The sequence below is a fragment of the Pezoporus wallicus genome, unplaced genomic scaffold (assembly GCF_028554395.1).
Source record: "Pezoporus wallicus isolate ANWC-B61680 ecotype Strahan unplaced genomic scaffold, APGP_CSIRO_Pwel_v1 contig_2997, whole genome shotgun sequence".
NCBI lineage: Eukaryota > Metazoa > Chordata > Aves > Psittaciformes > Psittacidae > Pezoporus > Pezoporus wallicus.
The window spans coordinates 267,817-339,905 of NW_026637066.1; the positions used below are offsets into that span (position 1 = coordinate 267,817).

Genomic DNA, 72,089 nt, shown 5'->3' on the forward strand with positions numbered 1-72,089 from the left:
CTTTTTCTTTCCACTGATTTCAATACTTCCAGAGGTTTGAAATCTTACTGCCATGAAAAGTTTTGATTAGTTGGATTGATTAGTTGGATGCAGCACAGCTACATCTACCACAACATCTAACCTAATTTAGCCTTCAGTCCTCCGAATCTCTTTATATTTCTATTTTCAGATCAACAGTTGAGAATACTAAAAAGACAAATTACAGTAGTTTACCTGTAGTGCCTTTTGTTTTGACGTGCTATAGATTGGAAGCAATTCTGCCTGTCATAACACACTGCAGAATAGACAGAAGCTGGAGTTCACCAATGAATCATTCACTTCTGAAGATACTTAACTAAAGATGGTCAAATTATCTTGCACAATTTCAGTTCCAGCCTAGTGCTGTACTATTCTGGTAAGTTAATGGAAGGGTAATGAAGTTTAGTAGATTTTTTTGCCTACAAAATATATTCATACTGGTACTAGTCCTCTGCAAGCTCTTGCACTCCACTTCTAGGGTTTGAAGACAACAGTGATGACAATCAATACTCTTCCACTGTCAGTATGCTCATTCTTAAGAAGCCATCCAACAGGTGAAAAAATCCAAGTTCTAGGAATGCGATAGGAGAAAAAGAAGGTCTGCGTTCAAACACAGCTTCAAGGTGGGCTGCACAGTGCAGAACCATAATGAACATATGCATTTTAAAGAAGGGAAAAAAAAAAACTTTCTTCCTCAGAGAGGGGATTTACAGAATTCTCCTTTGAATATTCCCATTATCTTAGTAGCAGAAAAAAAAAGAAAAGAAACTGTGCTCTGGAACCGATTCTAGTTAAGAGAAGTACAGATTAACATACAGCAATTTCATATATTTGGTGTTCAATGATAATGATAAAAGGCATCAGTTTCCCTGGACTACATAATTTCAAAACCCAAGCTGTGCATCTGTTGCATTAGATATCCAAGCACTTTTAAATTTTAATGTTAACAATCTTACAAAGCTTGAAGGCCCTTACATTAAGTTCCTGTACTTGCAAAACAAGAAAAAAACCAAACCAATGAATGGCTTTTCTTATTACTGCCTCCTTTGTAAGATCAGAATATTAAGCTTAGCTGGAATACAAAGACGCAGCAGATTCTGGATTGTTACAGCTCCAGTTTGGTCACTTTGGCATTCTTGGAGGACTTTAGGGTTCACTGCACAATGCAGCATTCAAAACCCAATAGGAAGATGAAGTGGAATAACAGTTCTTGTCTGTGATACAAAAATAGTGTCATCAGCCAACTGGCTGATTACACTGAAAATGGGTCAAAACCAATGATTTCAACAAATGTTAGCCAGCATATAGGGCAGCTATATATATGTATGAAACAAGAGTATAATAAAATCTGAGCAACACAAGGTAGTTTTATGCTTTCTTTCAGCTAGAATTAGTGCACAGCACTTACACTATTCTTTAGATCTATGCAGAGAGAGCTACTTTTGTAGCTGCTTCTTTTGTGACCGTTGGGATAAAACTCTTGGCTGCATACAGAAAAGGTGTATCCTCCCTCAGCTTGTAATAGATTTCACTGATCATGTGTCAGTATCTCTGTATGTTAAGTCAAAGCGAAAAGTGAATAAATTAAAAGCCATATGTGACCAAGAATTCCAATCATTAATTGAGTTTAGGCTACTAACAGAGTTTAGGCTATATATTTGACTGAGAAGCTATCACCACACCTCATCAGGCAACAGGAAACCTCAATGCAGATAAACATGTAACTAGCATTAAAAAAAAACAGAACTATAATTATATAATTAATATATGCTGATGCTGTGTGAGGCACTCAACACTTCTCACTTAAACTGTGAATATTTAACTGTCTGAGTTTCACTTCTGAAGAACATCACAGAGAAAACCTTGCAACCTAAATATTTTGGACTAAATCTCACCCATATCCAACACAAACCCCAGTGTTCTCTACTCCAGTCATGAATGCTTCCGGAATATTAATCTGGGCAGAGAGGAGGTTATAAAATATACACTTTAACGTAACAGTCCAAGTTATATTCAAATGTTAAGTTTTATATATCATACTTTGACAAACAATTCTTGTATAGAAAGAAAAAAAAAACAGGTTCTATTGAAAGAATTCGTATATGCAAGGCTGATAAGTTTAAACAAGACAGTGAATATAAAATTATCATCAAAGATCAACTATGATCTTTAAAGTTGCAGCTGATTTTAAACATTCCTTTTGCTAGATTCCTCATACAGCAATTTTTTAGAAGTATGAACACTCCAAATCTCCTCTATTTATAGGGAAGTTTGTAACAGGTTCAATTGGAGACATCAAAAACATTTTAAATAGACATCACAAGATGCATCTGTAGTTTAAAGGTCAAATTTATTAGGAGATTAAGAGATGTGTTATACATGGACTATAAATATAGCACAGCTGACTTCATTCACAGTCAGAGCCAATGCCAACCTATTTTGTAGACACCCTTGTTCTTTTGTTCCAAGAAAAGTTTGCACCATAAGACTTGGATTTAGGTTTTGGAATCTTCTTCTCTTCAACGTCATAGCTCCAGCCTGGAGGTTACAAGGGAAATGGTGGGGGGAGACAAGAAACAGAGAGAATTCTGAATACTTTTAGCATACGATATATATGTATGTAAATTTTACATACAATGTAAATCTTTAAACTTCAATCTTTCTCTCCACGTTGGCATTCACTAGTTTATTCCTTTCTAGCTGGCAGCAGAGAATATTGAAATGCCATAGGTGTGACATATGCCCGTTCTCTCAGTTGGTAAGAGTTCACCATACTACATATCTCCATGTTCTTTACTCCTGCAAAAAACTTGACAGTCATCAGTGAAAATCTCAAGAGGTAACACTGACTGTCCTGCCAGTTCATGGTCCCACAAGTACATAGCAGCATGGAAGCACTAAGGCTCAGTGTATGCTTGGACAGGAAATGAAAATAAAGGTAAGGAAACGTAGAAAAAACAGAGAATCACAGAATGGTTTGGACTGGAAAGAACCTTAAGATCACCTAGTTTCAACCTCCTGCCATTGGCAGGGATGCCTCATACTAGACAATACTGTCTAAGGCTCTGTCCAACCTGGCCTTGTACACTGCCAGGGATGGAGCATTTACCACTTCTTTGGGCAACCTGTGCCAGCACTGCACGACCTTCACCATAAGGCTGGGAGAGAATAGAGACCTTGGAAAGCTAGAGAAAATACAAGGGTGGGAGGACCAAAGAAAGGAAAAGCAAAGAAAAAACTTCAGCATTAGAAAGGAGTTTAATACTTAACATTTTTAAAAGAACATGAAAGATTAGGAGTAAAAGGAAAGAGAATGAAGTGATAGAAGACAAGTAAATTATGTGATAGTTAAGCAAGAGAAATGCTAAAAAATGTCAGAAAGGAGGAGGTGGAGACATTAGTGTTTATGTAAATCAAAATGCAAATTGGTTGCAGCCTCCAGGTGCCTGGAAAGGTGCCAGGGCAGCACTCAGTATTCCAAAGTTTGGTCTCTTTAGCTGCAACATTTCACTCAAAGTTGAGATACTTGAGTTGAAGTTAGAAGTGGTTAAGTACACAGTTTTAACTGGTACTGATAAGATGGTACTTTTCCTCCTTAGTTTTAAAACAAAAGCTTAAAAAGTCCTAAAAGGTTTAACATATATCTAAATTTTTACATTTAAAATGTTCACAGAAAATACTCAAGATACAGCTACACTTCAAAACATGTTTCACAAGATACACAATTTTGTGTACTCGCATGTCACACAAAAATCACCTTCATGTTTATTAGGCTGAACCAACATTAATTTACAAGTTAACTATTGTCCATAAAAAGTACTAGAACAGAGGTTTTACAAACATATTCTTTCCATCTGTGAGAGCACTGGCTTTTGCCTCCTGTCCTGATTAAAAATGTAAGCTTGAGTAAACAGCCAGAACTAGATCCAGGGACAGACTTTGTTATTGCAACATTCAGTATTATAACACCTAACATCGAGGCATTTGGCTGCTGGAATGTAATCTACAGCATCAGGTTATTGCTTCATCTTTTTATATACTAGATCAAGAGGAGCTGAGTGCCTCCAAAAGAGATTTGCAACTGCCAGCACAATGGCTTGGGCTGCAATACCTGTCCAAAATACACAGTGTTAGTTACATCTAACTTTGGATTGCAAGAGGTCACCATATGTGATAGGTTTCAAACTCTGGAACAATCTACTTCTGTGAGGCACCTTAGCTTGTTCATGACAGACAGCAGAGGTCACTTTGATAAAAATACGGCAATGGTGAGGGAGGTTATTGTCGCCAGAACCCTGCCATACAAACCAAGTAGACAGAAAGCAGATTTCATCGTCTCTGGAAGAATACCCTCACCACCAGACTGAATGGCAAGTATTAAACCTCTCTATCCTTGCATGTTTTTAAAAACTGCCTTAGTGATACCAGACAGTACAAAAAAGAATTTAGTTTGACAAGCTAAACTCTTTATTTCACCCAGTTACAGGTGTTTCCTCCTTGCCTCAACTTCAGGCCATTCTCAGCTGTCGCATTTTGGACAGAGATCTCTTGCTTTACTGTATTCAGTGCTGTTAATCCAACATCTGAAAACACATGGGACAGGCAGAAAGACAGCTTACCTCAGGTGCCTAAAACACTTAGGTGAGAAAGAATCTTGGTTTTCCCAATTATAGCAGAAGCCCTGCAATATCTAGGATTTGCAGAAATTAAATTTTAGGTTCTCAAGGAACTTTGTAATGGAAAACCTGGTTCACATGGGAAGGGCAGAGAGGTAAATACGTGTGTTCCTAGACTTAGACGTTTCAGTAATACCTCAGTTTAGAAGGTCCATTGTAAATATGTAGCTATGTTTCTCATTCCTTCTTAAAAGCAGAGGTAAATAGTGAGAAATTGTATTTTCAGCTACATCTGATACTGAAGCTTTTACTACAGAAAATACTAGGCACATATCATACACATAAAACCAAGCCACCTTAAATAAAATAGAATAACAAGCCTTAAATTCAGTTGGCAGAATTTCTTTCTAGTTTTCCTGCTCAATGGAGATTCATTACTCAGTGAAGGCCTAGACTTTCTACACTGAACAAATCAAGTTATTTTACTTGAATCTTCATTTCAAAAGACAAAATATAACATGTCCACAGATATGACATAACTAGCTCATTAATATAGTGCTATATATAGGCCAGGATTCAGTCTTTTTCCCCTTTTAGGCTGAATTTCCGAAGAAACGTAAAGCAACACCAGATTCTTCCACATTTTATATCTGTTCCTAAAACATCATAAAATACTAATAAAATGGCAAATAATTGGTGCAATTTTGGTATCAAATATCATATATGCATTAATATCAATGCATATATGAAGATCCTATTAATTTCTAAAATTGAATATGATTTCTTTTTCAACAAAATTAAGACTATAAAATTAAAAAAAGATCCACTCAAAGAGGAATAGAGGAATTCAGTACTAGCCTCTACCAATAAAAAGTGCAAATACATTGCACATTAAATGGCTTAGCTTCTTATTTGTATTAAGTTAATGGACTTCCCTTGTTTTTGGGATGTACAACATAAGCCATCTAAGAACTTTACACAATTTGATCTGACCAGGAATCTACTGTCTAGCAGTTGAAAGCTGCAAACCACAGGGAAGACTTCTGAAGAAGCTTACATTCCATCTGCATCATTTCTGGCTTTAACTCAGTGAAATTAATCTTCCTCACATCCACAAGCACTAAACATCAGTCCTAGGCCTTTAGGGAAAATGTAATTGATTAAAAAAAAAACCCAAAACAAACCCCCCAAAATGAAGAGAAAAATTCATACCATCACATAAAAGGACTGATGAATATTCAGAAGGCTGAATACTGCTTGTGGTACTATAATTCTGTGAGAAAATACAAGTCTAAATAACCTCATATGTTTACAGATAGAGTTCTTCTGATACATCATTAGCATTAAAGATACCAAGTAATTATACTGGCTTTTCTACCACCTTTTTCTCAACTATGAACAACCATCAAGTGCTAAGTGTTTAGACTTCAGTAATGTACATGGGGAAAGTTACATATAATTTCCTCAATCTACAACTTCTGCAAGGGGGCATTGGAGGGGGAGCTGCTGATCTTCTCTTTCAGTTCAAACTGGACATTAGGAAAAGGTTCTTCACTGAGAGGACAGTCAGTCCCTGGAACAGGCTCCCCAAGGAAGCGGTCACAGCACCAACACTATCAGAGTTCAAGAAGTGTCTGGATGATGCTCCTAGTCATACGACTTAGTTTTAGGTAATCCAGCAAAGAGCAGTGAGAGTTGGACTTGATGGTCCTTACGGGTTCCTTCCAACCTGAGGTTCTATGATACAAGCAACATGGCCAAAACTGAAGTCCAACATGCTTACTTGGTAGTCACCTAATTTTAGTTTTTTCTGATTACTGCTCATTATTATTCACAAGGGTTCTGACAGTCTTTCCTTAACCAGAATTCAGATGTTCATATTAAGCCTTCAGACAGAAATCCCACTGCCATGTAGCCGGGACCCCTAGCATAGGATACTCTTAAAGTATTAATACTAATTTTTCCCCAAGACCTGAGCAGGGTCAGTTCTCATTCAAATAACAGATACCGGCAAAAGCATCACAACAGTAATGCCAAGAAACTGGATCATTTTCCAGAAAGTAGAAAGTCTAGGCTCAATGCCTTTAGCACCATAGGAAATATCCCCCTCACCCTTTAGTCTTCCTCCTCCTCAAGTGGAGGACTAATGGTCTGCCAATATTGTGAAATAGAGGGAAGGTGCTTTATTCTTGACTTTCACTGTTGTTAGATCAAGACTGTCTATGGAAAGGTGAAACCATCATACCCAATACATACCATTTTTTTCAGCAAAAGCAATGGCATCTGCTTTAGTAGAGAAAGTAAGAACCATGTTGGATAAAGGATCAGCTCTGTAAGAAATCAAGATGACAAATTTTAAGCACATCTGAAATACAAAGTAATTATATCTGTATCTCAAAAGCTAGTGAAACACTCTATTACACCACTTTTTGTAATACACCACCTCACCAGCCATTCAGAATTTTTACTTATTTCCAGGATTAACACATTCTGAAGAGTATTGTTTCAGTCTTTCAATCTTACTCTTTTCCCAGTTCCTTGCAGAAATTAGTATTTTTAGGTTTTTATTAGACAAACATGTCTAACCACCTGCTAAGGTTATAGTAAGTGCTCTGCAATAATTTTTCATTTTAAAGCTGTCTCCTTTTGGATGACCAGGAGGTTTAAGTTAATGTTGAAGATTTAAAGGAGACCTGGAGTCTGTAGAGCAGCTAGGGGAAGAATAGTCTTAAACAGAAAAGACCAGAATATCAAAGTGATCAGAGTAGGAATTAATCAGAGACTGAAAAGTACATAAAAAGCTTCAAGAGTTCAGCTTTGTCTGAGGTCACACGACCTCCACAGATCATTGCAGTACAGCGAGCACATCGAAGGCCACCACTGAAAACGAAGCTCAGAAATGAAAACTGCTAGCTAACTAAATACACAGCGGTCAGTTTTAGATGATTTGTTATTCCTCAACTGCATTACTGAAAGGAATCAAACAGCTTTGTGTGAAAAAAAAAAAGGAGAAAATCTCAGTTAAAAAACCAAACTGCCGTTTTGTTGCTATAAAAGCTCACTTTAAGAACAGTGACAAAAGACGAAAAAAAGGGGTTTCTAAAAATGAATCTACAAAATTTCAGACAAATAAAGATATTGGCTGTAGCAGCACAATGACTAGATAATGCTTCCTTGAGACAACACTGCATAGGAGTCTGGGGGACAACCGGGACAAGAAGACCAAATTGCAACAAACTACTGAAGGAGCTGCCTCTCAACTGTTCTCTCTTTGAAGCTAGAAGGGTAAATGAAAAGAAAAAGCAACCAAAGATACACTGAACTCTCTACAATAAAGGACAAAGCCTGTGACTGGTGAAGGGGGAGTGGAAGGGGGAATCTAGCTTCCAGCAAAGACAACAACGTTATTTTATCTGATGTACACATTGAAAAATGGAGTTCACCATATATCCAATATATTCCCCAATAAAAAAGAAAAATCAAAAAAGGATAAAGGCAGAAATTACACCTTCATAAGCTACTAAGAGGTCTCTCTTACAGACGTTTACAGATCTTTCTTATAAATGCAGTGAGGAGAACCAGAAACGAGGAATTACTCCATGATGCAAGCACTGGAGAACCAAGTGAACCAAATATATTGCAATACTGTGACAACTTCTGCTTATCATTCTTCTCTTCCACGACTGGGGGTGGAAAAATCTTCTCAACACTATTAAGACAATCATAGAATCACAGAATAGTTAGGGTTGGAAAGGACCTTAAGATCACCTAGTTCCAACCCACCTGCCATGGGCAAGGACACCTCACATTAAACCATGTCACCCAAGGCTCTGTCCTACCTGGCCTTGAACTCCACCAGGGATGGAGCATTCACAACCTCCCTGGGCAACCCATTCCAGTGCCTCACCACCCTTACAGTAAAGAACTTCTTCCTTACATCCAATCTAAACTTCCCCTGTTTAAGTTTTAACCTGTTAAAAAGAACAAAGAAGTTTAAGTCTGAAATGTACTGACAGATGAATGCCTGTGCAGTACTGCAAGTTTGGCAAAAACTTTCCAGAATAGAGGCAGTCTGGAAATGAGGAATGTGCATAAATTATTTGCTCTGTTTTCATGTGGGATCATCTCTCATCCAATCTAAATGCAGCTTTTTTTTTTTATTTCTTCCCATAAATGAGCTATCCATGTGTTTAAACCGGTGATAACCTGTGAGCAAACTGGAGCTCAGGATGGCCAGCATGATGTCCCAACAGTGTCAGCAACAGCAGTGCTGCAGGATTTCTTATGCATGCCCTAAACTTTCTCAGTCACTACAAACTCAGATTCCCCATTTTGTTCTCTTATGAGATCTTCTACAATGAAAACCATGCATTTCCCCTGTTTCTTTGTTCACACCTTTATAGTAAGAGATGTGCTCAAGAACTATCCATACGCATTCCTGTAATGAAACTTCCACATTACAAAAAAAAAAAAAATCCAACAAGCCAAACCAAAACCAAACAAACCACAGGTCCATTTTAGTTAGATCTTCAACTGAATAATTTTCACCTGGAAAAAAATACATACAAGAAACAGCAAACTCAACAAGAAAAAAAAGCCAACAAGACTCTAAAATGACAGAAATACAGCAAAGACCTACAGGTGAATAAGTATATTGAGTTCAGAGGAAAAGAACTCTAATCCCTAGACTCTAAAGGACTCTAATCCACTAATCCCATTACATTATTCAAAAGTAAATGGGAAAACTTCTAAGTTAGAACTGTTGTTTGCAGAAATTAATTCTGAAAAAGAAGAAACTCTTCTTAGGTGTTGCTGGATGTTGAATGAAAATTTGAAATTACCAGAATGTGCACTAACAGCTTTTGTGAGAATTCCTTAAAAAAACTGAACAAACTAGTTTACAAAACCCTTAACCTAGCAGTGTCAGATTTTCAACACAGCACTTGCTTTTGGCCTACCTGGAGCTTGCTTACACAGGGAATATCCTTTTTCCACCCCAAAATAAAAACACATGCAGAGACAGAGTCATTCAAAACAGCTATTCATTTTTAAATTCCCACAGTAAACTCACTGCAGGACAATTTAACATACAGGTAAGCCCTTAATACCATGGTTTATTTTCCTGGATGGTTTATTTAGCATGAATGGTTTTAACTGTTAGAAAGGTTAAAAGCCATTGTTTTGACTGAGATCATGCAAAATCCCACCCAGAAAGTAATTTGTCTGGGGAGGTTAAAGTCAGTTAAGCAAAGCAGGATTAGAAGAAATGTTAAATCCAACCTGGGCTAAAGCAGGTGTTACTGGCACCTGCTTCACTGTGATAATTTGTGCATATGTCAGTGACTAGACACTTGGGGGGCACACAAGACAGGAGGCAAAGGTGTATTGCTGGTCAACAGTCTATCACTTAATTAATCTAGGCCCTGTGAAACAACCTGGTCATTATTTGCTAAATAGAATAGTTGCTTGCAGTAGCTGACTCATCCAAGGCATACAGCTATTAAGTCACTGACATCCTCAAAAGAAGAATTTAAATATACTTAAGACAAAATGGTGAAAAACTGCAGGATGCGCTTAAGATGAGGTCATTGTTATACACAGGTTTAGATTTTAAAAGAGCCATTTTAACAGATTATTTTAGTAAAATTGGTATTTTAATTCATATTCAGTACTTTTTCTCATCTAATGATAGTTGAGCTTGGCTTCCCTAGTGCTTTGCAATACCAATACAATCGAGATGTTACAGGTGATGAGCCTCCTCAACTTTTATGGGAAACCAAGATAACAGGAAGACATGATTACATGATTTCAGAGTTATTCTGAATTAGTATTTCTGGATACATTTATTTTATAAATAGATATTAAAAAAGAAAAAAGGTCTAGAAGCTAAGTATTGTTATATTATGCTTAACTGAATTTAGAAGATGCCAACTTTAAGCTCAGTAGCATTTACTGCCTATGGTAACTAATAACCTCCTTTCCCTGATGCTGCCATACAGTAGCATCACCACAAATGTAATCCTTGAAATCTGTGGTTATTAACGTTTTTTTTCAAACTCTTCCAGATGATGTTGTGAGCTAAAATCTACTTTCAAATGAAACAGATCATTAATCATATGACTAAAATCCCCAATGACTTACTGTAAGTACTGTTAAAACACAGTAGGTTTATGGTAGAAATGATATTTCAAACTTAAAATTTGAAAATGACTAGTTAAGAGCCAAATGCAGAAGAAAAGTATTTCCAAATTCAGTAACTACTCACGTAGATGCCCAGCCCATTAAAGGGTTCTCCCAGCGCTCCCTGTTATCAAATTCCATCTTCCATTTCTTTGTATTGTTAACACCTGACTGCATTGCATTACGTGCCGGAACAAAAATGTGAACTTTCCTGGTTTTGATGTGCTCATCTGGAACACCAGTTAAAGCAGTGATATCCTGTGAAAAACACAGTGGAACTTGTTAAAAAAGGGTTCACATAAAAGGTTTGTAAAATAATATTGCTTATGTATTTTTACATAATTCCTTGCTTTATTAAGCTACCAAAAAAAAAAAAAAAAAAAAAGAAAAAAAAAAGAAAAAAAGGCTGAAAAATATGTTACGAGTTCAGTTACATAAAAGTGAAGCTAATACACACTGGGGCTTCTGTCATCCTGCTTCCCCTGGCTGAAGCAGGTTTTGCTTAGATTATTTACCTGAACCTGCTCATCTCCAGGCTACACAACTTCCTAGTGCCTGAGGACAGACAGGACATTCCCTCCCACCCTCTGACTCCAGCTGCAAAGTCAAAACTGCTCCAACCTGCACCAGCTAAAGAAAATGTGGCAATATATAAACTCTTCTTTCTCCCTTAAAGAAAATATTAAGAGCATGAAATATCAACAAATCCCCAATTTTTTACTTTAGCATTAGCAATCTAAACTTCATATAAACAGGTCTATTCACCAAACTCTTAGCCAGCCAACTATGTGCTGCAGTGTAAGGGCTTTCACTTGGCCTTAAGTCCGTAGATAATGAAGAGGCTCCAACATCCCCACTGACATAAATAATTATGCTTAGCACGAAGAAGAGTCAACAGGTTATCTTTCACACAATATCCCAATAAGAGTGCAGAGCAGGTGCTAGAAATTAGTTTATTTCTCTGTTAGTTATTACATAAAATTAACCCCCTCGTTGTGTTTCAAGCTATGCATATCAGCTTTTGAGAGTCAATTCTTCTGATGTTCAAGAGAGGAACATCTGGTACTGGTAACATTCTTCAGTATTTCTGTGAAGGACAAAAGGATTCAGGAGATCTGAAACTTCAAAGAAAAGAAAGAACAAACCCAAACCAAACCAAAAACCACAGGCATTGTAACATTGTATATAGTCAGTAATAGGATGCTCTACCAAGGTTTGGCTTGTGAGTCCTCAACAAATAAACTTAACAAAGATAAAAACTGAAGGATCACAAAACCAGCCAAAAAATATTAACTCACTTTAACAAAGAATAAGATAGGAAAAAACCTCACAAGAATTACTGTGAAAAATTACCCTGAGCAGCATCTGATATAATCAAAGTGAACTTTCTCGCTAAAAACTAAACAGTAATTACATAAAATTAACCTGTCAGTTCACCCTAGGAAAGAGTGAAATCAAACATCAAATCCATCTCTAAGGATGCTAAACTACTCCTGTTCCTTTCACACTTAAAAGGCCAGTGGGAGCTCCTTGGTCTCCCTCCTTGCCTCCCCTCCCCTTCACTCCCCTCTCCAGGAAGAGGATAGTAAACTGGTAAAAGTCCAAAAAAAACGCAGCAAAACTTTGGGCATATTGAACTCATCTCACCAGTACTGCCATGGCTTGAATTAGAAGGCAAACAAGTTTAAATAAAACACTGTGGCTTTACATGTCTGTAGCTACTAACTTTATGGGATTTTGTTTTGTGGCAAACTTAAAAGCTCTTGGTGCTGTCACCAGATCATTTTTCGAAATGAGGCAAGTCTCATTTTTTATTTTACTTCAAAAAATAAGTTTTAGGAGGTCAGTTCCTCAAAACTACACAAGGGAGAAAGTTTAAGGCGTATGACTTGTATTTGCAATTAGAACAGCAGGGGAAACAAACAAGCATGCAAGCTAATTTTCCAACTTCTGACACTTGTACCCAGACTACCAAAAGAAACTGTCAAAATATCTCAACAGTTCCATTATAAATGCTTTCATCAGGACCAAGTAATGTTTATTTTTAATATGAGTCTAGCAGTGATATGAAAAAGAACCACTACCAGTCACTGGAATGTTGCAACATGTATGTAAAACACCACCTGCCAGACTGGCATTTCTGAACTGAAGCTCAAATCACAGTGTTAGAAAGCAATAGCTTTAAGTTTTCTTACTTGAATTTTCAAAGTGCTTTGTTTAATGAAAAGATTTTTACCTGCAGTAGTTTGGTGGGGCTTCAATGTTTCAGCTTGCCTGTTAACAGGAATAGGCTACTATATTACCCTTTATTTCTGTATTTAACAAACATGCTTATTTAGAAAATGCAAGCACATTCACAAAAGATTATTTGTCCCCTCTGAAATAATCTGCTACATGCAAAAATTCTAGGCTTTTTATCACCCAATACCTCCAAATATGCAAGCTTCAAAATAGCTCAGAACTATTATTTTTTTAGTATTATTACTCTCAGTAACCCGCATGTCCATTACAAATTTTATGCCTCAGATTTAGAGGGGTTTTAATTGCTCCAGAATTACCCGGAATTATTAAAAAAAGATATTATGTTAAATATCATTATAGACATACAGAGTTTCCTCTTTTGAAGTCTCTGAATCAGAGAATCATAAAAATACTACACACCAGTACATACAGAACACAATCTAAAACCCAGCAAATACTGTACTTGTGAATAACTGTAGTAAAGAGAATGCTTAGACTTGTTCATCTGGATGAAAATAAAAACAAAACCGCAGACAAACCGAAAGTCCCTTCAATTCATGTTTTTTTCAGGCATGCAGTTGGCTCCAAATCAAAGTTATTTCACTAATAATATAGGATTCATCCCATAAAAATCTTTTCAATGTGAAAATTAAAACCTGCCTGCTTTGAAAACTAAAGTATCTACATGGTATTGCTAGCCCTTCATACTTTGATTCATTATAGCTGAAGTTTCCGTGCCTTCTGGGAATCCAGCAATCATTTATTGATATCTTCCCCATTTTGAGGCTGGCAATTGAACAGACAGTTTTTAGGACAATGAGTTTCTGGTTTCTGAAGCCCAAGCTGTCCTGACAAAATCACTAGTTTTGCCTGCTGTAGACATGTAAGATACTGTAGCATAGCTGAGCTGTTGCCAAAGATATGGAATAAAAAGGCTTGGCATCTATCACATACTTGACACCTAAAGAGCACAGAAGCTCTAAAATTCCTATTCCCTGTAGGCGCACTCTTAGTCTAGACAAACTGATTTCTCACACTTTTAAAATGCATTACAACACTCTATTGTGATCATTTCATCCACACAGCTCCAGCTAGTGACAGAAGAACCTGTCCTTTAAGCGACATTTCAATGGGCTAAAGCTCCCGCTCTAAGATGCCATTAAAACAACATAATACTTGAAAAGAACTATGCTGCACTGGGTTGAACTCTTTACTGGGTCTTCAGTTCTTTGTTCTGAGTTCAAGTTCTCATTGAAACTACCTGTGAACCAACTTTCCAAAACAAAGATGTTTTTGACAGCTAGTTTCACATTACTATCTCTTTTAAGTGTTCCATACTGAATTTTGCAATATTAGCATATTAAAGTATTAGTGAGGTGTTCAGCATTCACAAGTCTAAATAATAAGGTGACATTATAAAAGGCTTGAGATTTGAACTGTATAGGTTTGCTTTACTAAAAATTAACAACCTGCTTCACATTTTTAACACAGCCTATCATCTAAAAGGTGCATTTTAACATTCCATTTTTCTTAATATACAGAGGGGAAGATTTAATAGCAGCCTATTGTTCTTATTTTTATTTTTAATTAAAATACCCATTTTGAAGCACTTTGGCTCTTCTTAGAATAAGCTGAGAGGGTCAAACCACTTTTTTTTTTTAAATAGCAGAAATCACATTAAATTGCTTACAAAAGAAGAAGAGGTTTTGTCTTTATTATAATTTACACTATTTAAGAACACTTGTCATACTGGAAAGCCTTGTAAAACTGTTCTGGAAAGAGTAATATGATGTATGTGCTATTCAGCAGGGAAAAATCTGGTTCACAGAGGCCATGTCAATGAAAGCATGACTTTTAAAGGAACCAAGAATTTCCTTCTTTTAAGTACTCCACTAACAGCCCAAATTCCGAATGGGACAAGAAATGGAACTCTGTAATTCAGGGGAAAGGACAAAGTAATGAAAGCATCTCTGAAAACTAGTGTTTTTGAATAGATTGGTCAGGTGTGCATAAAGGAGTCATGTTTCTCCTATGACATTTCTTTCCATGCATAGACTAAAACTTTATATAACCACTATCAACTATCTACTGTTAAGCACACCCCCCCCCTTTTTTTTTTTAATAAAGGAAACAGGGAACAAGCAATGGGAAGTTGATGTCAAAACACAGAAAAACCTCCCAGCAAGCTTCCAGCAACCACCCAGGATTTAGAGTCTTGCTAGCCGCTCTCTTTTCAATACCAGAATTTCACACATTTCAATGACCATTATGACTTCAAAGAATCAAATTTTCATCATTGTCCGTCATCTGCCGGTTGATTTGTATAAAGGAGTTCTTCTGCATGCACTCCAGACAAAGGACTCCTTACTTTCGTGGCTATATATCAAGTTTAAAAGTTCTGTTTGTGACAGTTGTGTCTGTGGTAAATTAGGGTAACACTGAAGGAGTGCAGCTGCTCTGCAGGAACCTCCTTTTTGGCATCATTTCACTTAAATAAAAACTGAATAATTAGCCTCTGCCTTTATTAAACCGCAAAAATGCCACTGGCCTTAGTAATTACTTCCGGTTGCCCCACCTACTTAACCTCAATAGTTTACACTTGTTAGAAAGGAGGGAAAGCAGACGTTTTCTGTACTTTATAGGAGTTTACAACAGCTTGCTCTCTTCCCCACCCCCAGCATGTTTTACCAGACTAAGTGCATAAAGTTTTGGTATAAATTCATGTTGCAATACACTTTCTTTAGGAGCAGTTATATCAAAGCACAGAACATCTTGCATAATACCCACAAAATAGCTGCTGTGAAAGTTGTTTTTTTACTTAATGTGCTCAGCTGCTTAAGCCGTAACTCAGGATGAGAATATTTACATTTCTACACTTCAATACAGTATTTCTGAAACAAATGTAAGAGAACAGAACCTACGATGCAAATTGTGAGTGGAAAAATAGAGCAGAATGAACTAAACATGGTCAGGCAACATTTATCTAACAGCTACAGACATAACAAGGGGAAAAAAAGCATATTTGCCCTTAGGAAACTCTGTATCACACAGAATACCGTTTTCTTTTAGGCTTATAATAACTTTGCATTATCACAGTAATCTGTGAACAACATGGTGTTACCCATAATATGCTCCTCGTATCTAACCATCCTGCAGAACAATTAATGAAGTTGATAAAAGGAGTGAAAGAACCATACTTTAAAGAGGAAGCAAACACTGTAAACAGGAAACAGGTTTCAGTAATAATAATGGTTGCATGAATGCATCTATTAAGAAAAAAATAAATCTTCCTTTATTGGCAATTTTGTAGAAAACACTGGTCATGAGTAAAAATATATAAAGTGGGTCTAGCTGAAGCAGAAATGGAATCAACACAAGTGCATCATAATACTTTTTATACTGACTGGCATTACGCAAAGGAAGACTCACAGCATCCAAAACAGCCCAACATTTGCAAATGTTGCTAGCTTCAGCAAACTTTATTTACCAGTTTGTATTTCACTGCTGAGGAGATATTACTTGTAACAGCCATGATGGCTAAGTATTCACTGTTCTCACAAAACCTTAAGAACTTCCATGTCATCATGTCTTTTGCTTACACACACACAAGTGGCTGGGTTTTTTTAATTACCTGTGAGGCACTTAAAAATACAATTTCCTACAGCATACAACTTTAAAGCCTTCTGCAAGAACTTCACAATCCTCAGGTAAAAAAAAGTGCAAAAAAAAACAATTAGCTAAGACTACAGTAAAGTTTTTAAACCATATACTTTTAAATAAAATGGAAGACAGTCTTAGTTTACCTGTATTTAGAAAAAGAATGATAACAGAACAATTGAAATAACCTGATTCCTCTCAGAATAGTTTACAGTTATGGCAATACTCTACTACTTCACTACCATAAGGAACCATTTCTTAATTGAAAAAAAAAAAAAAAAAAAAAAAACAAAACCAAACCAACCAACCAATCAAAAAAAAAAGGCAGAAAGTTTTAAAGATGAAAGTAATAGCAGATAGGGCTCACCTAGAATAGAAAGTTTTGTACTGAATCCTCTGATTAGTTCAATTTTGTATATACTGTTAAATAAATAGCACACTGTAGTCCACTTGTAGTTCAGTGATTGTATATTCTTTTAAACAAAATGGATTCAGTTTACAGTTCTATTTATGCTAAAATTCCTAGCATAAGTCACAATAAGCAGATTGACTTGTAAAGCTAAACATAATACTTCAAAAATATCTTGGTGATTTATTCACTAAAGATAACTCTTGAACTTGCAGTCTATAAAATGTAGCTTTGATCATGGACATGCAACCAGTAGCTCAGGATGGTGTCTTCCATATCTTAAGTGAGAGCCAAAATCAAGGCTACTCTTTCACATTGGAAATAATTTCTGTATTTTTTGTGTGTTTCTGATGCCACTTTAAGTCCTTACTTTTAACATTCATTAAACTTACCTGTATTTACAAAATAAATCATAAGCATATGAGTTAAATGAATTTTGTGAAGTTACTGTTTTTTTCAGGAATTCTGCCAGGAATAAGAAAATTAACAGTTCTGACCATCCTTATGCTCATTTGCAAAGCTTACAAAGCTTCATTTAAATTAACCATTAGGAAATTTTCCAAATGAGGGCCACACAGACTCCCCAAATACAAGCACCACTTCTCATCGCTTTCAGCCTTTGGAGGAGAAGGAGTCCAACCTGGGTAAAATGAGTGGCTGGGCTAAGTTTTGTAGAAAGGTCTCTTACCAGTTCAGGCTGCAAAAGACCCAACAGAAGCAGGATGTTCAGAGCCTAGCAGTGAAGCAGGAACACCCTGGCCAATTCACACTTTAATGGGTGGACAGCCATGTCTGAGTTGTTGAGTTCAAATCTGGATGTTAGCAAAGTCTAAAGACTAGATAACTCTAGTGAGATTTCCTAGGATTAATTCATAAGAGAGATTATCACTCGGGTATTGTCTTCCTTTCACCTCCCAACTACCTATTAACTCCCTATTTCATAGTAGCTGTGGAACACCATTTAAGGGTTAAAATTTAACAAATTATTTAGTCTTTATTAAAAAAAAAAAAAAGACAATCATCAAAGGTGGGGTCAAAAAAAGGCAAAAGTAGTGCTTTAAATACTAATTTCACAATACTGACACACTAGCGTATGGTCTGCTACTAAGAACAATACTGAGAAATCCTGAGTTCATGTAAATCAATGCCTGCCTTCACTGTGATGCATGTATCTATTCTTTACTTGTCTTTTGTAAAGAAAGTGATTTCTTATAAAGAAAGATCTTTGCCACATAGTAACATGTGGTGTGAGACATAGAGGAGAAAACTAGAAGTAAATCCCCAATCAAGAAATGCAAATTTAGAGCAAAATCCCTGTTGGTACATGCTTTTTAGAAGAAAAGTTGCATTTAAGAAATTACAAAGAAGCCAGACCTGTTAAAAGCTGTTCCTTACCCTAATGCAAGATGTAATGCTTCTATGTAATATGCATGGACTTTAAAAGTGGAAAGCAAGTGCTAAATAGTGTACATAATTTCCATACACAGCAGGTAGTGATGCAAGAAAAGAACTGACACAGTTACCCTTGCTAAAGAGATGAACAATAGAGAACTGTTATGCAGTGTTAGCATACTGAAGGTCTAGGCATCAGGGATGTTGCGGCTATTAACAGCTTAAATGTTAACTGTATTTTCTTAATTAGTGCATACAACTTTTAAGCCTTAAAAGTGTTTTAGAAGGTTCTTTTCTGAAAGTAACAGAGTCATTATTCCCTGGTGGGGATGCAAAGAGTTGAAGAGGCTTCAACTGTTTCAACATCATCAATAAAATACACAGCTTAATACTGAACAAAACCAATTTCTTTTACATTTTTTTTCACTGTTAAAATGAAGCTTTCTACAATCTCGCTCCAAAAACCTGGATCATAACTAGAATGTATTAATGTTACTTCACAAACTGTTTTTAGCTTGTTCTATCTAGAAGTCTGTCCCTGTAATAAGTGCTTTAGCCTTTATATGCTTGGTCTTTAAGGTTACTTATAGGACAGAAATCATGGTCTTACACTAATGCAACAGAAGCCATCACCAAAAAATACAAACCTGAAGAGCAATAATAAATCACTAGTGCAAACTACAATTTTAATCTTAAAAAAAAGCTTCTGCCTGGTTAAGATGCTACTCAGTAAAAACCTTAAAAGACATGATCCATGATGATAATGCTGGCCTATACAGAAAAATACTGCTATTTATGTTAAGGAATATATGTGCACACCTACAAAATGAATCTGTAAGAGAAAACTATCCAATTATTCAGATGTTTGTAATCAGAAATACACACCACAGTCTCAATTTTTTAAAACATTTGCCACAGAATTATAACATCCTTAAAAAAAACCACTGTATTTGGTATGTCTTAACCACCATTTTGTAGAAATTCCTTGCAGCTTATAGCGCAGCTTCCTCTCATTTGTTAACTCAGTTTTCACACTAACAGGCAATAGGATAATATTTATTTTCCCATCAAATAAAGATTTTCTTCTGCACTAAACATAAGCCAATGGGCTTAATGGAATGAACAGAACACAATACATCAAAAAGACACATAAGAGTTTGAGCAATTTTCCTAGAGTGGATGCTTCACAACCCAAGAACTAAACTGTGTATTAGAACTCTGGATCTGCATATCAGATGCTCTCTCCATGGTTCACGTCCCAGATTAACATAGGTTGATGTTTGCAATTTGAGAAAGCAGCCATGAAAGTAGTTCAAAGATGCCTCATAAGCAAGACACCAAGGACTAGAAAAGCATCTGGTTTCATTTCATCATCGATCTTCTAAGTGGAAAGACATAGAACTGAAGAAGCACCAAGCTCTCTTGCAGCATAACCAAGATGTCCAAGTAATTCCACAGCATTACTGGGCTTTCCAGACAAGGAAAACTTTTCTTTTCTGACTTGATAAAATGATTCAGCTAGAACTTCTTGACTAGACACAGCTTTCCAGTCTGGAGGTAGAACTTGGTTAGTTATGCTAGGATTTGTGTCTTAAATCGGTAACTTAGATATACTACAAAAATGCAGAAAGACACATTTGGCTGAAAAAAAAAAGCAAGCACTCTACAACAATTTTTTTATTCACCATTCCAGACAGGACACGAAGAATTCATATCATCTATAAATATATTTCATAACAGGATACTAACTTAGGTGTCCCAGGAAAGGTTCAGATAATGTATTGTTTTATGAGAACATGAGAATACTTACTTTCCAGTCTTTAAAAAGCACAACTACTGAATAAACAGCTCCAAAAACAAAGTTACCTCTTACTTCTGTTTATTGCTACACTGTATTTTTTTACTCTTTCTAGCTGATTAGAAACATTGCTTGCATATTTAGACTTACAAAACCAAACAAGTATTTGCATGTTGAATAACCCTTTGGAAGCCAGACAAACTAAACATGGCACAATGATACTGCTTTAACTTGTTCTGAGCAGCCATCGTAGCAAGCTCTTCGAAACAGTATTCTCTGATAGAAAATTAAATACTATGTGATGGGGGGGGAGGGGGGGGGGAATTGCCTGCATACGCTTCAAAGAAACATATTCTTTGACCCAGTGCTCCAGACTAAAGCCTTGAAATTTTTGCACAAGAATGCTGCATGAAGGAAGCCCTGACAAAAGAGACACTCGAGATGTTAGAAGGTTGTGTAACCCCAATCTCAGACACTCATTCCAATACCCAGGAAGATAGAACTACCACGCACCAAAAGAAAAGGCTCTCAGACAAAGAAATTCAAATCTTTTACCCATGCCTAAAACCAAAATAAACCTACATGGGGATGAGACCACAATTACTCTCATTGATGAAACTGTGTATCATCAAGTTCTGAGCTATTTGTAAGATGTGTAGTTTTCTAAACAAAACCAAAATTAACTCAAGCCGAAGTTCAGTAATAAAGCAATATTTATTGCTCTTAAAAGACAGCTAACGGTGATGGCAACATCTTTTACTTGCACCATGGGAGCTGTAGAAAACTTCTTTATCATGAGAAGAAACTTGTTGCCTGCAGACACTCTTAAAGAAAGCTCTTTAGCAGTATCCAGCCTACCGGGTTTTCTGAACAACTGCAAGCTTCATCAAACTACAACTGCTCACAAAAACAAGTCGTAGCAAGCAGCATAGGCTAAACTGAGGTAGAATATTCCAATTGAAGAGGAATTTAATTGCTGAACAGTGGAATATAGTGAATTTGCAGTACTGAAAATATGTACACAGCTAGATAATCTGGAAAATAAACACACCTGAGCTTGTACTGTATTGAAGACAATACGCAACTACCAGAAGAAACTATAAAGAAGAAACTGCCAAATTATTTAAATAAAAACAAATTAGAAATTGATACATAAATTGATAGAAATTGATACATGCTTTAGCAGACCACTGCTGTACATAAAATGAAAAGGATTATCATCATCCCCAAAATCATTAAAATGTTTCAATATTGAATTTCACATCAGCTGCCCGACAAAATTATCCAAGACAGCATTTCCATCCCCAGAGGAGTATTTCTTAGTCTTCACTGGGGAGTGCGGGGGGAAACCAAACCAAAAATCCCCCCAAAATTCCCAACCTTTTAAACAGATTGTTTAGCAGCAAAAATGCGTATTCACAAATCAAATATCAGTGACCACAAAAAGTAAAGGCCTTTTTATGCAACTGTACTCCTAGACATTTTTAATGAAGTAGATATTCATGTATTGTTACTTGTGAACAGACTTCTCTTTTGAATATTTCTCCTTGATTGACAGAATGCCTTTAATTTTGAAACAATTCGAGAATGTCGTTTTAAACTTTAAACACCCTCTACATTCAACTGTCAAACATCACAAATGCAAATGCCCAAATGCAAACCAAATAAGAAGTACTGCATATCAGGTTAAATGAGAGGATAAGACACACAGTATTAATTATAAACCAACAACAAACAAATTTTATTTCAGCTTGAACTCCACATACAACATAGCTCAAACAAGTTGGGTCATCTGCTTACTTGACTGACACAACTGTGATGGAGGAAAGCACCTCTCCAAGACACAGACTTCATATACAAGGCCATTTTGGCCAAAGCTGAAAACTGTTTCTTAAAACATATCTGCAAACTAAAGGGTTGAAAAAACACTTAACCTTATTTTACATTAATATGTTTTTTAATTGTTACTTAGTTTTCATTATTCTGAAGGAAAATACAAACTGCTGATCTAAGGGGGGGGGGGGGGGAGAAAGAAGAAATACAACCTTATATGTATGCCCCCTATATTTGAGGCTGTAGGGCAGAATGGGTACAACGGTCTGAAGTCCCACACAGATTTCCATTCTGGCACGTTGTACCCTTTGAATATGACGACTCCCTGTCACAGAGCCATACACATAAAGCACACAAAGATTTGCAAGTTACATTCCTCATCTGAAGAAGAATGCTGTCCTGAACTGAATTCTTTATCATAACCACTTGAATAAATACTGCAGCTAGAGTGGCTTAAAGAATTCTAAATTCTTTCATTCCATTTAGTTACTTAAGGAACAGCTTGAACTCACCCTCAAGGAATAACCCACAATGGGTTAACAGCATTTTGACAAACCAAAACACAGAACATCCACTATATCCTTATTATCTAACACAGTGGTAATGCTTCGAGAATTCTTGGCTGTATAGTAGTTTCAAGAAAAGGAAATCTAGTAAGCCTGCCTTTAATAAATGCATACTTTGCCAAGTGTTTCTCTTCACCAAGCTACAAAAACAGCTCCTATACAGTGTCTTCAAATGCAATGTCACACAGTCTCACACATTATTTTGTGTTTTGGTTTTTGGGGTAAAAGTGTATTATATACTCTGAGTTTTTGGGAAAGGCTGCTAGCAATGATGACACTTTAAAAACCATGTTAAAACTTTATTTGTGATGTCCTTTGTTTCAGAGCACTGTAGACTATCAGACAGAGATCTGAGGAAGTTTCATCATTCCAGGCTATTTTTCACTTGTTTGTGTATTTCATTTTGAGCTGCAGTATTATCACTGTTTATTATAGTAAAGTCTATGCTTCTCTAATCAAACAAAAATTATACAATTTCACTAATTTCTAAGCCTAGCCAAAGTTGGGATTTGGATAGTGAACAAATTATGACTCAATCCTGAAAACACCGTGTGATGTTTGCTAATAATGCAGTCTTCTAGAAAAAATGGACTGGAATATTTCTGCAACCTTTTTGCTGGAGGTTCACATTCTGAAAATCCTAATACACACTGATACTCCTAAATTATCTAGTAGTAAACACAACAGACATTAACTGCTACTTCTGGACAACCAAGAGGAAGCTGCTCAGATTCCAATCCCAATTTCACAATAGTTACAAGAATCACAGAATCACTCAGATTGGAAAAGACCTTTAAGATCATTGAGTCTAACCATTAACCTAGCACTTCCAAGTCCACCACTAAATCATATTCCTAAGCATTATGTCTACACATCTTTCAAATACCTCCAGAGATGGTGACTTCCCTGGGCAGCCTGACAACCTTTCCTATGAAAAACTTCTTCCTACTATCCAGCCCCTTTGCTCTTGTCCTTCCACTTGTTACTTGGGTGAAGAGACGAACACCCACCTTGCTACAACCTCCTTACAGGTAGAGAGCAGAGGTCCCCCCTCAGCCTCCTTTTCGCCAGACTGAACACCCCCAGGTCCCTCAGCTGTTCCCCATCACACTTGTGCTCCAGATCCTTCACCAGCTCCATTGCCCTTCTCTGGACCTGCTCCAGCACCTCAATGTCTCTCTTGCAGTGAGGGGCCCAGAACTGAACACAGGATTCGAGATGCAGCCTCACCAGTGCCCAGTACAGGGGGATGATCACTGCCCTGGCCCTGCTGGCCACACTATTGCTGATAGAGGCCAGGATGCTGTTGGCCTCTTGGTTGCTTGGGCACAAGCTGGATCACGCCCAGCTCCATCAATCAGCACCCCGAGGTCCTTTTCCATCCACTCTGCCCCAAGCCTGTAGCACTGCATGGGGTTGTGGCTCAAGTGCAGGACACAGCACTGAGCCTTGTTGAGCCTCATGCAATTGACTTTGTGCCATCAATGCAGCGTGTCCAGATCCCTCTGCATAAACTTCGTACCCTCCAGCAGATGAGTGCTACTACCCAGCTCTGTGTCACCTGCAAACTTACAGAGGGTTCACTCTCTCCTCATCCAGGTCATTGATAAAGACACTAAACAGAACTGGACCAATACTGAGCCCTGGGGAAGACCACTTGTGACTGGCTGCCAACTGGATTTAACTCCATTCATAGAATCACAGAATAGGTAGGTTTGGAAAGCACCAGAACTCTTTGGGCCTGGCCATCCAGCCACATTTTTACCCAGCAAACAGCGACACCCATGCAAGGCTATAGGCAATCAGTTTCTCCAGGAGAATGGAAATAGTAACAAAGGCTTTACTACACTTGAGATAAACAACATCCACAGCCCTTCTCACATCCACTCAGTTCACTTATTCTGCTTTGGCCTAGTCTGCTGCAGTATACAGTATTTATTCCTCCTCTTGAACATCATCTGAAAAGTATGAGCTGCTCATCCTCAAAAAGGGGCTCAAATCTCATGCACTCAGTTTGGTGTATGCAAGTTACCATTATTAAGTTATACAGAGCTTGTCTACAATCAGAAGGAAACTGGCCCTCTGCTGAGTTTCAGTATAGGGACTTCTGAACCATTACTGGAAAAAAAAAAAGGGGATTAAATAACAGTAGAGACAAAACAGTTTCAGGACAGGCGCTGAAATGTCAATAGCATCTTTGTAGCTAGTCTGTCATGCCGGTAGTATGAGTCCATTAGGACATGTTCTCATAATGCTGCAAAAACTACTTTAGTGTTATTTCAATTGCACTCGATAGCACTGCTCTTAAATGCATTAATTCTGTGTAGCAACTTATTTTATCTTGGCCTGATACGGAATAAAAACATCTGTGAGATGGCTGCAACTAATAGCTGATCCTTAACCACAGTTCCACAATATTTCTAGCAACTCCCCAGTGACCAAACCCTACAACTGCTCTTGCAATAATTTTTGCTTTGAGCTACAGCATATATATTATCAGGGGAATATTCTGCTTTAGAAAGGCTATTTTCTGGCAGTTATTTTAATTTTGAAATGTGCTACCATTTCACTACTACAAAAGCCCTTTTATTGGCAAATTCTTGGGGGTACCTTCCAACTGCAGACAGCAGCTTTCACAAAAGTGCCTAGCCTGTAGGAACTGCAGGCTAGACACCCACAATGTAGTTTCACCACCACTGACTGGGAAGCCTGCTTAAAGCAGACATGCTGAACCAGACAACTTTTAGCTACAACAAAAAGTACTGATGCAGCCTACTTAAAAAAAAACTGAAACAATTTGCAGCCACTTAAAACAGTTCAAACCCCATTTTAGGCAAAACCACTAAAGCTTTATATAATAACGATGGAAGATACATTATTCAACACACACAAACAGTTAAATAATTTGGAACATTACCTGAGGGAGATTTGCTGCCGACAACCTTTGTCCTCTATAGCCCAAATTTCCTAATCCAAGCAGAGTCTTGAGAGACTACTTTTCACACAGCTATTTGTCCAGACTCTTGGAATATGACCTAATTGGTGGCCAGAGATTCAAAATGTGATGCAAGAACTACATTTCTGTTCAGCTTTGTTCATTTTGTATGTTATTTTCTTCTTAACTGTTTCTTAAAAGTTTTTCTATTCAATATTCACTGAAAGCAGCTAGTAACTTAGGCAAAGACAATTTATTGAATGTGTTTTACAGAAGCTGAGCATTTAACTTCTTTTACACTTAAGACTCCCACTTTTTTCTAAAATGAAAAATGAATGTGGTCTAAACTACTGTATTTTCTACTGCTTCATTAGAACTCATTTTTCTGCTGTATTTAACACATGCTGGCCTGCAGCAAGAAGGTGACCGACTACTGCTTAATAATTCATTGTCAGGATGCTCTTCCCTCTTCTATTTCGTTTGTGTTTTCCAAGACAAGGAACAATTTAGTACTTACAGAACCAAACTACGACTCCAGATAATTCAAAGGAATCCCTGTTGATCAAGTTCTAGCATATGCATGTACACATAGGACTATATGGTCAACAAAAGCACTGGAAATGGACAGATTAATCTGACTACAGTATACAGTTAAAAGTTTTCAAGAACCACAGCGGTAATCTGCTAGCCTTGTAGAGTACATCAACTTACAGAAAAGTTCAAATTCAAAGTAAACTAAAAGGGTAGCAAGGCAAACGAAAATAACTATATCCCATTTTCTGCCTGTTCTTGCTTCTTTTTTCTAACAGGCACATAAAAATCATCAGGCTTTCCATTAAAAAAAAAAAATAACAAAACCAACAAATTCATCAAAATATGATTCAAAAAATTTCTAACAATAATACACATACATCTGGCAGTAACATGAGAGGAGGGGTCTTTTTTAATTAAAAGCATCAACTTCTGGAATACAGTTTAATTAAAATTTGCATGGAAATAATAGTTTTATTACGCTTAGCAACATTATCTAAAACCCAGAAAATTCATGTAATGTGTTAAATTAGTTTTAATGGGTTGAAATTAATCCTACTTAAAATTAAGAAATACACTGCAATAATGTACAACAATTTAATACAGTACCCTACTTTTTCATGAAGTTTAACAGGTGTCTAGAGAACTTTTTCTGACCCTAAAAGAGTTGACAGCCACACCAAATCACAGACTCATAGAATCGTTAGGGTTGGAAAGGACCTTAATATCATCTAGTTCCAACCCCCCTGCCATGGGCAGGGACACCTTACTCTAAATCATATCACCCAAGGCCTCATCCAACCTGGCCTTGAACACTGCCAGGGATGGAGCATTCACAACCTCCCTGGGCAAACTACTCCAGTGTCTCACCACCCTAACTGGAAAGAATTTCCTTCTTATATCCAATCTAAACTTCCCCTGTTTAAGTTTTAACCCGTTACCCCTTGTCCTTGTCACTACAGTCTCTAATGAAGAGTCCCTCTCCATCCCTTTTTGAAGGTTTCCTGTTGTAATGCAATAGAAATCTTTGCCCATTAGAATGTTATGTCAAACAGAACATCAATTACTGGATATTTTATGGCATTATGAAAATTTCTCCTAAAACTTAATTAAATCTACAAATGAAAATTTTAAAATAATGTTCTAATTGTTTATGATTTTTTTTCAGGCTCTACAACAGTATTGAAAAAAAATTGTGCATCTAGAATGTGCACCTACAACACAATATTACAGGAAAATACTTTTCAGTCTGACATTTAACCTAACGCTTGAAAGCACTGAGGATAAAATAATCATTTAGATATATTATCTAATGTATCAAAATGAAACAAAATTATCCAGTTGCTGCTACTATGGGATGTCAAAAAAAAAAACAAAACCCCAACAACTATGACATGAGCATCTTCAACTTGATGAGAGCATATAATGACATTAGAAATAACCACTTCACTTACAATTACCTTACATTAACGTTAAGAGAATAAACAGATGTATTCCAAATTAGTATCACTTTCACTCAACTGGAAGTATAAACACTCATAGCCACACAGGGTAATGAATAACCTTAACTTAGGATAATGCACATTTAAATACAAAATGGAAGATAGAAGAGTACTTATTCTGTAGTTATGTTTGCACTGTAGTCTCTTTCAGAACTACGTATCCATCACTTGACGTCACAACTGGGAAATATGATACTGTAAATTCACGCATTACAAAACCTCTATTTAGATTTTTTTTTTTAATGTTAAAGAACAGTGCTACAATAATCAAATACAATTCATAATTTATTTAGGAAAATGTAAATCTATTGACTTGGTGAATCTTACTCATAGTAAGATTCTTACTTACACATAGTGATTCATGAACACCAGTATATGAAGTAAAATTTCCTGAATCCCAAGTTACAAAACTAGATTAGCAAGATGATCACGTTTGCCAGAACAGAGTATTAATTTTTTCCCTAATTTTTGAACTTAAAAGTATACTATTACTTTTTAAATTCAGAAAAAAAACTTTACAAAAGAACTGATATTTTTTACCTATGAGTAGATTATTGCTACATTTATATTCCAAAGCATGAGAAAAAAAAAATGCCTTAAAGAGTTGTTGAAGTAGGTGTGCATTTTACCAGTTAAATGAAAGCCGTCTCAACTTGTAATTATCATTACAAATGTCCAATCTATAAATAAAAATTCCAAGTATTTCTTAAGTAGTTACTATAGCTTCAGGGATACAAGAAAGTACACACAATATGAAGTGTTTGGAACATATGATGGGAATGTTTTTTCCTGAAGATTCAAAAGCAATATGAAAACCAATGAAAAGCATGCTTCTGCTGTGATGCATTCCCCCCAGAAGTCCTACAAAAATTATACTATTGAATAATATAAACATAAGTGTCAGGTTGCATCTAGAGTAACAGACCACACATTATGGAAGAACTTACAAGAAAAGATTGCCAAATTTCTGATCTGCTACCGATTAGCAGAAGAATGTCATGCATTTGTTCCTAGCTGTAATCTAACCTTCATGCATATTCAGAAGCTAGAGTATATGTGCATAGTAACAGTAATCTTGCATGATGCTTCTTTACACAGTTTCTTTAGTAATATGAGTCCTAATGAAGATAATTTCAGGAAGCTGGCAAATTCTGTGATTTCACCACAACGAAAATATACCCAGATTTCAAAAAGAACAAGCCTGTTATAAAATACAGTTTATACTGGAGCTTGGCCATAATACAATAATAATAATAATAAACAAGGTACTCATCATTTTATATGGCTTTACACTCTGAATGCCACATTTTCTTCACATATTTATGCTTTACTAATTTTCCCCTTTCAAAAATGTATGAAAGATTGTTGCTTGGTAGTTCACATTTATACAGCTTTCCTAGAAGAACGCAGAACACCATAGTGAATGCCTGTTCTGCAGAAATAACCCTGAAGGCTGTATCATAGCAATATGCAGTAGAAAACCCTTACCAATTTTTCATCAACTGTGATGAGTTGCGTGTCTCGAGTTTGGTCCTGTGCCAGCCGCCATGTGGAAGTGCTCAGTGACCTGCAGTGCGAGACTTGAAGTTAAAAAATGATTCATGCAATGAGAAAATAGAGGCAGACAAATCTTACATAAACAAGTTACTTTAACAATATCCGTCTTGTAAAAAAAATTGAAGAGGGAGAGATGAGGGCACAAAAATCCTTTTTCTCCCCAATTAGTTCTGTCTGCTGAGTTTTTGGCAGGCTCCCACTCAGCAGTTCACAACAGGCTGCACTTTATGTCAGCCTACAGGCTCTCTGTCAAGAGAGACTGCCAGTGGCAAGGACTGTACTGCTCTATATGAATGTACAGTAGCTGGTTTGTCACGAATAGACAGAAAAATATAAGGCTGCTGCAAGCATTCTGGAACTCTGATCCTTAAAATGATGGCATGAGAGGAAAAAAACCCTAAATCCATTTGCAATGGTAAAGCATCAGTACTACGCTTAAACAATGGAATATTAACAAATTTAAAACAAACAAACCAACCCAACAAAAAAACAACAAAACAAACCCTAAGCGGATAATTACAGCAGAATTTTCTTATTTTGAGTGGGCAAAGCTCACAATTGTTTTGCTTCGTTTCTAAGTTGGTATGGATCAGCTTATTCACACTGAAGAAATATGATTAATCTTCTTGCATAAGTACAAAACATGTACAGATGGAAATATAGAACCCAATTCCACATCACTGAATTAAGAAGTAAAATTTGCATTATGTTACTGATGTCAGGACTGGGCCCTTTTAGTACAAATTATCCTTTGGCAAAATAATGGAAGAGCAGGTGAAACAAGCCAAAAAGCCCAATTCTCTGAGCTAATAATGTGCTTCACGTTTAATTAAGGTAATTTTAAATAAACAAGGCACAAAAGAGAATATAGGCGACTGAACAGTAAAAGGGACTAAGCCACTTTTGTTTCAACTGTTCTTCAGATGATTACTTAAGTTGGGAAGCCAGACATGCTTGCAAATACAAATGAATTTTAAGAATTTTGCCTATGGGATACTCAGAACCATATTTCTAGTAACTTAACACTACTGGTAATGATTACCTAAGTTTTGAGGAAAACATCAATAGGTGTCTCGAGAAACACCACATCTTTTAAAGCGAAATTCCAAGACTTTCAGAAAATCTGCAATACTATGCAAACTAACTTTTCCCCACTTAAACTACAACTGTTAAATAATCAAGAGTGTGAAAGGTGTTTCAGGACCAGATAACCACACAGTCATTCAAAACCTGTAAATTATAACAGCATACTTTCCATTGCATTCTACAGCATGGAAACATGGAAGACCTGACTGGGGAAATGGTCTCCCCAACAAATGTATTTACTACGTCTTCTAATCTCCAATCCCTCCTTAATTTTTGACAGCTCTGGTGAAAATGCATTTCAAGATATGAACTTGACCATTTCATTAATCTAGCCACACTGGATTTAACATACTAACTGAACAAGCATTAAATTTTCAGACAATACTGGCATGGTAAAGTTTTTAGGAGGCAAAACCTACACTAGAAAGGAATTTGAATTTAGCCACAAGAATCTTATAAAACTACACAACTGGAACAAAGTTCAGTTCAGTGCTATTTCAAATGTAGATTCCCACAAATCTATACTTCTACCACAGATTACACTCTACTAAATTACTTTCCATCTGCCAGTAACAACTTCAAAAAATCTCCACTTCATGAAAAACAAAAAGCACAACGTTTATACCATCATCCAACTTTTTGACATGGACAGAGACATCTATTCCTATTTAAAATGACAAAATCTGTCTGGAAGGCTACTCTGAAAAAGAAGATGAAGGTTTTAAGTTCAAGGGAGCACAAGAATTTTATAAACATCCAAATGATAACTCCTCACTCAGCTCAAAATCTCTGTCCCAGACAGCTTCTGGCTCGACACAGTTGTTTGGGTTTTTTTTAATTTGTACATGTAAAACAATACATCATAAAAACAGAATAGACACTTATTGCAGGATGCTACAAGAAATGGCTCCTAAATGGTCCTCATTCAAAAATGGACCAAGAGAGAACTAGCCTAAAAGCCTTCAGAATAGAAGCATTACACTTGAGTTCCTGTGGTAAGTAGCTGAAGCTACAAAATTTCCAAACTTAAACAAGGCAAAAACATAGTGACAGGAAAATTAGTTCCCCCCCCCTGTAATTTTCATATCAAAAGTTGTATTCTGCAGGTGATCTCAAACTTCATGTGATACAGCATTCACTATGCTACTTAATATATGGCCAAAGAGGGACACTGGATTATGCAATCAAACTGGTCCTTTCTGGGTAGAAAATAATTTAAACTATGAATTAAGAATTACTCTGAATCTTGTTCTGTCTGATGAATATGTAAAGATTTGAGTATGCCAGGATTTAAATAATAATGCTGATCAGAATCCTACTTTTTCTTGTAATATACATGCATCCTGGAACAAAATTTAGCATAATTCAGTTTTAATTTGGTTGTTTGGGTGGGGGGTTTTGCATTCATCAGCTTTGAAAAGTGTAAAAGCCATTCCCTTCCAAAATGATTTCTCTTCATAGGGTGACCTACATTTGCAGGGGGAAAAAAAAAAAAAAGAAAAAGATTCTATACCATTATAGTTAATAGGGAAGAGCAGAGTAAAATTCTAGCAGATTAAGGGTGGGCAGAATCTCTCCCTGAGATGCCTCTATAATGCACACAAAGGGAGCGGATTTTTTTTTTTTTTAACAAGATGTCTCTGTCAACTGGGATAAATTGCAAGGTATCACACCTCACAGTTTTCATGATGTTTTAGCTCTTCTACTACAAAAGCAGGCAGGCGGTTTAATAAACCCAACTTTTGCTCCTATTAATCATTTTTCAAAGCCATTTCTCTTGACTACATCATTTTGGAAAAAAAACAACTGTTACTGGAATTTGCAAGATGTACATTTCTTAAATGTCCAGCCTTCTGTCCATCCCTGGTTGCAATGAATTAGCAAGAATATATTATCCTTAAGAATTTCCTATTTGAAAAGTGGCTGAAAACTGGACTAGACTACAAATGTGAACCTTAAGCCCATGGAGGCCTTTCTCTGCAAAAACACATAAACCACAAGTTTTGCTTTAGAGATGACAGGCTCTTGATATTTACATTTGTTCCATCTCTCACAGATGAGTAACCTGGAGCTTAGAAACACCAGCAACTCTGAAACACCATGTGATCTGAAACACTATTCAGAAATTAATAGAAAGTGTTACTTCATTCCCAGAGTGCTTGTTTAATTTTCAAAAGGTTTCACTGCAGGTTTGTCCCTAATGTCAGGCACTTAACTGAGGAGATAACCAGGAAACACACCTCTTACACCGCCCCACAATGACAGCTATCATTTCATTACCATTTCCCCTTAAAAACTGTATAAACTTTACAACATTCACTTTACCTTCAAAGTACATGAATATGTAATCTAAATCACTGAAGTGACCATTCAATTTAAACCTTTTATTCTGTCCCCAACAGTAATTCTCACAAAATTCCCAATACATAAATGCCTCTGCCCATATCCACCTTGACCTTTACATAGCTTTTGTGACAGAAAAACCTGCAGAAGTATAAAACATACATTCTCTGGTTCCATCTCAAAAGATTCTTTTCCTTTCTTCTACTACTGACTTCCAGAAAGGTAATCTGTTTTCTTGCTTACTCTTTGTAAGCAACAGAATCCACATTATCCTGATTTGCCTCTTTTTGACTGCTTTTGTGTTTGTTTCTTCTTCCTGTCAAAATAGCTTGTGAGGAGGCCTTAAGAGCAGGAAATTCACCGATTTAAAATTACTGTACACAGACTACTTTAATAGTAACTAGACCAGCAATATAATTCTTAAGTTCAGAAACTATACAGAAATTTTTAAATGGAATAGCTAGCAACAATAAACACTACTAAGGTCATTACTGTTCCATTCAAAACACAGATCCAACAAACTTCCTTCACAGTTACTATCTAATAAACAAAGCGTGATGAGACTCCAAACTGGCCACAGCTCTTTAGTGGATCTGCCCATTTCTCTTACAATGAGCTCCCTTGTGATGAGCAAATATGCTTGTAAATGTAAAAGCCTTTTAAAACAAAAACCCTTCAAAATTATGTAGACAAAAGTAAAATTAAGGTTTAAAATTAAAAAGTCACCCTTTACGTCCTTTATGATCTTGTAGACACTTTTCCACATTAATGTAAGGGCTAATGCGATCTGCAGGTTCTCGGATTATAACCAACCCTTCACAAGGTCTTCTAGTCCGACAGAAGTTTTTCTTTCACTGAGGCACAGCTATATGGCTGGTGAAGATGCCACACTACCCTACAGGGACTCAAACAGCAAAATCCTCCTCTTGCTGAAGTTTGGTTTTCTGGACCTCTTTCTTCATATGTGTCTGGAATACACTCCTCCTCCCCAAGCATACTCCCTTTCTCAAACCCCTTAGTCATTCTCTTAATGGAAGATTCCTTCTTTGTTCTCTACATGTTAGCCTGTCACACAAATACAGGGGTGTCTCTGCGGTTCCACAAGTACGGATAACTTGCATGAATGTACAGAAGCTCCTCTGGCTACAAAGACCACCACTCAGACTATAATTTGGTTTACAATTACGGAAGTGGTATTTTGTCCACAGCTGGTACCACTGTGTTGGGCATTTAAATCCCTTAAATTTGATCTCTGTGATTCTGTATCATAATTTTCCTCTATTATCATTTAATAATTTCTATCATTTATTATGATTTCATTATACTAATTTCTGTGGTTCACTTAAAAGGTAACTTTGTATAATACAATTTTATCTCTGCTATAAATATGACTGATTATAGTCCATCTTCAGGATGAACTCTGCTTTAATATCTGCTTTATACCCTTTAATGATCTTCCTTGGTTTCAGTGTTAGGAATTTTAAAAAGGCGAAGGTTCCTTTTTCTGCCACAGCACAGAGTTGTTCAGAAAGGCATTATAGACCTGAACATAGCATCTACACTGGGTTCTGGCTACAATCTGTTATTTTAGAATCTCACAGTAAGTTTAAATGTCTTTTATACTGTGTAGAGAGGCAGAAGCAGAAATTTGGCAAAGACTACACTACATGGTCTTAAGGTCTTACTAAATACTTGTAAAAAACCTCTTACATTAGCTCAGTAATACAGAAGAAATTACTGATGACTACTAGTGAAAATGTGTATTTGTAGAGTTGAAAAATTTCTACAGGTATCACTTATCCCGGAAAAACAAATGCTGTGATCATCTAATCACATTTCTTCCAAGGGAAACGTGTACTCCCCTTCCAACATCATCTGCTATTCCAGGAAAGTTACAAATGGGTTCCACATCTCTGCTACACAAATTAAGGGGTCCACTGAGAAGCCATTATCCAGTCTTCACTACAGTATTGACACTCTCGACCTTATCCCAGTGTAGGATAAGGACATTGCAAAGTTCCTTGTTGCAGGGTACATACTTATGTCTCCTCTTCCCTTCTTACATTAGCTGCCCCACCTCTGCTGACATCATTAACCAATTCTATTAGGGAAACCAAATCGCGAAAAAAACGACAATGAAGTCTTTTCTGGTATCGGGACAAATAATATTAAGGCATCAAACTTGAACATTTATCTTGGTAGTTTTGGATATCAGCATTTAATCTCTAAAATTCAGCGTATTTGAACTTCCAGAATATCTGCTAAATAACCTATGCTTAACCGCTATATACTTTATCTTTTTAACTGCATGAAGAGAAAAATAAATGGAAGTCTTACAAAAGAGAACGCCTGTCACAGAGCCTCTGGAAATGTCGTGAAGAATCCCCCACAAGCCCAGTGGAAGATGAGAAGCAGCCATATTTACAAGGCATGAATCTGCCTTTCACAAAGAGCAAGGCTGTAATTGGGATCTTATACAACACCCAGATGCAAAAACTTCTATTTACCTGATCTAATTCTGTAGCTGAAATTTAATTCATTGCACACAAAAAAAAGGCTCCTTAACCTCCTTATGCAACATATCTGACTGTTTGATCTATTAGCACCCCCTTTTGGTCAACTGTTGGAGATATGCTGAAGAAAACCAGGTACCACAGCCCAGGTAATCGGATCACAATAAAAAGATGAACCCAAGTCTTGAAGAAAAACTCATGTACCTCATGAAAAATTAAGGCAGTCATTAAGAAGTTATGTCTTAATGGTGTTTTAAGTATTCTGATACTGAATGACCAGGGCACAAGTAGGTGTGAATATACATATATATATATATATATATATATATATATATATATATATATATGTAGAAGCCATGATTAACCATTCAGTACATTGAACAGATAAACATTCTTAGAAAAACAGCCTCTTTTAATATTATGGCATTTATCAGATATAAGGTTCATAGGATACAGCCACCATAAAGACATTAAATTCTGAACTAAAAGCACAAGAAAACACTGCCAGCTCAGAACTTCCATAGCATCTAACCTAGTCTCACACTGCAATTAAGCAGACAAGAAACAAATCAGTATTATGTTCTCACATAAAATACAGACATTAATGACTGTCTGTTCTATGATGTCAAATACAGTACAGATCATAGTATTCAGCTCCAATATAACGCATTTTTATAAAGACAGCTTGTAAAGTTGAACTTGTTAAAGATTAACTTAAATAGAGTGGTATAATACTACCTTGGTATTAGATTCACTACTGTAATTAAAAGTTATAAAGACTTAACAGAATCAATGGTATTTTATTTTTACCAGGATACATTTACTACTATAATGCCAAACATTGCCTGTGGAGACTATGTAGTTCTATTTTGTAGTATGAATTGCACGAGTAACTTTTGGGTTTGGAGGAAAAGCAACTTCTCCATTCTCAGACAATAATGGCACATCATGATTTTTCTTTTCCCTACAAAATGATCTTAAATTATGAACACAGTAAATTGTGTTTCTGAATGGATGAAAGGAATATCAATTTATTTAATCTAAACTGTTGAAATTTCTGTATTAAGCAGCAAAAACCAAACAAAATTGAAATAGAAATACATAAACACTGCTTCTACTTGCTAAAAAGTTTATATGCAAAAAATACTTGGATTTTTTTTTCCAGGTGTGTGTTTGGAAAACAGGGCAGGAACTGACTTTGTTTTTCTGCTAGGCAAATCTGTGATACGAAAAGAAGCAATGGTCATACAAATGTACTGAATAACCATGAAAATAATTTTAAGCATTTGACTTGTGGCTTATAACTTAGTGAACATCTTCAAAGCTAGATGTTAAATTTACCTGAAATTCAGAAATAGAATCATAGAATAGTTAGGGTTGGAAAGAACCTTAAGATCATCCAGTGCCAACACCCCTGCCATGAGCAGGGACACCTCACACTGAACTATATCACCCAAGGCTCTGTCCAGCCTGGCCTTGAACACTGACAGGGATGAAGCATTCACAGCTTCCTCGGGCAACCCATTCCAGTGCCTCACCACCCTAACAGGAAAGAACTTTTCCCTTATATCTAACCTGAACTTCCTTGTTTCAGTTTGAATCCATTATCCCTTGTATTACCACTACAGTCCCTAATGAAGAGTCCCTCTCTAGCGTCCTTGTAGGCCCCCTTCAGATACTGGAAGGCTGCTATGAGGTCCCCACACAGCCTTCTCTTCTCCAGGCTGAACAGCCCCAACTGTCTCAGCCCATCTTCTTACGGGAGGTGCTCCAGGCCCTGATCATCCCTGTGGGTCTCCTCTAGACTTGCTCCAACAGCTCCATTAATTAGGTGGGTAAGTGCATGGCACAAGCATATACACAATGAAAACAGTTTGAGCTAAGGAACGGTTCAGGCAAAAAATTCACAGAGCTAGCTTGGATTCAAGTCAGCATGCAGGCAAGTGAGGACTGCACATCTCGAAACAGTTCTCATGTCCCAGGCTCATACCTGGCTGCTCCTCCACGTGCTTGGACATAAACTCAGCCATTATTTGCAACTAAATTTCTGAGAAAAAGTCTTTTTTCAGTGCTTCTAGACCCCCATATGCACGAGTCAAAAAAGTTTATCAGTCATCTCTCCCAGATTTCAGCAAACACACAAGAAACACTTCTGAGAGAGGAACTTAACAGGTTAGGAATAAAATGACCCAAAATTATTTAAGTATTTTTGTAGGAGAAATCATAAAACTCATTGTGAAAGGAGATCTGGTATACTACTTTTACAGCAATAGAATACATGACTTATAAGCTGCCCAACTGCTGACATGTGACAGGAAGTCTGAACTGCTGCCTGTACAGATGCTGATCAGCAATTTTATTTCATACTACTCTCCAAACCAGAAGACCTAGTATTAAGAAATTATCCACAGATCACAATATGAGAACAGCAGGTTCTCTGTGAACCAGTGGAAAATTCCTGTAGACAAATCAGACAAAAGGCAAATAATATGAGAAACGCTGCATAGCCAATATAGGCTATCAACTGACTTTTATATTATCTAGTTAGAAAGCCCAATAAAGTTTAAAAAGAACAGGCAAAAATTATGTAGGCAGTAAAGACAAAATACACAGGTGACACACTTGCTCTGTTTGTGCTTTCCAAATGTCAAACTTCTCCCCACACATACACATTCAGGAATTCATACAACTAGACACTAACTAAAAACTATGCTCTCTTTATAGTAAGAACAACGAATGTCAAAGGGTTTAATTCCAAAACTGTGAGGAATGAAACTAATGTTCTACAACCCACCTCTGTCTTAGGGAAGTTTATGCATTTTGAACAAGAGCCTTTGAATAATGTAAAATTTAACAAAGAGATTAGTAAAGATTCCTCTGTGTTTGCAAACTGGTTTATGGCATAGTACACTCCTGTATTTCATTCTTATCCTTTCCTCTTGATTTAGTCTATTTGACTGTACTTACAGGCTTAAGTAATACTTATTCTAATAATCTAAGGTAATAGGAAGGTCTGTAAACCACGGCATATAAATAAAGGTACTTCTTTCTTATTTAATGTACTCAAAAACACTGAACTGTGAACTACTAGAGTGCAAAAGAACCTTGTGAAGTGTTACTAGAAAACTGTATCTTGGTTTATAATGGTTCACAGAATTCAGGGAAGCTGTTCAGCTAGTAAGCCTTGCTTGTGGTGCAGCTATGAAAAAAATTTATTTAAGACCCATCTATTAATTTCTGTTTGTAGTATTTCATAAAAGCCACTTAAGAGACAGCCAAATGCCTCACAAATGGCATGTGAAGCAGGTCTCTTTTCAGAACTGTATGCTCTCAGCAATTTTTATAGATAAGAATGGGAAAATACAGCTAGTATAATTGTGTATAATTTTATTTCATCCTTCGTCAACTTTGCCTTATCTCAGCCTCCTTACTCTTCAATTTCCTTACTGACATCAAACTTCTGTCCTCCTCTTTGAACTGTTGCCATTCCAGTTATCAGGTACCTTAACTACTCTCCATTATATCACACACCTTAATCATACCACAGCCCATTTCTTACTTCTTCTGCATATGCACATCATTTCTTTCCAACATATTTTCTACTTAATACACCTGTGAATTGAACAACTCCAGTGATATTTCAGTAAATCTTTGCTTATTGAGTTAATCGAGTTATATGCAGAGAACATACGCCAATGTTGCCATCATACATGCAACAATATAAACTGAGTTTTCAAGTCAGACTGTGCTCCACCTTTAACAATCTGAAGACAAACCCTGTCAGACCATGCAGTAGGACCTAAGGGTACCAACAGGTCTTAATGGCTGTGACTAGCCTCACCCAGAGTATTCACTGAACACCCCCCACCTGCAGTCCTGGAGCTCCAGTTAAGCTCCTCTGGGTCTTCAACCACTGCCTCAGCAACATCATTAAATGCACCTGCCTCCAACCCTGCCTCTAGTTCCTGTGTCTGAGCCTGGCTAAACCCCTCACCAAGCTGCAACATGACTCCAGTCCTGTTCAGACCCTGCTGCCTACATGGACTTCAGACACACTCTGCAGATTGTTCCTGAACCTGTCTCCAATTCGTTTTGCTCCTGGACTTCCCTGATGGACCCTGGAGCTTTCTCATGACTTTGCTATGTCTGGGATTGTTGATGGACCTTATTACCAGAAACCAGCTTTCCTCATGTATAGATGCTGCGGCTTAATCAGTGAGGGCACTGTCTCTGCTGGGATCACCCACAGCTCCCAGGTTACCCCACCTTCAAGAGCAGCAGCCCTTGCAGCTCCCTGACACTTTGCTAGTCATTAATTCCTATAAAATTATTTTTTTTCTCAGTGTATGCAGTATATCAACACTTGTTTTCAGCCTCACTACTCTGCAACCAAAGCACAGGAATTACTTTTATGTAGTTTCTCTATAATGTTAAATTTTAAATCTTACCTCTTTTAAAAAGATACTAACTACACAGGTATTTTGTTGTGGGTACCAGTGTGACTAATTAGCTTCTACAATACTCATCTGTCTTTAGCTTAAAAGAAATGCTTACTGCAATGTAAGCAACCTAAGTGTCTTCAACAGAAGTTGAAAAAAAATTATCACATCAAAACTTATATTCAAGTGCAAGTAACAATTACATGGCACTAGTTCAGAGAAAAAAAGAGAAAATAAAAGTTCTTTCTTCTACAGAATACTCTATCAGCCTCTGCAGTCTTGTAACAATTCTTTAAATTGATGATTATTTAGTGTTACAAGAGTAATATAATGAAACTCCCAAGCTACTCAAATGAAGTCTACTTTAAAAGAAAGCTTGAGTGCCTTGTTGTTCCAATCCTGTTGTTCTTAATTTTCTTTCCATTTACCAGCATTAACATAAACACATCTTACGAACATTTTTTGAGAACTCACCTTTAAGAAGAAAAATAACCTTGTCAGCTACCCTATTTGTGTGTTTGCTTGTACTCTTACTTACACACTGACTCCTCCACTAGTATTATTCTTTCCTTTTACTAGTCTCTTTTTATACTCTTACAGTCCTATCAGCTATTAGCTCTCTGAAAGGAGAACACTAGCCCTGCTATTGCCCACCCTTTTCTAAAGTGGAATAAACCCTTAAGGCAAAACGTGTGCTTCAAATTCACAGAATCATAGAATAGTTAGGGTTGGAAAGAACCTTAAGGTCATCTAGTTCCAACCCCCCTGCCATGAGCAGGGACACCTCACACTAAACCATGTCACCCAAGGCTCTGTCCTACCTGGCGTTGAACACTGCCAGGGATGGAGCATTCACAACTTCCCTGGGCAACCCATTCCAGCGCCTCACCACCCTCTCCGTAAAGAACTTCTTCCTTGTATCTAACCTGAACTTCTCCTGTTTCAGTCCATTACTCCTTGTCCTATCACTACAGTCCCTGATGAAGAGGCCCTCTCCAGCAGCCAAATAATTAATTAATAATTAATACAATACAATAAATGCTAACATTATTCTTCAATTCCAGTTCAGGCAACAGCATCCCAATTATTTGTCTCTTTCTCTGGTAGGCACAATCAACACTGACATATGACAAAACATCACTGCTGCAGAATTTCCCTTCAGGTAACTCGAATAACACAGGAAACACAAATACTCCCTGAAAACAGGACAGAATAGTCAAAGCTACTGCATGAAGAGCTCTATATTTTTTCCTTCATTTAAAATACAGTGGTTCTACTGAAAATGGTAAGCCATTTGTTTATTCTTGTCTTTAAATAGCCAGAAAATACTCCTCTGGTTTTATAATTAAAGATGGTACTTCTGAACATTATTAACATCAGTTATAACATCCACTAAAATCTCTACTTAAAACTACTGACATATATAAAATAGATGAAAAATTAAACAGTTACCCTCTGCCACAAAATTCTGGTTTAGACTTTAATACACATGGTATCACTAACATTTAGTGGAAAATTACTTTGTTAGACTGATAGCAAATGATGACATCAGAAGTATTTACACATAATATGTGCATGAAACATAGGTCTTCAAATATTTTATATAAAATACATCAAATCTGATTTTTTTAAAATGATGAAGAGAAGCTGTTCACGAAATCTTCCACATTAACACTCCAAGAACAAGCAGCTGCAAGAATTGTTTGCCCACACACATTCTCTAGCTGCCTACAGTCTGTCCAGTGGAATTAGAACTTAATTTACTTCTTCTGTATCAGTCACAGGTCAAAGGAAGATCAAGTTAGACAGAAATTACTGCAGCTAGAAAGTGGCTTTTTAACAAAATGGTACCTGAACATACTGTTATACTGCCAGGAGGGAATAAGTGTACTTTAAGCTCAGAAATATGCCAATCGTTTCTTAGGAAATACGGAAATATGATTATAAAGACGGAAATGTTAACTGTTCAGCTTGCCTCCTGCTCGTTTAACAGTATCTTTTATCAAGAAACAATAAAGACCAGTTTGGAGGTATCCTTTGTAACACATTCAAGATCCAATTCTTACACAAAAATTTAAAAAGCTTATAAAAATCCACTGTATTGTCATGAGAACGAAAACATGTACATGGATAAAATATGTAACACAATAAACTCTTAAGAATTATACAAATTTACTGAAACTGTTAGTATAAAATAAGATTTTTTAAAACCTGTTTTTTTTTTTCTGAACTATCTGGGAGTAGTTTCAAGCTTTGCTGCTAACTATGCAAGCCTCTCAGCATTTCAATCTCTTACAGCAGACAATTTCATCTATGACAGACAATTTGGCCAACAGCAGACAAATCAATAGCTGCCTGGCAAAATGGGATTATCTTTAATTTCTATTTTTTCTCAACACAATAGAATTTAATTTCAGGCCCTATGGCAAAAAACTTAAAAAAAAACTTAAAAAAAAAAAAGCAAATAGACATGGCTTACTCTCAAAGAACCAACACTGCCAAATTTAGGAACAGGTATTTTCCTGCATCACAAGACTGTATGTCAACCCCAGACAGAAACAGTCCTTTTTATGTCCAGAAATTTACCTTAACTTCTGCCTAACACTGTTTTCAAGCACGCTAGAAGTTCACAAGTGCCTTTAAATTTGAAATAAACAGTCAGAAGTTTGGGGATGATGAGACATTATTACCATACTATGTAGGTAATTTGTCAAAGAATAAGTTATACCAAGACATCAGCAAAAATAACATTCAAAATTGAGAATGCAGACAAAAGTTAAAAATATGAACCATATTAACTTTAGTTAGTGTTTCCATCCTCACTATTCATCACCATGTGCTTAACAGGCATTTATTTTGTTCAAAAAAAAAAAAAAAATCAGATACTAATTCTGCTTGTGTCTAGTTGTGATTGAAAGACCAAAGCAGCATGCTACTGAGGTAGTATCAAATTCTCAAGTTATTTGGGGTTTTGGAATTTAACTTTTGTTGCACCTCACTGGCACATTTTGATAGTGACCGTTTTTGTGAAGAACAGCTTTGAAAGTTACAGTTTCTACCAGTCAGAAATACAACCCAACCCAACCGTCTTCTGGGCTTTTCCAATCATATATAAATATTGCATCAAGTTGGGCTGTATAATGGAATAACAAGGTTAATTGAGTCATAATGCTCAAACCTACATTAAGGCAACATTAAGGTCATTTTTGTAATCAAAAAAGTAGTATTTTTCCACTATGAGTTAAACCTGCTGAACAGTGTATTTTAAACCACCACCACTAAAGCAAATTCTATTATTTTGTTAACATAGATTTGAAATTCTATCTGTTGACATCTGGCATTCGAATACTCCATGTATCCATATGTCATTTCATAATCTATTAATTCCTTTAGTTATCTGACAAAAAAGCGTGCTTGAAGTCATTGTAATAAGTTCTACAAATATATTCCTTTCAAATTTCAAGATACCAAATATTTGGCATTAGGAAATACCAACATGAAAGCCTTGGAAAAAAAAAAGTTTGGGGTTTTGTTTTGAAAACAAAGTGTCATTTTCAAAGCCAGTGTCAGAAACTATTTTAAATTGTTTAATCCCTGAAGGAAAGTATTATGTCCTTCTGTTTTAGGATACCAGTGGCAACAAACTTCACCTCTACCTTTCAAGACTTTTTTGTTTGGGTTGTTTAGCATTTGGTTTTTTTTTGGTTTGGTAGGGTTTGGAGGTTTTATTCATATCACCACTCCTCTTCAAATCTTCAAAGTGGAGAGAAGATTATCTCAGATCAGTAAATTTAAGGGAAAAGTTATTCTGACATGTATCAATACTTGTTTTAAAGATACACCAAATTTAGGTAAGTGACCTGCAGTTCTGAGCCCATGATGACTAGCTGTCACAGAGCTGGTAAGAAGAGCTTTCAACTCTGTTCTAGTTCAGAAACAAGAACATCCCTTATTTGCTAGTTATCTTTCAATGCAAACATACTTTAAACATCTGTCTGCTTGTCTCTATTAAACCTTCTCTTGCTGAAAAAGCAAGATAAGGTTTGATTTCTCCCCCTTCAAGTTTCTAATTCCAAAAGTGAAGGAACCAAATGTAATTAAAGTAACTTGCTCCATGTTATATGTCAAACAATGAACACCAATATAAGAAGCCTCATCAGGAACATTTTGCTGACATAACACCTGTGCAACTTACTTCTCCCTCATTACACTAGGAAAACATCCATTTCCAAAACATCTCTCCCTTGCCTGTTCTCAAACTTTGTCTCTCCTAACCTCTTTTGCCCTTCTGCTTCTCTTACTTTCACATCTTTCTACCCATCATCTTCTTCAGCTAGACCAATACTGAAAGTGACAGAATTCACCATGTGATTCACCAGAGCCACTGACCTCGTAAGAAAGGTGCATATCCATGAACAACACACCAGTCAGAATAAAGGACAGAAGCAAGTAGGATGGATAAGCAACTTTGAGATCATAAACAAAGTACTTGCAAAAGGACTCAAGTCATCCTACTCACCAGAAACCTCCTCCTCTCCCTCAAAACATGTGAAGCTTTTGGGGAAATAGGACCTTCCTTCTCAAGAGTCAGACACCGGATAGTCATCAAAGGACATGTGATTACAAAAAATAAACACCAGTGATGCTTTCAGTCACAGTTAATATACAAGATTTGGCTACTAGACCCTTTTTTATCTATACAATTATTATTTGAACAGTGCGGACTGAGTCAAAAGGAGTAGGTTTTAAATGAATTATATGCTTAGATGTATGGAACATCTACTTTCCCCAGAATACTGGGTTAGGCTATCTGCAAGATCAGGCAAATACTCACTGCTGCCTGGAGTCTTGTTTTTTTAAAATTAAGCTCATTAACTGTACAAGTTGCAGTGCTTTAAATCTTTTTCTCCCCTCACTATGTCCATTTGTCTCTCCACATCTTTCACCTTGAGTCTGCTCCAAACCTCCACACCACCGCAATCTTGAGACCAAAAATCTCCCTGGAGTTTCATTCTGCATTTCAGTTTACAGTTGGACTGCTGTGTTGCAAGAGTCTGATGCACAGTACTTTCTCTAATATACATTAAAAACAAAACTGATATTCAAGATAAAACTGTAAAATTCAAGTTCAATATATATTTTAAAGGTCCTTTTTCCTCTATAAATAATTAAAATAATTATTTGTATAAACACCACTTATACAGCAAAAGGCAAGGCCTCAAAAAACTTCTTCCCCTGCTCTTACCTTCAAATTTTATTTCCAGTAATATTTGCAGATGCAGGTAGCCACTGGAATTAATTTTGTCAAAATTAAATGCTGGAGAACTGTATTTTTTTTATTAATGAAAACCAAAGCTTACAAAGTGTCTGAACCTGACATCAACAACCATTATCCCACAGAGTGTTTAAGTAGCAGACATGAATTACTGCTACATGAAATAATAAGTAATACAACTGCTGCAACATGCTGCTTTTTCAAAACCTGAGAAAACTGGCTAGCATTTAATAGAGCTTCTATTAACTAGATGCAGCCAGAGCTTGTACATCTTTGTGTAACTCTCTAGTCTGCCCAGATCTAGATCTGGAAAGTCTACTAAACCCGGTTTTAATATATGCCTTAGTATGAACATGCACTAAAAAGGCCAACATTATTTTGAAGAAAAAGGAAACAACAAAACAAAGCAAAACCAAACAAAATCCAAACACATAACACAAGCTAGTTCAATACCAATAACAAAAAAAAACAAACAAAAAACCCCCAAAAAACCCAGCTCCCAAAAGTCAACCCCCCCCAAAAAAACTTTTTTTGAAAGTTAATAAACATTTTCTTTATTATTCATGAAAGCACAAGACAGAAAATAAAGCACGTTTCTTCTATGTAAGTCCTAGGTTTTCCACAAAAATAGCTTTCCCCTCTCTCTACTGAGGACCCTTGCATAACAGCTGAAGAATAAGATCTAAATGGTACCCCACTGGAATGAGGAATGGTCTCCTCATTCTCTTGAGCATATAGCATGAACTGAGTAACAGGCTTTCTACTAGACAAAAATACTTGCTTTCATAAACCTCAGTTCATTTATGAACTAGCAAAACATTTGCTGTCATGCTCAGAGTCTTTACAACAGAATTACAAGAAGGTAATATATTTTGAAGAACCATAATCTACCACTGAAAAGTGAAAGAACATTCCATTAGCACAAAATGTAGGGACTGTCTGGCCAGGTATCACACCTGCACACATAAAATACTTTGCTTCTGCAACAGAAGTTAGTATTTTTGTGCCCTGACTGCAATAGCTTGTGAAATAAAGGGACTCCAAAATAATAAACAGTTTTGGAGCAGACAGCTGATCCCAGTTAAGTAGAAACTAGTCTGAAGTTTTCTTTCACCAGCTCACCCTTATTTTCTAATGCAAGGAGACACTGCCATCTTTCCCAACAAAGACATTTAAAAATCCCTCTTCTGCTTTCCTCCAATTCAAAAGAAATGCAATTATATTACTTAAATCATACCACTTCATCAAATTTTGGCTGCAGATAACTCAGATGTAAAACTTGAAGTAATTTGGTAAGACAGACAAACAAGGTACAACTTTCCTCCTGAAGAGGTCAAATTCAGAAGAGAATGTTCCACATAATTTCAAGCTTCTGAAACCCAGACACATTTTACAGTGTGAAAGCTTCAAAACTGTGATCCAAGCCAAGGAGGCACTTCTACTTTCTGTATCAGCTCTAGCCATCTGCTGATGATCTATTAGGCTCACCACCAGACAGAGTAATGATGGAATCAGTAACTACTGCTTCAGTGATTTAAACTAGGCACATAAAACTTCATAAAGTTACAAGGAATGTTGCTGCATGTTCTCTTTGTTGTGTTACCAGTAACCAGTTCAAAATAATCAAGCAGCTTGGGGTTGTATATTTTGAAGTGCTTAAACACGTACTGATAATTCCAATCTTTGCATCAGGGGATGTCATAATATTGGTAAGTGCCAAACATAAATCATGGTAATCAGAATAGAACCTTCTTGTGACTATTGGAAAATTATCCTGAGAATTGTTTTCAAAATTAGAGGGCAGCCGTATTATTCTGTAATTAAAATTCTGAAAAATGTAGAACTATCAGAATTTTCACATGCAAGTACCTGCAAAAACACCGCAAATAAATCTACTGCTTGAAGGTTTAAACTTTAATCCTACAGTGTTCAAGCAATAAGCTATACTACTCCCATAATGAAATTTTGCAAATAACATGAAACTGTAATTTAACAAGTTATATCAAACTAGACCAAAACTTACTACAAAACTCAGTAAACAAAAGCATAGTGCTGAAGTGATGAAAGAATCATAGAAATCAACTAGGATGGAAAAGACCTTTAAGATCACCAAGCTCAACCTTTGCCCCACGACTGCCAAGTCTACCACATAAACACATCACTAAGGGCTACACCTTCTGAACACTTACAGGGACAGTGGTTCCACCACTTCTCTGGGCAGCCTGTTATAATGCCTGACCACCCTTTCAGTGAAGAAATTTTTTATAATATCCAATATAAACCTCCCCTGGTGCTGCTTGAGGCTGTTACCTCTTGCCCTATCACTTATTACAGTATTAGCTTTTATTGTTAGTAATTCTAACACCTGTATCTAAGACATACATCTAGCAAACTGATACAGAACATTCTTTCTACGGATTGAAAAATACACCAATTACTCCAGGAATAAATTAGACAAAGACTTTAAATACACTCTGAATTTGATGTAACAAAGAAGGCACCTGTACCAAACTGTATCTGTTAAAATACTTTTTCTGAAAGAAAACCAGTACTGCAGGATCTGCATACCCAATTGCAAAGTATCTTGCAAGCCATTAGATTCTCAAACAAATAGGTTTTTCGATAGTAGTTGATCATTATAACTGGAAAATGGTTTGCATTATAAGACCATTCACAATTCCATGAGGTAGGGAAGCTCCTTTGTCCCTTTTTAGAAAATGAGATGTGAGACACTAAAGCTAGAAATGGGACTTGTATACTGCCAAGCTTTGAGGAATGTACCTGTGTACTGAAATTTATTATATTGGAGACATCTAGATTTCTGGTAAAACAGAAATGGTATATAAGGAAGGTATCCACAAAGGAAAACAAACCAAACTGCTGCTTTCAAGAAGCAATAGAAAGTACAGAAGCAAAAGACACAGCTTCTCCCATGCACCTCTACATTTATCACCTCACTGTAAGCTGCAGGAAGATAGCTTGAATTTAAAATTAGAACCCTGGATCTTTTTTTGTCACTATATACCTTCAGTCTCCCTTCCAAGCAGGGAGACCACAGGGGCTGCTTAACAATATTTCTCATATAAAACAGAAACTGAGAATGGGGACAATGTAACTTTCAGTGCCTACTTCACCAAGGAAGTAATGAATTACTTTACAGAAACTATGCAATGAATGCCAGCCTTAACCACTCCTTCACGTTGCCAAAACTATCTTACTCTGAAACACCTCCTCCTTGTTCCAAAGAAAATTTTATTCTCACTCTTCCAACATACAACTGTGATGATGTGTAAAACTTTAAATAAGAAAAACTCCTAGTGCTCTTCCCTGCCTTTTCAGGAAACCTGAAGAATTATGATCAGGCTACTCTCCTATGGGATTTGAAGCATAAGTTCCAGATCCCTTCAGGCAAAGATCTTCAACCTCCCTCTTAGTGAAAATATTAAGAAACACTAATTCTTCTGTCTCCTTCTGTGGCAAGGAAGGAATCTAAGCCACTATTTCAAAAAAGAAATTTCTTGGAAAAAATGTCAACTTAAAGACTCCCTACATCACATATCCATGCTGTTCATTCCCACCTCTGCTACATCCTGCTATTTGTTCTGGAATAATTGCTTAAAAGGTAGAGTGTTTAAAACAAATAAATTTATTTTTAACCTGAATCAGTTGACTTATCCAGTTTATGACATGGCACAGGCAACAGTTGTGTCAACACTACAGAGGATTAAAAGAAGTGCAGAAACAAGCAGTCAAACAGAATCATGGTTTGGTTTGGAAGGGCCCATAAAGATCATCTAGTACCAACACTCCTTTGACAGACAGACACCTTCCACACGAACACTAGGTTTCTTCATTAGCATAGAGGAATTTCTAAATCCATATTCCCAAATTCCAAAACATTTTTATGGTGCAGGATTAACCTTCAGCACCGTGAAGCAGGTGCCAATTTTAAAAGGGAGGAAGCAGCAGTATCCAATGTGACAGAGCATAATAGTGGGAAAAATAGTATGGCCATAGTCCTTCTTTTTGTTTATTACGTGTATATACAGCTTTCTTTCTGTGTTTATATATGTGCATATATGTATATGTGTATATATGTATAAAGACCCCACAAATTTTTAGAAGTTATTTGACCTAACTTATGTTTGTATGTAAAGATATAAGTAGAATGGAAAAACAAATCTTCCAAATAATAGCTAATGGCATTAAACCATATTTTGAATTCTGACTACAGGGGAGTCCTACAAAAACTTAAGTCCTGTGACATGCACAGAAGTAAACACATTCACATATCTTCATCTGGAGGTTGGTTCACATACTGGACTTTAAATACAGGTCTCTGCATTAAAGACACAAACAGCAAAGTGCCACTAAAAATTATAAAGCGATATCCAGCATTATTTCGAGGAATCAGCGAGAGATGCTACGTACCCCCGGAAAAAAAAAAAAAAAACAAAACAAAACAAAAAACGCAAAAACAAACAAAAAAATCCAAAACCAACCCGCATCTTGGGGAGGAGACAGAGAGGAAAAAATACATGATACAGAACAGGGCAAAAGGATGAAAATTCCTGGGAAACCCGTGCTGGCGATGATTGCAGCCATCGTTCTCTCTGGTTCCGTGCAGCGAGGTAAACGCCGCCCGCTACGCCAGGCACAAAAAGGCTCCTCTGCCGCTTCGACCAGCTCTCGACCTCCGGGAAGGACACCGGGCGGGTGGTCACAGCGAGGAAGGCAGCAAGAACAGACGCAGACGAGCACGCTCAGCCCGGGAGGAAGGCCCCAGCCCTGCCCCCGCAGGCCACCTGGGCGACCCCGCTCGCGGCGGGAGCCCTACGCGGCCCTCCCGGCCCAGCGCCCGAGGCGGCCGCGGCGAAGCCCTAGGCCCGGGTCGGCCTCCTCGGGAGCGTTGCCGCTCGTCCCGGAATGCCGCCAGCGGGCCCCTGGCAGCAGCGGTGCTGCCGGTGGAGTGCCCGCGGTGCCCGTTACCTGGCCGGCGACAGGCGGGGAGCGGCAACCCCAGTCCTCACGACAAAGTGCCTCAGTACCGCTGACATTGAGAGAGCCGCCGCCATTACGCCCCCCGCAGCCGCTGAGAGACGGCAGCGTCGCAGGGCCAAATCTCCTCCGCCCAGACAGGAAACGCGAAGAGGAGGGCGGAAAGAGGGAGGGGGAGGGGTTGTAAAGGGGAGAGAGGTGGGGAAGGGGAGAAGCTAGAGAAGGGGAGAAGCTAGAGAAGGGGAGAAGCTAGAGAAGGGGAGAAGCTAGAGAAGGGGAGAAGCTAGAGAAGGGGAGAAGCTAGAGGTGGAGGGTTGCTGCTAGTCCGCAGCTGGCACTGCGGAAAGTCAAGCCTCGTGGAAGAGCCAGGCATGCGTTCAGAAACATTTTCTGGCAGCTTCGGGCCTGACGCCATCTTCTCGGTGCGGGGGATGAGTACCTGGGAGGAAAGGCACAGGCCTTCGGGGGCCCACCTGGCAGGGTGGCTGGCCCGGCCCGGCGCGTGTGTGTCTCGCTCCCGGTTGGACCGGCAGGGCAGGGAGGGCTTGGTGGTTTCCAAGCCTTGGTGTCCCCAGTGCCTGGAGTCCCTCCAGCTTGGGCACAACATTTACAGTGTTGGTATTTTTGGCCCTATTCTTTCCCATTGTTTCACAGACACGATGGTGCACTCCAGTCAAAGACATCAATTCTTTGGTACATCTCTCACGTTTTTTAACATACTATTTAGTTGCACTATCTAAAGTGGATCCATGTTCTTGGTTCACTAGTAAGATAATCAAGTCTAACACACTGTGGTACTTTCAGGAGGTCTGTTTTGTTTTTAAACCAATTGCAACTTCATTTGAGCAAGGAAGACTGGCAAGAGCCCTATTCTCTCAGAGGGAATTGAACAATAGTACCTGGAACACAATAGTTCTATACACTATATACACTATACACTATAGTGCCCTGGAAGCACTATAGGTCTGTGTTCATGCTGAAAGAAGGCACATTACTATAAATTAAAGAGTTAAATATGATGATCAGTGGGAAAACCTACAATGACATAGTTTCCAAAAATGTGTGGTACAAAAGCAGAGTGTTATAGTAGAATCTGTAATATTGTGAAAGACTGAAAAGCTTTTGGTTCGGGGGGGGGGGGGGGGGAAGACTGCATTCTTAAGACTATTCTGATTATTTTTATATTAAAAATCTGTTGACATTTTGTAAAAAGCTTAACTAAAGTTTCAGCTTCAATTTTGCTGAAAAATTGAAAAAATGCTTAGAAGTTTGTAAGCAGAAAAGTGATGAAATTCCTGTCGGTGATGTGGGTTTTGACTGTTTCTGCATTGCTCCAGACGCCAGCCAAGAGCACTTGATTTTGACAGCACAGTTTGACAGGGTCAGAGACAAAAATTCTACACAAGCAAGTAAATTCATCATTTTCCTGCCCCAAATAAAGAAAGGTGGAAGAAGAATAATGGAAAGTTAAACTTTGAATGAATGTCTTCTGGGGTTATCAAATAAACAGCACTAATTTCCAAGGGAACAAACAAACAACACCCTTGTATTATATAATCCTAATTAACTGTCAAATGTAGAGCAATTATTTCATAGTCTTTGAATTAAGCAAAGGTTGCAAAATACTTTCTGTTGTAAATCATTGTAGTAGAACTTTCCACTCGCAAATACTTCATCTTCTATGCTTTCTTTCTTTCAAATATTTCTGAACTGTGTGGAAATGAAAATGAATACTGTTGCTTAAAAGAGCAACAATGCTGCAGAAAGAAATGGCATAAAATTTTTCTGGGCAGCATAATACAGAGGCACAGTAAGGACAGTGATTTAAAAATTTGGTGGGTTTAGGAGTATTTGGACATAATTTTTCAATCATCAGTGAATATGTTCAAAGTTAGATGTAGTAAGGCAGACAGCAGGAGTAATTTTGTAGCAAAGATGAATTGAAACAGCTTATATCGGGAAGTCATATCTTTCTTTAAATGCAGGTGGGGGATACCCCAAACGTTTGAACTTGCCAGTTTTTCCTTGGGGATTTTGAGAGAAAGATGAAACACTGTTTTCCAAAATTGTTTTGTTTGGGGCTTTTTTTCAAAATATATCAGTTATCAGCCTAATAATGCACCAAACATGCAGATAGACATAATGAGAATATCTACATCCTCAGAAATTAATGAACTTTTCTCTCTTTTCCAGAATCTTTTTCCAGTACATGTGTGCTGGTAGGTTAGAGGCATTCACACCAAGTCAAATTTACTTCAGCTAATCTAAACTCATCCCTTTTGTATTGCTTCAGCTAGGAAACATCTTCTGTCAGTTCTGGAAGTAGAGAAAGATTTTACAGCTGTTCAAAGGCACCAGTGGTTTGGTGAGGCCACTTGCCCATTGTAAACTGGGGCAACTTTTTTGAGTTTGATAACTTTGCATCAGCTGGCAGATCATCATAGCTCAGCCAAAGACTTTTGGGGTAAGTCCAGCTTTGTGTCTGGTGTTTTCTTTCCGTGTTAGAGATGGAGTCGGTGGTTTGGGCAGCACGTGAAAGCTCCTGTGTTTCACACAGCCCAGTTCTTTGAACTCCTGCTCTCTCTGGTATCTCTTCTTCGGGTGGGGGAAGGACAGAGGTAGGTAGCACATGGCAGCTGGAATTTGAAGCTGCCACCTTATTAACTGAATCTGTCAAAGGAGGGTGCCAAATTCAAGAAGTGCCTTTGGCAGCTCAAGAGACATGACCTGTGCTAGATCACAGCAACTGATGGGCTTGAATATTTGCGCAAGTGAACGTGCTGCTAATTGCTAGCACAGTCCCTGGAATCGTTTTGGCCCTGGCCAATTAGCACCATCCCAAACAGTGTCTGAGCACAGTCTGGGAACTAGCGTGGGCCTGGGCCTGTTCCTAATAAACCGTGTGGATGAGGCCATTCTGGGTTTTGGATTGTTTTTTTGGAGCAGGGGAGAAGAAGAGAAAGCTCCATGGATGTGAGCTGTGCCACGTAAGCTGAGCTGCATCAGGGGTACGGAAGGGTCCTTGGACTGTTTATTTACTAATATAAATGTAACCATAGCATTTGTTGCTGAAGCATTGTTGTATAGTAGTCACAAACACATGAGAGACTATTTCAAGACAAGTAACCATAGCTCTCAAGAGACAGCATGTGTGGCAATTCTAAGTACACATTTTACCCTGGAATTAATATGCACCAACAGTCCCCTTGCAGTCTGGTGCCTGAGAAAGGGAGAGATACGAATTTTTCTGTCTCCCACTACTCCCCCAGGTTTAGAAGTAGACTTGTAAAATACTCCTACCTAGGTTTAATGGTTACTGTTTTACCTGATTGGCTTAAATTTGTGCAAATGTATTCACATATAACACAACACCTTCTTAAATAACTATTCTATGATTCTATGTCTTAGGTTAAACTAATGACTTTTTGTGTGAATAGTCTTAGAAAATGAAGCGTTAAATGCTGTATTCCCCTGGATAATTCAATACATCAATTTTTGAGATGAGTGCAGAAGTATCATTCTAAGTCCAATACTTTCATGAAGGCTTTTAACTTTTCATTCATAATTCCGACTGCAAGCTGGTCTTCTGTCACTGATATACTGTGAAACACTGTCCCTCAAGACTGGAACAGTTCATGTGCCAGCACTTATTGTGCTGTACAGTATGCTTACAGTTCCTATTGTCTCACTCTATGAGAAAGCTTATTAGCTTAACTATGCAGAGTTAGAGTCATATTTTTTCTTCACATATGTAAGTTGCACACATTGTGAGAATTGGAGAGGAAAATGTAACCTTTTACTTTTTTCCTGAAAGACTGAAGAGGTGCACAGCTTTATTCCATGCCCAAATCAATTCTGGTACAAATAACTGCAGTCTCAAATAAACCACAGTTAGCTCTTAAAAGCAGAATTCAAGAACTATTCCTTAATGTATTGTTGCTTTGAATTGGTTTGCTTTCTTCTGGGTGGCATAGAGGAACTATGTAGGAAACAATAGCATCAGTCTCAATGATCTCAACAGTCTAATGTGGCAAAGAACTGGTGGAAAAAGGGCACAACATACAAGAAAACTGATTATATTGGCTGTAGCAGCGTGTATTGCCAGTTCCATTTTGTTTGTCGGTTGTATTGCTTTTACATACAGAAGCTGTGATTTCAGTATTGGATAACTTTCAGATTCTGACCCTTCAGACATCTCAGCATGGCAGCTTAACATACACTAAGTAGTTCATGTTAATTAACATTTGTGGGACTGGAAGTTGGTTTTTAAAATACTAATTTTTAGTGTGAATGTTTTAATTAGAAAATTTTGTCTTTGTAAGGATTTACTCTGTAAGAAGGAACTCTTTGTGCTTTGTTCTGTCCAAAATAAATTCTTTTGCTGATGAAATACCAGCTGCAGTTGTGCTTGCAGGTTTTTGAGTATTTGCAGTAAGACAAAGATTATTCCTTTTATATAGTTATTTGCAAACTTTATCATGCTTTAGGTGTCAGGATAAATTTAATGGGAGAATTTGTCTCAAATGTCAATTTCTGCATTAAAAGATGAGTTAGCATAAGAACATGATGTTTTGGGATTTTAGTATTTATTTACATTCTCTATATGGCAGCCAGGTTGGTAAGGAAGCTGACAATATTCTCAAAGTCTGTTTGATTGCATATGAAATTTAAAGTGCAGTTGGAGCTGTCTGGATTTAATTTCCCCCCCCCCTTTGGTATGGGGGAATAAAATATCTCAGCTCATACAGGAGAAAAAAATTAAAACCAGGCAGAGCCAGCCCCATTGTAAGCTTCACATGCAATCAAATGGCCTCACAGGGAAACTCTCCTTCCTGGCTGCACTGCTGCCACTGGTGAACCACAATTAAAAAAAAAAAAACAAAACAAAAACCCACTTTTTATACTCCCTGCTTTCAAGCTAGACATTGACATGTGAACCAAAATCTTCTTTTTAACTATTGCCCGGGAGGCCACCAAAGAATCCCAGCTGACCCCCTGCCATCAGAGTGAGTGATGGTCGGCTGCTGGTGTTGCAGCTCACTTCCCCCAGGCCGCCACCCTGAGAGATCCCACCATCCACCGTCGGTGTGAGTGACATTAGCCCACTGGGCTTTGAAAACACTTTTCAGGTCGGTCATCGAGGAGAGATAGCTTCCTTCACACACACCATCAGGGTGAGTGACGTCAGGCCACTGGGGTTTAAAATACAGACCCTCAGGCTTGCTAAGCTGACACTGCTGAGAAAACTGCTTTTATTGTTTTACATCAGCAGGGACCTCTTTGTCTTTTTTTGCATTGTTTACTTAGAAGCCAGCCTCCCCCTTGCCGACTCCCACCCCAGACAATTATTAACATCTGTAGGGTAATTTCTACTTATTCTTTTTTTCTTCTCTCTTTTTTTTTTTTCTTTTTTTTTTTTTTTAACTGGAGGTAAAGCAGATTTTACTCTTTGAATTTTTATAGCCATCTGCTTTCTCATATGATTTTTGAAAGATCCTGGGTGTGCCTGGGTATTTGTTAGTGGGAGAGTCTTAGAATAATAAAAGGAAAGAAAGCAGTTCTCAGAGATTCTGGTCCTTTTAGCTTTCCAGGTCAGATACTCTTTGATCGATAATGCTAATGATAGTCATTCTTCCTTCTTAGCTTTTTCTGAGGTTCCTGAAAAATTAAGGCTTCAAGAAATGTTTCTCTTCAGTCTTGACAGAGTGTGACTCTGTCTGGTGCTCATGCTGCAAAAATTAAAAGGCTCCTTTCCAGGCAAGCATTATAGAAATCTATACCTGACATTTTGGATGGATTTTGAACCCTAAATTCAGATGATGAAATTTTAGAAGCTTTGTGAAATAATGCGTAAGGCTTAGGATAAAAAAGCTTGAACCAATTAGTATGGAGTAAGAAGCTTTAGAATTGTCATTCTGTAATATTGCTGAAAACACTGTATCATACAGTATTAACTAGTGCAGTAGAAGTACCATTTCTGTGAACTCTACTTCCCTTTCATTCAAAATTAGGAAATGCTTCTTGATATATTATGGAAAACTAGTGATTTTTTTTTTTTTTAAATACTTAAGGTATTATAATTCCTTATGAACACTGCAAACGTAGGTAACCTAAACTACATACATGCATTTAAGATTTTGGGAAAATAAATTCTGAGAAAGATTACTTGGTTAATTGTTAATGTATTTAAACATTTAGAATAGTATTGAAACTAACATTTTTTTGGTCTGATTTGCAACTTTTTTCTTTTTCTTTGCTCTGTGCAATTTGAAGCTCTTCTTTCACTGATCCAATCTTCATCTGGATGCATAAACTCATTTTGGATTCAGATTTCACAAGAGGTACTGTGCAGAGTACCATTGCTCTTTAAGAGAAATTTGATTGCTTAAAATAGTTTCTCACTTCTTGTTTAGCCTGTTTCTTGAATGACATCAACTATAGCTAGATACTGAATGGCAGCAGTTTCATTGAAGGAAGAGGCTTTTTAATCTTCTTGAGAGATTAGTAGGAAATTATTGAAAATATGTAGTAAAAATGTATTTTGATGTAGCAACTGGGCTGTCCAGTGAAACACGTTTGAAAAGAATTTGCTTTAGCCTCATAAAAACAGAAATATAAACCAGAAATACATTAACAGTGCAGTACTAGCTCAGACTGAGGTCCTTTTATGTTACTGTGAAAGTAGCCCATAGTAGTTACCGTTAGGAGATGCTTCTGAGGACACTGAAGAAAGAATGACAGTCTTCCACACTGAAGTTCTCGCCCTAAGTAAACCTTAAACTCTTGGCTTAAACCTCCAGGTTTTTCCTACTCATAAAAGTTCTTTTAAGGATACAGTTTTAATGAGCTTGAGAATATTATGTAATATTAAACACCAGAAGCCAGTTATGTATTCTGTGGGGTTTTTAAATTATTGTCCTAAGTTTTGAATAAGCCCAACCTCACTTTAGTATAGATGAGACTTTGAAGGCCAACTGTTTGGTCTTGTCCGAAACTGAAGCAAGAACTGGACCCCAGACTTTTGCGGTTCAGAAGCACAGATGAGATTGGGAATCTTACTGCTGTGCCATAAAATTTGCAAGAGGCTTTCATGAGTGCTTTTGCTTTTCTCTCCTGGCTGCAGCAATTTGCAGTTGTGCTCCTGTTTCTTGGCCAAACAAAAAAAAAAGCACTACTTTTAGCTCTTTTTGTGCTGTTCGCTGGGGTTCATGTGTTGCTCTGACAACACTGGTGTGCAGGCTTTCGTGCTAGCAGCACACCCCAAACAGCTTGCATGTCTACCATGATCTAGGAAAGGGCAGTGTATGTTCAGTGCTGTGTGGTTTTGGGATTCCCCTGCCATGGAAATCCCCAGGTCTCCATCTGGTCAAAAGTCTGACCTTGTGTAAGATGGATTCATTTGTCACAGGCTAGCATTGCAAAACCTGTCTGTTCAGAAATGATACGTACACAAATGTAATGATTTTGTTTAAAAAAAAAAAAGTTTCCTCCAGGCATTTGGGCCTTTCTGGTTTACTCAGTTTGCATATTCAAATTATCCTGCAGAACCATGAACATTATTTTGGATCTTTGTGTAAAATGAAAATTAAGTTTTCTCTTAAGTGCACAGCTTGAGAGTCTGAGATTCACAAGAGCTGCCAGAAAGTCTGCAGTATCTGTGACTGGCCATATAGAACTGAAAGATGGATATCCCTATAGCAACTGGAATCTAAAATCAAGAGATTGTAAAAAGGAAGGTAACAACCCATTTGGGTTATGCTTGCTTTGGCTCTGACTCCTTTGGATAAGAAGTTCTGTATGTCTGCCTTATGCACCAGCATGCTGGATCTGGAAGAGACCACACATGTATTTCTGCACCTTCTGTATTTGGATGGAAGACATTAAAATCTCATACTAAAATGAAGCATGCTATACAGTACTTCAAATTGTGATTGTGACCATCACTGTATTAACTGCAACAGGAATGTTGGTTTTGGTGACACATTTTCTACAAAAGGGATTGTGATGCCAGGAAAATAATACCATTCCTATAAAGCAACTGTTGGAATTCCTAGGGATTAATGATTCAGTTTCCATGGAAGTAAATTACTGAAATATATATTGTCAGAATATTTTCTAAGTTGAATATTTAGTGAATATCCGGGGGGGGGGGGGGGAAACAACAACAGCAACACAAAAAAACAAACCAAAAAGCACAACCAAAACAACAAACATAAAACCAAGCCAAACCAAACCCAACCCCACAAAAAAAAAGGAAAAAACCCAAGACACACACACACCCCCCCCCCAATACCAAAAAAACAAACCCAAAACAAAATTAAGTCATTTAAAAGAGAAGATGCCGAAGAGTGTGCTGGTTTTACTCAATACACTGGTGAAGGAACACTATGCCCTCCTCAAAACAACCCCAAGTCAGGTTATGTGCTGTAGGAATATAGGAATACATATTTTTTAATAAGATGCTTGGCAATAGCAGCTTTAGCCTGCCCACCACATCTTTCTCAGAATGTGCTGTTGGTTTGGTTTGTTTTTTTTTTTTTAATTAAGGCACCTGACTGCTTATTGACAGTAATTCTCTATTTCTTTAAATGGCTTTCTATGATTTTTTTTTTTTTTAACTGGTTAAATCACAGTGAGACCAGTGCTGCACATTATTTTTCTGCTTGCTAAAATACTATAGCCTGTATTAAACCAATCACAAAAATGAAGTTCTGAAAAAGGTTATCTACTTATCTGTGCTTTTTAGTATGGTTTTGTTCTAAAGGCCTGGCCTCTGCTTTGTCATTAGTAGTTTACGCAGTGAATTACAAGATTATCATTCTGGTAGTCATCTGATTCATACTGCATACCATAATTTGTCTTGACAATTTAAAAAAGTGCTATAAACTAGTAATTTTACTCTGTTTGCATGGTCTAATTAATTAAGCTTAGGACTACAAATGCCACAAGACTACTACTTACAATAAATAGTTCTGGTTTTAATTTTGGACAGTGTAGCATGATGTGTTACCGAGTCAAACATCAGGGTCTAAAATTAGATAAGTTTTAGGCCTGTTTCAACATCTGGGGAGAAGGGGATGGTTCTGCCCTGTGCCACTAAAAGGCTTAGCATATTAGTATGCTTGCCACTATCAGCCATTCAGCTGCCAGACAGTGTCATACTGACAAACAGATGACTTACATCCAACAGGAAAGTAGCACAGTAAGTGATATTCTCTGTCAAATGAAAACGAACTATTACTTTGCAATAAACAATTTAAATTATTATGTAAACATATGATTAAAATATAATAGAAAATAGTTTATGCGGTCCTCTTCTAATTTGGGGTCACTTTTATTCAATTTTCTGTGACATTTTCTTTATTAAATTGTTCTTTGTCTAGCTGCATATCAGATTTAGTTTTCACCGAAAGTAGTTGTATTGCAACCCAACAGAAACCTCCCAGAAATAAATTTGTATTTCATCTGAAACAGAAACTCCTAGATGGGTCTTTTCCACCCGGTTCAGTATTCCTTGTGAGTTTAATTTTAGCTAATACAAATACTAAAGTTATTCATACTTATGCCATTCGACTCCAATATTAATATGTCAGGATTAAATCAGGGAGGATCTAGTGCATCCATGTGTTGTGAAAGCAAGGCTCTTTCATCCGAAAAACTGTGATCATTACTTGTTCTCTTCCTGGTCTTCTGTGAAAAAGCTAAGCATTTGCTAGATTAATTGTCATGTGAAATTACCTCATCTTGGTCCTTTTCTAATTTTATCTATATATTTATTATCCCTCTCCTTACTTCTCACATTTGTTCTGACCTCTAAGCCTTACATTAGCCATTACCTTTCTTTGAGTCATTTAAAATAAAAAATACTCATTTTGGAGAGATTATCTCATTCCATCAAGAAAGCAGAAACAACCTTGTTATGAGAGAAACTTCATCAAAGAGACTCGCAATCCCTGTTGTGTCTGTGTATTCTTCTTGTCTATTTGGAAAATATCATTTAAAAAAACCCTTCTCCTTGACTACTTTTCTCTTGTACTTTCTTTTTTATACCCTTGGAAGTGCAGTGGAAAAACAGAAAACTAAACTGTAATTTAAGTTACATTCTGTCCCACCCCCTATTTCATAAACAGGCTAAATGCTAATACAGCTCTCATATTTCTTTCCTTGTACTTTATTCGCCATGTGAGACTTTGGAGATCCTTCCTCATTCTCATTTTCCGTTTTCCTCATAAGAAGGTGAAGGGTAATATTACAAGAGAGCATTAAATTCCCTGTACACATGTACATGTCAGTGGTCACAGAAATTGTGACTAAAATGACAGACACAATAAGTATTCTTCAGGGTCTTTTGTTATTTTAGATTTAGGTCGCAAAGTGTATTTCCCAGGCTGTCATTCTAAGATGAGCCAGTCTGACAGCATAAATGGTCTTTTAGATTTTGAGAGCATTGGCTTTGTAGCAGAATTGAATAAAGATTTTTCAGAACTTTCGCAGTGTTCCTAACAATCCACATGAAAAGATAAAGACTAATTTTTAAAACAGTACTTCTCCTGCTCAGATCTTCTACCCATGTTTCCATATGTTTTCATTTTAATGCCCATGAACCCATACTTCTAGTCTTGTTTGCTCCCTTTTACTGGAACGTACTGGAGGAAAGTGCTATAGGAAAAGTGCTATAGAACAAGTAGCTACCCTGTATATAGGGTTTTCCTTTTTGCAGAAGAGGATAGCTATTTGAAAAGAGAGTAGAAGATTAAATAAAAGGGTACATTTATGAGCAAAATGGACATAATGATCAGGGGTTTCTACTGAATCTTTGTGGTCTAAAGAGGATCACTAGCATTGTGAATGAGAACAAAGCTGTAAGAAAAAAAATCATAAATTAGTAAGTTTCTGGAAGCTTAAATTTCCTATTAATCCCTCATGTCTCTTTCTAATTCTGATGAATCTTAGAAATGGAAAATAATTTATAGGTATTCACAAAGATTAATTTTTGTTAAGGTATTAAGCAACTGTATAAGTGGCATCTGACTAGTTCAGACAATTTAAAGGGAACTCTTTAGCCTCCTGTTTAGATATTTAGTGTATTTCTAATTTATATTACCTGATTAAAAATGCGTATTCAAAACCATGTGCATTTTGAGCACATTTTAACCTGAAATACTTTATAAGTTCTCCTCATATGTATCTTAAACCCAGCTCTATTTCTCACATTCGTGTAATGTGAAGTCCTTCATGCATTCAAAGGAAATACTCATGGCCCTAAAGAAATTTGGAACAAATTTGTAATATATGTTGTTGAATTGAGGCCTCAAATTCCAATGAAATGAAAAAAAAAGCCCTTAACACTTAAAAAAACTAGGAAACAATTGCAAAAAGGTACAACTTTCAGAAGAAGCTCTAAGAAAAGCTTATCACATTTTTCTTCTTGGGTAAAAACAGATGCAAAGTTTGAAATACCCTCTTTAATCACAGGAATATTGAAATTTGCACTTCAGAACAACTAGAATCATATAGTATTTATAACATTTTATATAAAAATGTAAAATTTATTGTGGTAAATTTCCCTTTTGTTAGTTTTCTGTCTTTAAGAACACAGGCAACAGTGTTGAAACCTGTTTTTTCATATTCCTGAATTTCAGTTTCTGGGGATATTTCTTGAAAAATATCCAAGTTATGAAGTCCATAAACAACATTCACAATTTCTGTAGTTATATAATAGACAGTGTTTGATTTGACAATTGGAAATTTATATATTCAGAAAAAAAAACATTATTCAACATGGATATTAAACTTTGTTCAGTTGCTACTGATTTGCTACAAAATGAAGGGGAATATCAGGAATGGTTATATAAATTCTTTTGAACTTTGCCTTCGATAATGATCTTTATGATTTTCTTCATCACCAGAGCCTTCAGATCTCCCCACACAGTCAAAACCCATGGTTTCTGTCCTATATTTTTATTATGGTTTGATTATTGTCTTATTGGGTTCAAATTTTTCCATCACAACTTGGATTTCTGTACTGAGATTCTTTTGTTGAATGCTTGAAGGATTTTGCAGTGATAGCATGAAGAACTGGAACAAGAAAATAAATTTTAACAGAAAAATTATTGAATGCAGGTTATTGTGCTCCTAAGTCACATTTGTAGAAATGTGATAACGTAAATTGATAAAGTTATCTCTTACAATAATCTGTACTAATTTTTCCACATTTTTCCTTCTGAAAACTGTTCAAGAGCTTCATTGCTCTTTCTATTATGTCTTGGAACGTTTAAGGAGCACTCTGGTCTGATACTCCATTTCTCAGGACTACTCTGATCATCCCCTTTTCCCTCTTTTTGGCCATGTTTTTACCTGCCTCACCATTCTTCCAGTAATCCCCACATTCTTCTAGCATAACTAAGGATTTCCTTTATGGTGTCATAACATTTTTTTGCTGATGCCCAAGTGGATTATCTATTGCATTTCCTTTGTCTGAAAATATGTTATCTGATCAAAGAATGTCAGCATCTGACCACACAATGTCAGTCTGACAAAATTTATGTCTAGCATTTTACTCATCACTTCTTGGCTTCTTCCCCCCCCCCCATATTCTTGCCTTCTGCTATGAACTTTTCCACATCCTTGGGGTCATTCTAGCAAGCCCATAGCTGTTTGTATCACTTTCCTGTCTCTTCTCAAATATATGTGCCATGCTGTGTATTCTCTGATCAGAGGGTGTCATTATAACTGATAATCTTACCTGTACAGCAGCCTCATGGAACCTGAAGCTTTTTCTATGAGGTCTTTAAGAACTAAGAATTACAAACCAAAGAATATCCAGAATGTCATTCACTGCTGCTTTTTGCTATGTCAGTCAGCTGAAATATATAAACCAGAAACTAAACTTTGCTTTCTAATGGAAAAAGACACTGTTCAGCATTGGCATGTTTGCAACTGTAAATATCAGTGAAAGTTTAAACATTTTCAGGCAAAAATAAGCTCCAGACTCAGACTTCCTAGGGAATGTTTTTATTGGAAGTTGATTATAGCCTAGTACAATTTTATTCGTGTTTTGTATTATTCATTCCCTTTTTGACAACTCACCAAGTCATGCTTTTTCCTGGCATAGGTCATCCTCCTTTTTATAACAAAAGTAGGTGGAGAGGAGTCAGCAAAAAGAAATCAGAAAAGGTCCTTTATATTTCCTTTATATTATGTTTATATATCATTCGACCAAAATATTTGGAGAATGGATGTATTTCTTTGCAGTATCATAGGCACCTGATGTCCTTATCACCAGTTCCAACAGGTTTCAAGAATTAGAGTGCAGTTACCATGTGGCCTGCCTAAAGACGACTTGAAATGTCTTTCAGATATGATGTCTTGTTTCCCAGCAGCTAAAAACCCATAGCTTTATGTATTTGGATTGCAAACTGGCACAAATTAAGATACCTATAATTTGTAGGATTGTTGTACTAATCTTTTAGAACTTCCATCTTTTTCATCTTATTTTTTGTAGAGATAAAAAAAAAAACAGCAGTTTTTTTAACTATTGAGTGATACTTTTTCTTATTTAAAGAGGATAATTTCTAAGGACAGATGTGACTTCCATGGTAAAGGACTTCTTGACTGTATCTTTTATGGGTGTACAAGCAATGTGGGTACCTTGATGGAAATAAACATGATGACATGAAAGACAACTGGCCCACAAATCCTCATGTCAATAGAAAAATAGAATGGTCTTTTCTTCCTCCATGCTTGGACCAAGAAAGTTAGATCAAGACTTTATTATCAGATGATAGCAAAATAATTTGATGATAGATGTCTTTAGTTGCAGTTAGGTCTGATGGATTAGTTTATGAATATTAGCAAATCATGCTGTAAAATTAGCCTCAGAAATGCAACAGTCAGTATTTTGTACTTTTCTTGTGCCTTTCTTACTGCTTATCTTTATGCTGCTAGAGCCTGGATTTCACTTTTACCAAGGCTGATAGCCCATTTTCTTTGCAGTCAGAATTTAAGCTAAAATCATCAAAGTGCCGCTGACCATTTGAGACCCTCAAACAGTTCTACCTAAGACAGAAAGCTTCTCCAATGGAAAAGTTACAGAACAGCTTATCTTATTGCAAGGCAGAAAAAAAAAAAAGTGGATCTTCTGAAGAACACCAAACATTGCATGCTCGAAAGGAGTACAGCTTCTCACTAGTGGAGGAGCAATACCACACTGAGCTCCTGCGCTAACCTAGATGCTAAAACGAGGTGCAGTTTTCTCCAGCTGGCATTGCAGTGAAGGCTTGGAAGCTCTCGTTTCATTGCTTTCTTTTTCGCTTGGAGTTCTCCTCCTCCCCCCTCGGTGGATCAACCACTACCTGCTAAGTCTATAAACTCCTAATGGAGACAATTATCCTACTGCTCTGAAGTATGAAGGTAATAGCACTGATTCTATGTTGTTACTTTTGGAAAACTAGAGTGCTTTCTCTCTAGTGGGATGCCAAAAGCAGGTACCTTTTAATACCTGCTGTAAAATCAATTTTCTGGAATATAAACAAGGCACATAAGATCTGTGATTTAACTCCTCCTACTAGCTTGTTAAGACTAGTAGTTCATCTCACTATTTTAATATAATTTATTGTTGTGCATTCTTCCCTTTTTTCCTGTCTTTTACTGATGTATTTTGGTATTTGCTTTAACCTTGTAAAAATTTCTGTAATGATTTCTAAAACAGAGCTTCATGATTTATTTTTGTTTAGTATGTCAGATGACTTGTTCTCATGCAGACAGATCAGTGACATACAAGAAAGGAAATGTGAATTATCTGCCCACATCCCATAGTTTAGATAGCATCTCAGACGGAGCTATGCACCTGGGATATTCCTAGTGATACTAGGAACCCACAAGGTGTGTCCAATGGCACTTCATTCCTTCTCATTCTTTCCTTCAGTCTGCCTAGCTATCTTTGTGCAGACAGCAGCTCTTTAATTTAAGCATGAAAGAAATTATTCTGAGCAGTTTTTTTACTGAGTGTCTCCTCTCTTGAAGTAACGTGTTGATTCCACGTACCATTGAGACTGTATTGTGTAGTTCATTACTCAGAATATCAAGACAGAATTGCCTAATAACAGAAGCATAAGACAAGTTGATTTGCATAGCTCAGTTGAACTTCAGAGTTTGCATTTCTGAGCAGGAGAAAACGCCAAGATTCCATAAGGCAACTACTTATTCCAAATCTGGCATTTCTCCTATTCAGAAGCACAGATTGTGAAGTTCACTCGAGTTACTCAAATCAATCAGTTTTTTTCCTGAGTATTTTAATAATAAGAACGTTTTCTGTTATTAGTGTTTTACTTGTACACTATTTGCCTATTAAGATACTAATTGAGTATATTCATTAACCTGCTCTCTCTCTTTTCTGATTCTCCAAGTAAAATCTCTGTAAAACATTTAAAGGAGTGAGGAACATAGACAGGTTGGTACATGTGTGCCTTTGCTAAAGAATTAAGATGAGTATCATGCACAGCTCATTTGTGGCTTTGTCTTATGTCATTCCATCACTTGCAAGTTGTACAAGCAATTCCTACACCATATAAATAAAGGGTTCCACACATACAGCATGTCAGTCTGACTGGAAGGCTGTCTGTATTAGTGAATAAAATGGTCTAAGGACTATTTTTTGGTCCTGGAGCTAACTGAGATGTCAAGTCCTGTGTCCATAGGGTAGCTCTTTTGCCCTTCTGGCTATATTAACTGTATTCTTCTTGGGAGGATCGCTGGCCTATACAAATCCCTAAAATGCAGCCTTGAATTGCAGGAGAGTGGTAGTTGGCCTGAGCCAAAACTATGCCAGGAACCTTGATGACAATTTCATGCTACACTCGCACACACATGCTATGGCCCTGCTGAGCTTATCAGTGCAGTGTTATCAGAAGATTTCATTGTATCCCTACCTGCCTTAGGATACCATTCAGGGTCTCTTTCTAGCTCAGTAACTGAAGCCCAGCCCAGCTCTCTATAGCAAACCCAGTGGCTTAGGTCTGCTTGCCTTTGTGGAAGGGCAAAAAACTCCACCTCTTTCCTCAGCCTAAGTTTATTTCCTGGAAGCAGTGCTGCTTTCTAACTTGGGGAGAAAGGGAAAAAAATGCATGTTATGATGGGCCTGTCTAACCTTCCTCATGAAAATAAACAGTTATTACACTCCCTCTACACTGATGAACCACCATCACCCATGGAGGATTTAAACAAAGATATCATCTGTGATCTGCAGTTTCTTTGAAATCCAAGGAAGCTTTGAGGATTCTGTGTACATGACAGTGCAGCCAATCTACCCAAGACAGATAGCACATTAAGTGACTGTATTTGCAAGTAATGACATAATTTGATTTGGATATCCAAATAGTGTGTGCAAGCATTTTCCTGTGAGTTGCTGAAAAACTGAATTTAAATATTCTGCTTTTCGTTAGAAAATACGAAGATTTCACAATGACAGACATATTCAACTCCTCCTCTTCCATGGATCAGCTAGTCAAAGTTTTGTTTTGGTTTTGTTTTGTTGTGTTTTTTTTTTTTAATTTATTAGCATCATCAGAGCAGAGTGAGAACACAGGTTCTGGGCTTGATACATGCAGTTGAATATTTTGCAAGACTATAATAAAAGCTTATTTGATATGTTCTTATATGATTTGCTACTGTAGAGAAAAACATAGCTATTAAAACTTTATAAGCAGCTGTGGCTACTTGCTCCTGTGAAAAAGCAAATCCCAAATGTCAACTTGGTTTCTGTGGTTCTTCAGAAAACAGTGCATTCAAGTCTGGCCTATACTTAATAAGTTTTACTGACATGATTATGTTTGCTAGCAGTGCATTTTTTTCACCATCATGATTGTGCTTCACACTGCCCTACCACAAATCATAGAATCATAAAATGGTTTGTGTTGGAAGGAGTCCCATGGGCAGGGATGCTGACACTCTTGCTGAAGATGTGGCTCTTACTTCACTGACCAGAAGGAGGATATACCTTTAAAACATGTTTAAGCTAGAATTGCCATTTCTAGACGAGGAGAATGATTGCCCTATGAGGAACTAATAAAAAGAGACATTCTTAAGTGCAGACAAGGCTTCAGTTTCATAGACACAGAGCAGTTCTGAGTAAATAAAGTCCTTTCTGCTTGGCAGTCAGCCTTGCTGACTGTTACGACTTTATCATGATTTCAGTGTTTTTTGTTTTCTTTCTTAAAATCATCAAGTTCTTATATAACGTGAATGATTAGAAGTCTGTACTTCATATTACACTATATTTCAAGCATTTGTAGTTGGAGAGAAAAAGCTTGAAAATGCTCTTACAATCCCCACTGCTAACACAGCATATATGAGGATCTGGAATGTGCAGTATGTTATGATATTGTGAGGTTTAAACTAAGTTCCTTCTTTTTGAGACTTCCCCTTTTTATAATTTTTTTTAATAATTTCTGTAAATTTCATTTGCCTGAGCCGAGTTGAAATGTGTTCCATCGCATGCTGAAATGTTCAGGCAGAAATGCATAAGATGCACTTTTTAATAGGATTGCATACATTAGAAAAGTATGTTTTTCAGATTCAGGGGCTTCTCTTCAAAATGGTGGCAGTTTCATTTTTGGAAATATATTACAGTAGGTACACTTATCTTTCCTAGATGTGTTTGATGAACTAAAATTTAGCAGTTGAGATCTATGCAGAGTACAGGTTATTAACTTTCCAAAATGAGTAGATTTTCAACAGATTTCAGAAGCACAAGATATCCTGTTATTTTGTTAAAATAAACAGTGACCAGGAGCCTCCTCTGATGTAGTATCAAGAAGGAGCTTTTTGCCTGTATGTGACTGTACACATCTGTTAATTCAGAGATCTAAATGTGAAATCCAGCACTCAGGGACACCAGGTGGGTATCTGATACTCTCTGAGGAATTTGGGGTTCAGAAACCATTATATGGATTATTCACAGTCATGCATTATTTTCCCTGCTTGTGACAGAAAAAATATGGGTGAAATATTTGCATCAATAATTAATCCTGGTATAAATCAATACAAGTTACTAATAAATGAGGAATAGAGACATGTCACTGTCAAAAATCAGCTGTTAATGCCTTTCTGTCTGCAGAAAGGCACAAATGTTTTAATACTAACTACAAAATATTTCTCTAAGTAAAAGTCAGGAATATTCTCCAGCTCTAATGTGAAAGCTACAGTCATAGCACAGTATAATTTGAGACTGGAATAAATGTGCATAGAGCATGAGGAATAAGGAGATACAACTCTTCATGTCTACTTTTCCTGACTATTCAGAGGTGCTTACATGATTGAGAACCTAAGGCCTCAATTCACTTGTCCACACATAGGGATCTTGTTCCATTTAAAACCCATTGAGGTATCACAAGCTTCATCGTGGGGCTGTCAGGACACAGGAGCTATGGAAGAGCTGTCTCCTTTGGGAACAGCAGCTGGAGAGAAACAAGGATAACCTAGGGTGCCTGAAGTGGCCCTAGATAAGTGTGTACTGCCAACTGAACCTTAAACCTTCAAAGTCCAGGTTGAATTCAAGCTTAGGATCTGTTCTTGAAGATGGTGTCTGTGCCACTTTTTGTAAACAACACAAAAGAGTCTTCTCTTCACAGTGGCTATCCCTTCTACTCAGTATGATTGTTCAACATGCGACTCTTTCCTTAACCAAACGTACTTATTCTTTGCCCAAAGTTCATGCATGTGGTGAGGGACAACCCCCACCTCCCCTGATAACACTGAAAAGTTGGGCAAAAATCATAAACATGGCTCCGTCCCACAATGATGTCCTGGTGGTAAGATCACCCTCCTGAAACTGCAGGGTTGGGTGTGATTTATTCAGGCCAGGGGTTGTCAGTGAAGCGCTCTCATCAGTAGACTTCAGCTACCAATGGGTATTTTAAATAAAATGGTGGATGTGTCTTCACTACATGATGCGCCTGATCTTTTCAAGATGTAATACTCACAATTCTGAACTTAATTCTCAGATTTATCTTTATGTACCTGAGATCTTTACTTGAATCTGGCAGTAAATCAGTCAGAAATGAGACTTAATTCTCTGAGAAATATAGGCACTATTAAAAACTTTATCCTTCAGCAGAGATTGAACTCAGCATCCATGCAGGGTTCCCACCTAGTAGCATAACGTCAGTGCTTCCCAAAGTTTTCTCTTAGCAACCCTACTTCCAGGGTCACAACCCCACTTTCATTTTCACTTCCAGGCTTGCGGGCCCCAAGTGGGGTCATGACCCTAACTTGGGAATTGCTCCATAACACATTGAAAAAATTAACATACCAGCCAGTAAATACATCAGCAAAACAAACCCATCCAGTCTACCCAAGACCGTGCACAGTCTGCCATCCCTAGAGGCCTTACCTATTAAACATGGGATTACAAAACCATGTATCTACTTATGAGCTCACATACTGTTTGGGTATGTGTTACCATTGTCTTGTAGTCTTCCTTTGTGTGATTTAGCTAGAAGTTTGGTGTTGACAAATATGTGCTAACACTTTCAAAAATATGACCCTCTTTTTCTTGCTTATTCATATGTTGGAGGTGCTGCTTAGATTTATTATTTGCACATAATAGAGTTCACAGTTATTGTGTGTCAGAAACAAGATCTGGAAAGTCTGCTGTTCCCACAGCTGGAGCAACACATACACATCTGCTAAAAATGCAGTGTAAATTGTATTGTCCTTAGCAATTAATCACTTACACTGTATTCTACTAACTCTCTCCTCCTTAACTCCTACTGGTCTTTACCCTCTTCTCCCTTTTTCTTCCTTCACTGTTTTCTGTTCTCTTTTTCTTCTGTGTCTCCCACTTAATATTTTAGCATCTTCTCCAGAAGTGTGGAGTTTGGAAATGGCAGTGCTATTGCAACAGTTCCTAGTTCTCTTGCAGGATGTTCTACCACTAAATCTCACAGAACTTTGCACAGGTTATGAAAGCATACAAGTTATGAAATCTTAATAACTTCATTTTACAGTAGGAAGATATAACACTGTTCTGGCAAGGGCTGTTACTCTCAGTCACCAAAAAGTCAGTGGCAGCGAAAAAGATGAATCTTCGGTTTCATGTGTCCCATGGTGGACTCCAAGCAAGATGGTTAGTTAGCACAACATATACCAGTAGATGGCACTTTATCATTCATAGCATTGCTTATATATCTGAGGGTCTGACAAAAATGGGTTTCTTGTGTGTACTTCTTCACATACGACTTTAAGCATAATTTTATTTCCCTTTGGTCCTCTGCTGTTTTCCTAGGATCTTTACTCTGGCCTTCTCTTTTTTCATTTTCCTTGCTGTGATGCTTTTCTGTTGCTTCTCCATTTCTCCATTTTCCATATGCTATGTCTCATTTTGAAAAGAAAGGGTGGGGGGGGACCAGAGGAGGAAAAAAAACCACAAAAAACAACTCGTACAAGTGGAATCCCTCACTGATATTCTTCAGAAAAGAGTGATCTACATCCTGATTAACTCATTACTGAGGAGAACTGGGGTGGGGGTGAGCAGGAGCAGTAAGATACGCTGCCAAATGTTCTTAAAGTCCTAAGTTTGTATCTGAATGTGTCGCTCCAAAAGCGCACTTGTAGTGACCTACCTGCATGTACAGATAAAATGGTAATACCATTAGCAGACCATGCTAAGTATCACCATGTATTTTTTGTAGTGTGAGATAAATGGCTGTTTACTAACTTGCAGTATATGTGTGAAACACATCCAAACAAAGACACTGCATGCCCTCAAGTCTGTATTTTACAATACCTTTGCTGTACACAGGCTGCAGCTAACACTTCAGATTCTGACCTTTCTTCCAGATAGGAAATGAGGGGTTTGATTGGGCTTCTTCTGTGGGCTCTGGCTGGATTTTGCCCTGTCAGTGCATGTGGTGCTGCTTGCTAGGTTGCTGACAGTGGCAAGTGACTTTCAATTAAGGCTGAAGTTCCATCAAAGCCGGGAGAATGCCAGGGAGATTAATAAACGAATTGTCACAGCTTCCAGGCATGCTGGGTTGGGAAGTGCAACTCTTGAGTTTGTGGGCTGTGTAAATTTGGAGCTCTGGGTCTGTATCTTTATAGAGATAGACTCAGTGCCATTTTCTTTCCCATAAAATGAGTAATTTATTTCTATAAAGTTCAAGTCCAGATGTGGAAATGCTCAATATTTGCATATCTTTTATGCCAAGTGTCTTAGGCTTTTTACAGTTTTGGTGGAGTCACCAATTGAAACAAGGATTTGAATTGCTCTGCCTAAGCCATCTGTATGTGGGAAAAGATTATGGAAAACATCCCTGCAGGGCTCTTTTTAGTTGCTGTAATGGGTATTACCCATTATTTTTCCAAGTGTCTTGCCTTGGGTTTTTTTCCTGCTATCCTTGCTGTCTTGTCCCGTCTAGCTGGTACTAGTTATTGTATCTTTGATAATTGTTGTCAGTCTGAAAAAAAAACACCAAAAAAAACTGAACAATACAATAGTTTTAAACTGCATTTTAACTGCTTGACATTTTCATCTTATTTACTTGTTTTGACTTAAAAATACAGACAGAAACTTTTGTTCATTTGCTTGCATGTTCTCCAATACACATTCTACTCCTCACAGAATGAATATTCTAGTTATCAGATACTGCATTCCTTGAACAGCAAAAGCTTTTACTAAAATCAGTGGGAAAATAGCATTAATGGCAAATTTTAGATCACTTCAGAATCAGGGAAGGAAAAGACATACTAGAGAAGGAAAATTTTATATTCCTGCTGACAGTTGCATCCAACAGCTCTGGTGATACGACTGTTCCTTCAGTGTTCCTTGAGGGGATTGTTCTCTTTTAACCGGACATTCCTTTCTGATTTTGGAGACTTTCTTAAAAGTGGGTAGACATATCTCTTGATAGGATCACAGGATAATGCAGCTTAGTAGGGTTGTCAGGATCTGCTGTATTGCCCTTATGGGGAAAAATGTTTCCCTTATACCTAGTGTGAACTTCTAGTGTTTCAAATTCGGCCTGTTGTCTCTTGTCCTGCTACCGTGCACTGCTACAAAGACCCTGTCTCCATCCATACGATGGTCTGCTTGTAGGTAGGAAAGGCAGCTCTGAGGTGCCCCCAGAGCTTTCCCTTCTGCAGGCAGAAGAAACTCTCCCTTCAAGCTCTTCTTGCAAGTTAGGTGCTGCAGCTCCTAAGACT

General features: G+C 37.2%; 1 protein-coding gene across 1 annotated transcript; it reads right to left on the reverse strand.

Annotated features, from left to right (window-relative positions):
- Positions 1-2,349: 2,349 nt before the first annotated feature.
- NDUFS4 (NADH:ubiquinone oxidoreductase subunit S4) lies at positions 2,350-50,037 on the reverse strand. The gene is made up of 5 exons (XM_057403067.1): positions 49,881-50,037; positions 29,167-29,245; positions 10,900-11,072; positions 6,891-6,964; positions 2,350-2,556 (listed from the first exon to the last, which is right to left on the reverse strand). The coding sequence occupies exons 1-5, from the start codon at positions 49,964-49,966 to the stop codon at positions 2,453-2,455; spliced, it is 516 nt and encodes a 171-aa protein (XP_057259050.1). The 5' UTR covers positions 49,967-50,037; the 3' UTR covers positions 2,350-2,452.
- Positions 50,038-72,089: the final 22,052 nt, after the last annotated feature.

Bases quoted from the DNA above. Each gene is read 5' to 3' on its own strand.
- NDUFS4 (XM_057403067.1), bottom strand. From the start codon at position 49,966: ATGGCGGCGGCTCTCTCAATGTCAGCGGTACTGAGGCACTTTGTCGTG. The intron at 29,246-49,880 runs GTAACGGGCACC...CTCGCACTGCAG, and splicing joins CCCCGCCTGTCGCCGGCCAG to GTCACTGAGCACTTCCACAT. The intron at 2,557-6,890 runs GTATGTATTGGG...TGTAACCTCCAG, and splicing joins TGCTTTTGCTGAAAAAAATG to GCTGGAGCTATGACGTTGAA.